This window comes from Bufo gargarizans, chromosome 1 (genome assembly GCF_014858855.1).
Source record: "Bufo gargarizans isolate SCDJY-AF-19 chromosome 1, ASM1485885v1, whole genome shotgun sequence".
NCBI lineage: Eukaryota > Metazoa > Chordata > Amphibia > Anura > Bufonidae > Bufo > Bufo gargarizans.
Genome location: NC_058080.1, coordinates 68,357,354 through 68,418,301, shown reverse-complemented (window position 1 = coordinate 68,418,301; position 60,948 = coordinate 68,357,354). Strand labels below are relative to the sequence as shown.

Here is a 60,948-nt window from a genome sequence, read left to right as displayed (position 1 = left end):
AATTCACAATTTTCTAAATTTGAATTTCTCTGCTTTTAAGGGCTCATGCACACGACCGTATATATTTTGTGGTCCGCAAAAAATACGGATGACGTCCGTGTGCATTCCGTATTTTGCAGAACGAAACAGCTGGCCCCTAATAGAACAGTCCTATCCTTGTCTGCAATGCGGACAATAATAGGACATGTTCTATTTTTTTGTGGAACGGAAATACAGACATACGGAAACGTAATGCACACGGAGTAACTTCAGTTTTTTTTGCGGACCCATAGAAATGAATGGTTCCGTATACGGCCCGAAAAAACCCTGGAACGGACACGGAAAGAATATACGCTTGTGTGCTTGAGCCCTAAGACAGGTAGTAATACCTCATAAAATGGTTATCAATCAACATTCCCCATATGTATGCTTTATGTTGGCATAATTTTGTAAATGTCATTTTATTTTTTTAGGACGTTAGAAGGCTTTGAATTTTAGAACCAATTTTTTAAATTTTCACCAAAATTTCCCAAACCATTTTTTTAAGCTTCAATTCAGTTATAAAGTGATTCTGAGTGGCTTACGTAATGGAAACCACACATAAATGACCCCATTTTAGAAACTACACCCCTCAAATCATTCAAAACTGATGTTACAAACTTTGTTAACCCTTGAGGTGTCCCACAAGAATTAAAATAAAATGGAGGTGAAATTTCAAAATTTCACTTTTTTTGTACATTTCTTTATGTTAATCAATTTTTTTTCTTGCAACAGAGCAAGGGTTAACAGCAAAATAAACCTCAATATATATTACTCTAATTCTGCAGTTTACAGAAATACCCTGCACGTGGTGGTAAACTGCTCTATGGGCACGTGGCAGTGGTCAGAAGGAAAGCCGCGCCATATGGATTTTGGAGGCAGATTTTGCTAGAATGATTTTTAGGCACCATTTTGTATTTGTAGAAACCCTGATGTACCCCTACAGTGGAAACTCTCAAAAAGAGACCCCATTTTGGAAACTACACCCCTTAAAGAATATATAAACACTTTGTCCCCCTAAGCGTTTTACGGAATTTAGAAAGACTTGACTGTGAAAATGAAAAGTTTCATTTCTTCCAATAAAATGTTGCTTTAGCCCCAAATTTTTTATTTTCACAAGGGTTAACAGGAGAAAAAGCACCCCATTATTTGTTGCCCATTTTTTTCTGAGTAAGTCAACACTCCATATGTGGTGGTAAACTGCTGTAGGGGCACGATTCAAAACAGAAGGAGCGCCATAAGGCTTTTGCAGGGCAGATTTTGATGGATTGATTTACGGAATGTTAGAACAACCAATAAGAGAACTCCAATATAGTACATACAATACACTGGGGTCTAGCGTACAATGCTGTGACCAAACCAACCAATAACCCCAAAGGGAATAAGGAAAAACACTCATATAAAATATTTGCAGTTTTATTAATACATGAAATATACACAAAATGACATAAGGCACAAGGTCATGGGAGGACGGGACGCCCCGTGTAAAAATAACTGATACATATAGACACTAGCAGTAAACATAGGAATGTGTCAATTACCCATGATGTGTGGGAGCACCGATGGCTGGACAGAGCTGTACCTCGACGAGCGTTTCGCTAGGAAAAGGCTTCGTCAGGAGGTCACCTTTATTTTATTTTTTACTTGAAACTTAAATTTCTTTTAAGTGAAGCTTTTTTTTCCCTTTATTTTTTGTCCCACTCTAGGACAATGCATTACAATATTGTAATGCATTAGCTGTAAGTGTATTACTCACTATAATACACTTACAGCTTCCTGCCTGTGATATCCAGGGGGCTGGCTCTCACGGGCTGTCACGGAAGGCAGCCACGATGCCTCAGGAAGCATCGGGCTGCCATCCAGGCCATCGGGTCCCCGTCACAGCAGCGCGGGGACCCGATGGGTGCTCCCTCTCCACACATAGCACATGCTGCCGTCAGCGCTGACCACGGCACATCTAGGATTAATGCACCAGCATCAGCTATCAGTCACTGCCGGACCCGTGCAGCTGATGGGGCGGGCGCAGCTCATGCACCCACCTGATCAACGCGCCCTAGTACTACGGCGCTGGTATTTAACCCACAGCGCTGGTACAGAACGGGTAAAAAAAAAAAAGGAAGGTTTCACAAAAACATATAATACGTTTTTTGTTTAAAAAAATGGACACAAAGGTATTGAATTGTATGCACATCTGTCAAAAGTATGCAGTTAAAAAAAGGTAGATATAACTACAAAATTGCATACGTTTGTGTAAGGTTTTTTTTTTTTGTTTTTCTACTGTATGTCCAAACGTATCCATTTGATGTACTGTACAACAAAAACAAGATGTGAACAGGCCCTAAGTTGCAGGTGCTGACGGAGGAGGGCTCACATGTTGTTTTTTTTTTTGTTGCAGGAACCCAATTGTCTGTCCATTAGTCTCAGTAAGAATTACCACTGGATCAAGTTACACAGAGAAACAGTTGTAAAAAATATAAAGAGGTTTCATGATAAAATATAAACTCTACTTGTACAAAGATATGTAAAATCAAAAGAAGGAAAAAAAGAGGTTATGTATGACACCAGGAAGGAGGTGGTTACATGGGTTGATCAGAGCTGCATCTACCTCTGCGTAGAGAAGACTGGAAAGTGAAGGCATCTCACCATGGTCATCCAGCTCTACGTTGCGATCTATCTGTTTCTCCAAAGTAAGTGTTTTCTCTTGTGCTTCTTCATTGTTCTTGAGGTTAATCTATCACGATGACAGGAAGTGATTCTGCATATTTATCCAAATTTAGTTAGGATTGTCAGCCTGATGGGGATTCACAGATTTAGGCCTCTTGCACACAAACGTTGTGCATCCGTTCCGTGCATTGGGGCAACGTCCATGCGGCGGCCGGGACGGATTGAGACCCATTCAAGTTGGGTCAACTTGAATGGGACCGTGATCCGTCCACACCGCAAAAAAATAGAACAATTAAAAATTTTTTTGGGCGGTGCGGAGGCACGGACAGAAACACCACGGAAGTCACTCCGTACTGCTTCCGTGGGGTTCCGATCGGTGCTTCCATTCCAGCATCTCCATGATTGCAGGACCCATTCAAGTGAATGAGTGAGTCCGCATCCGTGATGCGGAGTGCACACGGGCCTGGTGCCTGTGTACTGTGGACCCGTCATATGTGGGACGCAATACGGCCATGGGCACACAACGTTCGTGTGCAAGAGGCCTTATGGTTTTAAAGGGCAACTCCAGCTTTAATTAACATTGGGGCTATACTTCGCAAGTGTAAATAAAATCCAGCATCTTTATGCCTTTGCTCAGTGCAGTGTTAAAAAAATGTTTCGGATCCACATTCGATCTGCTGTTGATGGTCTTTATTATGCCGATATATTCATACTAAATAATAGACTGTGAATAATATTCTCAGCAATTGTTCCAACTTTCTAGCTTTTGCCATCAGTCCCGGATTGGTAAAGGTCTGATAGCTGCCAGGTGGGTCCAGCTACTGCTGCCTTATTTTTGTGATTGTTCGGGGTCACCCCTATGGATCACACTTTGCTGACCTATCCTTGTGGTATGCCATCAGTGTCTCAAATGTGGACTTAAAGGGATATTTCCATCATATCATTAGTCCACGATATTATGAACAGCAGCAAGCCAACCTTTTGGACCTCTGCTGATCCTGAGAACAAGTGTTAAAGGGGCTGTTCAGTTGACAATTGGAGTGCCACCGCAAGGAAAAACTGTGAAAAAGCCGCAGTGTAGTAATGGGGGTCCGGGAAGTTGGATCCCAGACTATGAAGAAGTGTGAGCACATCCTAGTGACATGCCATCTGTAATAATTGTGACATAAAGAGAATATATCATTAGAAAATTACCTATTGTTTAAATTATGTTATTGTGTTTAACTTTTTTGTGTTTTTTTTTACAGAATTTTTTGTGTTTTTTTTTTGTTCATGTCAGTCCTGCAATATTTACACTGTCCACTAGGTCTAATAATAGGTCATGATTTCCTGTTCTGCACAGGTAACTTATCATTATCGCCAAAGGCAGAATTACAATGACAAGTAACACCTCTGTATATGATAACACATCCCTCCTGACTTCTACATAGATCACAGAGCATGCCTAGAAAACTCTTCCTATTCAGCGCTTACTCCTGGCCGGCGTACAAAATCAGCAGTCTAGGAATAAAGCCCATTAATGGCCGAAATAGAAAGGGGTTAACATAAAAATTTGATTTAAACAATAGGTCATTTTGTGATGACACATTCCCTTTAACCCTTAGAGGACCCGTCAATTTTGCGTTTTCATGTTTTACTCCCTCTCTTGCTAGAGCCATAACTTTTTTATTTTTCCTTTCACATAGCCATATGAGGGCTTGCTTTTTGTGGGACAAGTTTTACTTTCTGTACCAAATGGCACCATTTAATATTATTTAATATTATATATGATAGGAAAGATGATGGGAAGCTGGAAAAAATTCCAAACGGGGTGGAATTGGAAAAAGGCCCTGCAATTCCACCACTGTTTTATGGGTTTTTGTTTTTTACAGCGTTCCCTATGCAGTAAAAGTGACCTGTTACATTCATTCTCCAGGTCATTATGATTACAACAATACCACATTTGTATAGTTTTTCTTGTGTTTTAACACTGAAAAAAAAAAATAACTTTGTAAAAAAAAAAAAAATTATAACTTTTTATTGCCATATTATAACACCTATAACTTTTTTTTTATTAGTTTTTACGGAGCTATGTGAGGGCTCATTTTTTGAGGGGCAATTTTTTTCATTGATACCATTTTGTGGTGTGTAAGGATTTATTATCACGTCTTATTACATTTTTTGGGGTAGGAGAAGTGATGAAAAAATGACGAATTGGTCATTTAGAATTTTTTATATTTTGGAATGTTTTATAGGTGTTTTCGACACCTATGATTTTTTTTTTATTGTTTGTTTTTATTTACATTTTAGGGAAAGGGGGGTGATTTGAACATATATATATATATATATAATTCTCTAATAAACTCTTTAACTTTTTTAAGTCACATTTAAAATTTGCAAAATCATTAGCTTGCCAATTGTGTCCTGTGATATTAAATGCAGTGCTGCCACCTGCAGGCCTGTATTGGAATATAACAGTGATAGACATGGGAGCCTCAAGCAAGCTCTGGGCAGAGGAACATAACAGCTTCCCCAATGTCAGCCGGGGAGGCTGTAACATGCGCACGAGCACTCAGCTCCTGCATTTTCACCGCTCAGATGCTGTGGTCACATTTGACCTCGGCATCTGAAGGGTTAAATGTCAATGACATTACCCCCGAGCCTCTGCTGTTTGAAAGAGCAGAAACCCAGCAGCTTTTTCCTATGGTGTGCAAGCATGACCACCACTGATGGATTGCAGGGTGGTCTGTAACCATGGAAACGAGCAGTGTATAATGTGATGGAAAAATGAATCCAACCAGCAAAGGAGGCAACATGGATAATAACAATACATTAGTAAGTGCCTTGTATTAACTTTCTCTACATGATTAATGCCATTTGCAGAAGTGAGACAACCCTGTCTAATGTGACCTCAATTAGATGACTGCCTACACTATTTACCGAAAAGGAAGCTCACTTTCTTCAGCTTACATGCTATGTCATATATTAATTTAAATGATTTTCTAGTTTTATACAAGTAATGTTTAATTATTAATGCCCACTTATTAAGACTTTTGTATTACTTATCCCTCCAATGACCCCCTGGAACACAGCGCCACTGCATATAAGCATTGCTTCTGAGCTCCCCCTCCCAGTCTGTGTAATGTACGGATTCCTTGAACTTCTAACAGATAATAGTTTAGTACATTTATCATATAATAGAGCAAACCACAATTTTATTTCCCTAATAGATTCCCTTTGTATCCATGACAAAGAACTTTCATAAGCCCCTGTGCAAAATGAAAGTCATGTACATAATTCTATGGGTGCTGTAACAACAGGCATCCATAATACAGTAGTGTAAAACATGCCTCGATGTATGAAATAGTTTAAATGGTCACTGTATTTATATCAAATTTTGCATAAATCAGTAGTACTGGTGAATATAAGAAACTTTGTAGTATATCTTATCAGAGAAAAATGCTTCTTTCTCCCTCCAGCAGCTCGCTCCTCCCTCCACTCTCCATAGACATCTATGGGCAGTTGTAACCTGATCCTCTGATAAGATATATTACAAATGTTTCTGTTACGACTCCACAGTTATAAAAGGGGTTAAAACCATTTAGGCGATCTTCCCCTTCCAGAGCTGCAGGCACAGCTACTTACAGAACACCAAACTCCCGAACTGGAAACCATGAATGCTGCATACAACCGAATAGGAAAAAACATATGAAAGGTTTACACTCCTAGCAGTCGAACTGGCAGCATACAATCCCCCCAAGAACAAGACCAAGCTCTGTGTTGAGGGTAAAGCAGTGGACAGCCAGAGCTGTGGGTTTATTGTTCTTATATACACATTAGTACCACCCACAGGGTTTTGTAAAACAACCAGTAAACCCGTACAATACACAGACACTCCCACACAAAATCCTCCCCTCTGCCTGTGATACAATTACCTTACACAATGGGTTAATGTAATTATCACAGGCAGAAAAATACAGTTTTATACAATGTCTTCTGTCCTGGAGACAATTGGGAAGTAATCCAATTTATCTCCAAGGACAGAGACAGCAATTCAGGATACACAGACACAATACACCCCCACAATGCATCCTGGTTTCCTCCTCTCTGCCCTAGAGACAACCGAGGAGTGATTCTGCTGCTTCACCGAATTTTACAAAAAAATTAGCTTTGTGACAAATTACTTCATCACAAAGCACATTTGTTTGTAAGTAGTAGGTGCAATGACAGGAAGCAGTGATTGCGCCGCTCCCCATCATTGTACCCTTCAGATGCTGCGTTCATCGCTGATCAAGGCATCTGATAGCAATAGTACAGCGTAAAATAAAAAAATAAAAAAATTAAATCATACTTACTTAATCTATTTGCTAGCAATGGTCTGCCCGCCGCCATCTTGATTGAAGATCGAGCTCGATATCTTGCGCTGCCCGTGATGACGTCATCACGTTGGGCGGCGTGGTAACGTCAAGATGGTGGTGGCCGGCCTGTTGCGAGCAAATGGAGGAGGTAAGTATGATTTTATTTTTTTAATTTTTTTACTGCCATTCAGGGAAAAATTCATTTGCTACCACGAAGCACGAGGAAATTCGACTTTGAGGCAAATCGTGGACTTTAATTCGCGCAACACTAAAGTCAACCCCTGTGTCCTTTTAGGGCATATTATGAGCCAAAATGGAAAGCTGTTATATGAGGGCATCTCCTGTTCTGGCAAACTCAAGCTGTCTTTATATACGTGGATGTTTGTTCATCTGAACGGCAGCCATGTAATGCTACGAATACATAGCTGACCATGGCCTCTGCTGGTAAAATCACCTGTCTGCTAGGGTTCCAGTATTGGTACCACCAGTGATTAGTTGATCACGGCAAGTCGACAAAAAGTTTGGTGGGGGTCCCTATTCCACCTCTAGTGCTCCTTGTGACTCTTTATCCCAGCGACATATAGGACATGTGAAACATAGAAACATAGACGATTGAAGAAAAAAAAAAATATCACCTTGTCCATCTAGTCTGCACTTATATTATTTCCTCTTTATCTTAGGATAGACATGTGTTTATCCCAATCATGTAGATTTCCCAACCACATCTGCTGGAAGTTTGTTCCACACGTCAACCACTCTTTCGGTAAAATAATATTTTCTGACATTGCTCCTAAACTTACCTCCAGCTAATTTCAGATTGTGCCTCCTTGTTCTTAGCTTCTTATTGAGAACACTTCCCTCCTGAATCTTAATTAAATCTTTAACATATTTAAAGGATTTGATCATTTCGCCCCTTTCCTTTCCTTCCTCGAGGCTGTGGGAGTTATGGAGTTAGGAACTTATATGCTAGGTAGGCCATCAGGGGACTCCTATTTCCTGAAAGGTGGGGAGCCACACTTCCTATAAATAGTGACTGTCAAAAGTATAACAAGAAAATGCTGGGGTCCATAGAAACTTTAAAAAGTTCTTTGACACTACAACTTCCACTATTCCCTGGAAATGAATATGCCAGGAGTTATAGCTGAAAAAACTTTCATGGGAAGTGAGCGTAGGTGGTGGGGGACATGTTTCTTGGACTCTGCTTATTAAGACCTCTGCTGTACTCTAAGTTATGAGCTGATACTTGCCCTAAACTAACATTTCTTCATTACTTGCATATTACACAGGTATGGCCCTAGGGGAGATATGTATCACACAAGATCCAGTATTAAATGTGTCCTATTTGGATATTGCAAGAATAAGCTGCCACTGGAACAGTGATAAGGGTCAACAGTTCAGAGTTGTATGGAGGAAGCATATTTCAAGTCCTGGAGAAGAGAATGGGACCGAGTTATGTTCTGTTTTGAGGACTGAGAACAGCAGCAATTCAGAAATAAGAAGTAAGATAACTTGTAATGCGACCAATAATTCTTCACTGCTGACCATACATGGGGTCACCAAGGATGATGGTGGGAAGTATGTCTGTGAGGTTACTAGAGAAATACCAACACTGAAGAAAGGAAGAGGGGACGGGACACAATTATATGTCCAGGATGATATTAGAGCGGGTAAGTAGATATAATTGTACATTATTAATAGGGACCCGTCACCTGGATAAGTGTGGTTTGAAACGCGTAATCATCTTTTCCTATGTGCTCCTGCTTTTTAGACATGTTGGAATACAGTTTTTTCATTTTAATACTTTGTTGGCAAGTGCAGGATATCATTGTTTATCTCTAAAGTTGCTCTGATGGGACTACGCCTATAATGGTCTACTCCCATGTCAGACATTTATGGCATATCCACAGGTGTGGGTCCTCTGAAACAATCGCCTATGACCCCTGTTTAGATGTAATCTATCTGGAAACAAAACAAAGTACTGTTTTTTAATACTAGAAAACTTGCTTAAAAAACAGATACTGGAATTTGAGCCCATCTTTGTACACCTTTCTATAGTGCTCACTAAGAGGCTTAGGCTACGGTGCCATGATTTTACTCTGCTCGACAATAAGTCTGACATGGGTGTCCCGTACTGGAAATGTGCTGGTGCTTGGGTATCTAATGATAATGAAAGCTTGTCTCCAGGTCCATTGGCTGAAATCAATAGAGATCATAGCATCAAAGAAGTTTAACCAAGAGAAAGGACTACCTCTACGGGGCATAGCTATAGGGGGTGCAGAGGTAGCAGTCGCTACCGGGCCCAGGAGCCTGAGGGGGCCCAAAGACCCTTGTGCCGCATAGAAAAACACTGGTATTATAGAAAGTGCATTCAGGTCAAGTTACACCTCTGGCTGAAGGGAAGGGGGTTAGGTCACGAATTTGGAATGAGTGGATTGCCGTTTCAGTTTTTGCCTCAGGCAGCATAAAGGCTATATACTTCCTTGCCCCTGGCCAAAAAACACTGAGAGAAGGGGGGCCCAAGCTAAACTCTTGCACCATGGCCCATGAGCCTTTAGCTATGCTACTATCCCTCTATTACCCCATTGAAGTCCCTGCAAAGCAGTTGATGGATGCTGACGGTTTTTAATGGCAGAAGGAAACTGACTGTGAGGGGCTCCCTCTGTCACCCAATCCTGGTTCATGATGATCTGCCACAGCAGCCATGGGCCTAGAAATGGACATAGGATTGCCATCTTAGTACACTTGTTAGGGTGTATTAGAATGCCTGTCAGAATTATGCTGCCAGGCATAATACAGTGCAATACAAAATTACTGCAGTATATTATATGAGCGATCAAGTGATAACGTCTCCTTGTTGGACTAAAAAACTAAAAGTAAAAATACATTTAATACATTGTTTAAAAAAATGTTAAATAAAAAATAAAAATGGCAAGAAATATTTTCCCTCTTATGTAATAAAAAAATAAAAACACTAAATTGGCACCATCACATATTTTTTTGCTTATTGCACCTGAAAAAAAGGAATAATAAGCGATCAAAAAGTTGTATGTACCTCAAAATGGTACCAACGAAAACTACAAGCTAATCCTGCAGAAAGCAAGCCCTCACAAAGCTCATTCGATGGAAAAATAAAAATGCTATAGGTTTTCAATTTTGCAACAAAGAAAAAACTACAGCTTGTCTTGCAAAAATAAGCCTTCACACAGCTCCGTTAAAAGCAAGATAATGATGTATAGCAAAAATAGCATGGTATCATGTTACCAAGAAAGGGCTATGTGATGTTAAATACTGTGCGTCTCGCAGTCATTCATTTGTATTAAGCCTGAAGAAGGAGCCCCTGTGCTCTGAAAGCTTGCTAACATAGGGGGACATTTATTAAGACCAGAGTTTTCAACGTCGGTCTTCAGTCCCTCTGTGCTGCTGGAGGCGCGGGCCTGTGCATAAGTTTGTCGATTCTTCATGCAACTTTACACCAGCATCCTCGCTGGTGTAGATTTAAGCCATATTCCACTACAAAAACTGGCGTGGAAAATGATAAATGAGCCTGGCCTGCCTGCCTGCCCATACCCCCTTTTCTCACCACTTCACCAAAGTGGTGTGAACGGGGGAAAAGTCGCAGATTTTGCTGCAATATAGCCTGCGACAAAATCTGCGACTTATATACTCCACTATTGTGGCAGACATATGTTAATAAATGTCCCCCCAAAATTTTTCTTGTAAGCCAATAGAAGTATCACTGCCATAAAACTTTTGTCCGCAGAATATAATGTCTTTTAAACGGCATAGTGAATGCCGTAAAAATATATATATAAAAAAAACGATTATGGAATTGCTGTTTTTCACTCTTCCAAAAAGTTAATGAATTAAAAATACAGAAAATGGTACAAGTGAAAAATTTAACTCATCCCACAAAAAACAGGCTGCTATGCCAACAGAAAAATGAAAAGGTTGTGGCTCTCAGAACATAGCATTACAAATATAAATATTTTAAATTAGTATTTATTGGGAAAAAGTAGAAAAAACATAAAATAAATGGTACAAATTTTGCATTACCATAATCGCATCAACCTGCAGAATAAGGCCCCTTTCACACGGGCGTTGCGGGAAAAGGTGCGGGTGCGTTGCAGGAACACCCGCGATTTTTCCGCGCGAGTGCAAAACATTGTCATGTCACCCAAACCTGAACTTCTTCACCGAAGTTCAGGCTTAGGATCGATGTTCTGTAGATTGTATTATTTTCCCTTATAACATGGTTATAAGGGAAAATAATAGCATTCTGGATACAGAATGCATAGTACAATAGTGCTGGAGGGGTTAAAAAAAAATTACTCACCTTAGTCCACTTGATCGCGAAGCCCGTCATCTCCTTTGTTGAATAGGACCTGGGGTGAGCATTAAATACATGAACAGGACCTGTGATGACGTCACTCTGGTCATCACATGATCTTTTACCATGGTGATGGATCATGTGATGACTGTGACGTCACCAAAGGTCCTTGTTACTGCACAAAGCTCAGATGAAGACAGAAGGAGATACCGGGCTACGGTGAGGCGAGTTACATTTTTTATTTATTTTTTTAACCCTTCCAGCGCAATTTTACTATGCATTCTGTATTCAGAATGCTATTATTTCCCCTTATAACCATGTTATAAGGTAAAATAATAATGATCGGGTCTCCATCCCGATCGTCTTCTAGCAACCGTGCGTGAAAATCGCACCGCATCCGCACTTGCTTGCGGATGCTTCCGATTTTCACGCAACCCAATTCACTTCTTTGGGGCCTGCATTGCGTGGATTATCGCACCGCAACGCACAAAGAGGAGCATGCTGCGATTTTCACGCAACGCATAAGTGATGCGTGAAAATCACCGCTCATGTGAACAGCCCCATAGAAATGAATGGGTCGGTATTCAGTGCGGGTGCAATGCGTTCAACTCATGCATTGCATCCGCGCGGAATACTCGCCCGTGTGAAAGGGGCCTAAATATCTCATATTTACAGTGTGGTTGACACCATTGCAATTGAAGAAATGCCATTGTTTTCCATTCTCTTCCAGAAAGAGTACATTTTTTTTTAAATCCATTATATGTAACCCAAAATGGTGCCATTGAAAAATACAACTTGTCATGCAAATAAACAAGTGCTCATGTGGTCATGTTGATGGCTCTTGGATGTCAGAAATGAAGAAATAAAAAATTGCAGTGTAATAAAGATCAAAACTGGCTGCGGCAGAAAGGTGTGGAAATAAATCCAAAGTAAAAAAAATTTTTTTTTTTGTGTATATAAAATACTTTTATTATAAATTAAAGAATAAAAAACTACACATAATTGGTATTTCCACATATGTATTGATCCAAATTATAAAATGATATTAACTATCCCACAAGGTACATCTCACCTGTCTACATTGTGGAGGTCCTTGGTGTATTCTACCCACATCAGTCTCTTTTGGCTATGGTTACACAGCGACACAGTCACAAGAAATCCAATATGGCTGGATTTCTCACGACTGTCACGGTGATCCCATTTATTTCTATGAGATCATCTCTACTCAGCTATCCTGTCTGTGACTGCTGTCACATGATCAGTGTCGCCATGTAGCTCTGGCCTTATCCCTCCCTGCTTTCCAGAAATCTCGTCAGTGTGCAATAAACTCTCCTCTATTCAGGATTTACTCCTTTTAAACTTTCTAATTCTGCTGGCTCACAGAAACATGGCTTTAACAGTCCGATACCACTTCCCATGCTTCTCTAAGGGTGGGTTCACACTAGCGTTATGGAGTCTGTTATGGCTTTCCGTTATAACAGGGTTATAACGGAACAACGGAATCCATAAGACTGAAGGACGGATCCATTTTGCTGCCGATAGACTTGCATTATGACGGAATGCAAAACGGACGCCTTTAAAATGCATTTTGTTTGCTCTCCGTCCTAATTGAAGTCTATGGGAATCAAAACGGATCCATCTGGTTCCCGTTATGCAAAACGGAAAACAAAGTCCTGTCGACAGGACTTTGTTTTCCGTCTTGCATAAAGGGACCCAGACGGATCCGTTATGTTTTCTGATAGACTTCTATTAGGACGGAGGAAAACGGAATGCCTCTTAAAGGCTTCCGTTTTGCATTTCATCCTATGGATTCCGTTATGTTCCGTTATACCCCTGTTATAACGGTAAGTCATAACGGACTCCATAACGCTAGTGTGAACCCACCCTAACTCATGGTAGTTCACACTTTTTTCTCATTCACATTCCTCTCTTTTGAGGTCCACATTCTCAGACTTCCTGAGCTTGCCCTGCCAGTTTCTTGATCACTATTCTGCCTGTGTTCCTCATTTACTATCTTGTGGCATGCCAACTCTCATGTGGGTAGGGGGGCATTTTTTTTATTGCATTGTACTCATTTTGAGCTACAAATCTTTTTTTTCTTAATCGGTCTTTGGTAATAACTTTCCACCCCATTCTCTTTATGTGTAGACTTATCTCTGAACTCCTGACAGTTCATAAACACTCATTATAGCTCAATTTATATCAAACTGATAAGAATATGGCTTAAATATGTGTTTATGAGCTGTCAGGACTATACATGTATCTCACATTCTGTATGGTGCTAGGAGACAGCACATGGTTGGTTTCTTTCACTGTCTATAAGTAGAAGTTATGCATAAAAACAAGCAGAACTGATATAGGTAACATACATTTTGGTAATTCAGTTTGCCAACAGTTTGCCACTTTGTCTGTATGCACTGCTTGAGAAAGGCTCCAGCATAGAGCCGAAACGTTGTATGTCCTGCTTGGGTAAATAAATAATTTTTGTATTTTTTACTTCTTGGAGTGCTGCCCATCTTTTTTGAATTGGCAAACTGATAAACTGTAATAAGTAATTTGCCCGTAACTTTCCTGGGGTTACTAGTTGGTTGGCTATTGATTGTCTTATTGCATCACCCAGCGTCTCTTCAGCTTGAGGTTATGGACTGCTGCCCTTACATTCTACTTTAAAATGTTTCATACACCTTAGAATTTACTGTGACCTTCATGATCACAAGACGCCCAGACCCCGAGGCAGCAAAATGTCCCCAAACCAAGGAGCCTCCTCCATTGTTGGAATGAGGTTTTGGTGTTGGTGTGCAGTTCTCTTATTCCTCCAAACATAGCTGTGTGCGTTGGTGCTAAAATCTCATTTTGTCTCTGCTATACATTTTCCCAGAAGCATTGTGGAACATATAGGTGATCTTAGGCATATTTGAGATGGGCCACATTGTTTTAAAAAAAAAGAAAAAGAAATAGCCTTTTTCGTAGTGTCCTATCATGATCACCATTCTTGTTAAATGTTTTCTAATAGTAAACATGTCTACCAAGGTTTTTGCACTTTCTAGAGTCTTCTGTAGGTAATTTGCTGTTATCTTTGTGTTTTTCTTTCAGGATTGTCTATTGTCCTCTTGGAATAATCTGAATGGGACACCCACCCACTCTTATGGAGAGTAGCAACAGCCCTGAATAGTCTCCATTTAAAGATGGTCTAAACAGGGATCAGTGTACACCCAGGCCTCTTTATAACATGTCTTCTAGGGCCCAAAATAGGCCTTGTCAAGTCAATTGTGGATCGAAAAAGCATTATAGAAGTTTTATATAATATATGCATGGGTTGTACTCTTGGATGCTTTAACTGCATATAACTTAGCTTGTTGTGCAATGAGATGTGGCCTAAATTTGAAAAACCACATACTGTAGAACAGGGTTCGGCAACCTTTTTTGTATGATTTGGCTAAAAACGTATATATATGTTAAAATAAATTTAGCCTCTATTTCTGAAAAGTTTCTGACGGGATTCAAACTCACAACCTTCTACATTACAGCCCAGAATGTTAACCCCTACACTATAGAACTCAATGGCCAGTTACTAGAAAGATATATGAGACTTCTGCTGTATAGGAATACTTACTACTTGTAACAGCAGTAGTTATATATATATATATATATATATATATATATTATATATATTACCACAAATATTGCAGCAGCACAGTCAGAAGTTGTGCACTGGGTGCCAAATTCCTCACAGAGGCAGGCTTTTCCTCCAAGACATGTATACAGCGAATGAAGAGGCAGCACTTCCAGCTTTTGGTGATAGGGTAACGACCCCAAACTTTATTCCCAGCAACGTTTCGGCCTTCTCAATGAGGCCTTTGTCAAGCTTGACAAAGGCCTCATTGAGAAGGCCGAAACGTTGCTGGGAATAAAGTTTGGGGTCGTTACCATATCACCAAAAGCTGGAAGTGCTGCATCTTCATTCGCTGTATATATATATATATATATATATATATATATATACGGTATATGTCAAAAAAGATGGGCAGCACTCCAAGAAGTAAAAAATACAAAAAATCTTTATTTACCCAAGCAGGACATGCGACGTTTCGGCTCTATGCTGGAGCCTTTCTCAAGCAGTGCATACAGACAAAGTGCCAAGTATATATAGCAATGTGCTGATTCATAGCAATTTACACAACATGTGTGTTCAATTCATAACAATTAACAAAAAATCATATAAAAATACAGTGCAACCACATAATAATAAAATACAACTAGGACTATCGATATCCCATGATCATATTGTATATATCCAGAAAAAAGTGCAATCACAATTCCAACCTATATATGAAAAATCATACGTATATACATAATTGATATTAGTGTCATTATCAGTGCCATGTGTGATTAATAATATAAAGTGCCAAGTGCTTACTGGAGGGTATTGCAAACGGAGGGTGAAGGAGGAGTAAAGAGGCGAATGGCTGCCATCCATGGTATCGCGTGCAGTCCGGCGCCCCTGGGGCGCAACTGCGCATGTCTGAATGACGTATCTTTCATACTTTCCACCGCCCTCGTCACTATGCAGCTGCGCACTGCGACTCTTATATCGAGTCAACCATTTTGGGTGCGGGAATAACACATAGACTGACGGGCGCATGCGCATTATTACCGATCCCATCTGATACACACAGGATCAAGGTAGCGTTTGCACAAATTCGTGCCATACAAAGCAGACAGTGGCTATGTGGGATCAGATGAAGGCTACCACAACATAATAGAGGTGGAGCCTCCATCCATGACCACCGATCAGTTGCGACCCCACACGTTAGTGCAGGGTCACACTGTATCTATGATCCTGGCCCACTTATCACCACCATTTCAAAGGGTTCTCCTCAAGACCACCTGCCATGTGAATACCAGACTTTGACCAAAGAAATAATAAATGCTGAAAAACAATCATCCTCTACAGATTATAACTCATGACTGCACGCCAAACCCCAGTGCGACCTCGAACTTCCTCTCTCCATACTCCGAGATCACACTTTTGCTCTCTTGCAATCCACTTCCTTGGTTCTAGAGCTGACATACAACTGCTACAAGAGGACATCGTTTTAAATTAGAGGGGCAAAGATTTAAAAGTAATATCAGGAAGTATTACTTTACTGAGAGAGTAGTGGATGCATGGAATAGCCTTCCTGCAGAAGTGGTAGCTGCAAATACAGTGAAGGAGTTTAGGCATGCATGGGATAGGCATAAGACCACCCTTCATATAAGATAGGGCCAAGGGCTATTCATAGTATTCAGTGTATTGGGCAGACTAGATGGGCCAAATGGTTCTTATCTGCCTATGTCTCCTACCAACACACTCAGCAGGGTTGTCTCTCCCTCTTCCTCCGCTGATCCTTCGGCCTCGGGTTCCCAGGGTTCTGGCCTCCTGCCCGAGCCAGGCCACTCTGCTGAAGTTACCCCTGACTCAGGGGCATCAACAACTTTCACAGCCGGCCACAGGGCCGGGAAGCCCGTAAAGTCTCTCTCTATCATTAGTTCATAAGGTAAAGTGGTGGCAACGGCCACCTTGTTGGTCCACTTGCCGCCTCCCATGGATAGAGACAACAGGGAGGTGGGATAGTCCTTTAAATCTCCATGTATGCACACAACCCTGATTTTTCAGCCAGTATACTCATTGGACTGCACCAGGGTAGCTCTTACCAGGAACACCAGACTTCCTGAGTCCAACAAAGCCACTGACAGAGTGTCTCCCATTTCTACCTGGCACAGGTGGTTATTGTCTATAGTCTCTGGGATACATGATGCACACAGCTTCTTGGCGTACAACGAGTTGAGGTATCCATAGATAGTCTCCATGTGTTTGCCCCAATGGGGACAGTCAGCCCTTACATGGCCAGGTTCCTGACACCGCCAGCATACTATCGGAGCCAGGTCTACGGGGGGTACACCCCAGGCAGGGTTGGGTGGCACAAGTCTCTGGGTCTGGGATGGAGATTGCAGGGGTTTGGCTGCCCCCTACCAAACGAACTCCCTTTCAAATTACTGGTAGCCTCATAGCGTTCCACCAGGTCCACCATCTCAAGGGCATTACCAGGAGACACCTGGCCGATTCAGTGCTGGAGTGTGTACGGCAAAGCCCTCCAGAACACATCAGCCAACAGACGATCCAACATAGCACGTCAGGTTGCAGCCATTTTTGCAACAGGTGTAATAGGGTATAATACTGGGGCCTCGGGGACTCAGCCGGGTTAAACTCCAACTGATGCATCTGCTGGGCTCGGACTAATACATTCACCCCTAGTCTTGCCAGGATCTCACCCTTTACTGTCGGGTAATCAGCTGCTTGCTCATCTGGTAAGTAAAAATACACCTGCTGGGGTCCAGACGCCAGGAACGTAGTGACGACTTCAGCCAATTGCTCCAGGGGTAGCTTCTCTCTCACGGCTACCTTCTCAAAGGTCGCCAAATAGGTCTCGACATTATCTGCAGGGGTCATCTTGGGGATCGCCGCACGGACCGCTTTCCGGGCATCGTGGACGCTCTGGGATGGTCCTGCTGCTTGTAAAGCCATCACATGTTGTAACAGTAGCAGGTTTGTTTCCTGCTGTTGCTTATTGGCTGTTGCAGGTTAGCTTCCACAAGGACTTTCACGACAGCTTCCATTTTGTCGAGGGACACGGGTTGTAATATCGCTGGTTTGATGTAAGACAACCATGCCTGGAAAAACAAAAATATTTCGACCTTCACGCCAGCCGCACTGCAATTGCCTGCATTCTCTACCAATTGTGGGGATTCGCTCTGGTAGTTGAGATAAGCGGGTGCAGTACAGAGGCAAAGTACAAGTTCGTAATTCAAACAAAAAACACACTTTGCAAGGTTTGTGTTTGTTCACACCAAGTGGAAAGTTCGTGCATAACAAAAAAAGTCACTTTGTCAGTGGTTCTGCCTCCAGCAGTCAAATTGCAGGCTTTAGGTGGCCTGCTCTTCCAATGCACAGGTCTCAGCTTTTCAGCCCGGCACAGTGTTCAGTTCCCACACCAGCGATTGCCAGAGCTCCTCTGTCAGAAAGAGGTAATCGCCCCCAGCTGACACTGCTAGCTGTTTTTTTTATAGGCCAGTCAAGGCCCGGCCTGGAACGTAGGGAGTATTCACCCACCCATCACTTTTGTTTACTCCCAGTAAGAGCCATACTATACAGCCATACTAAAATAGCAAAGTATCAATCAGCATTAGCTGCCGCTGACACCTGAAAATACCGGCTCTTAATTTACCGAGGCCAGGAACCTCGGTGACACATATCTTCCGGTAACGACGGACCCTTGCGCTTTCCTACAACTAGCAGAAGGACCTGGCTTTGCACGGGTTTATTTCATCTATTTCATTTAATGTTTGTGTGTGTCGTTAAAAGAGATCGATAGTATCTCCCATAACAGTGAGCTCTACAGAACCCTGCCCCTTTTAACAGTGAACTTCACAGCCCACCACCCCTTAACACTGACCCCCCCCACAGTGCCCCGCCACTTTATAATGGGACCTCCACAACAGCCCATCCCCTTAACTTTGGCCTTCACAGCAGCCCGCCCCTTTAACAGTGAGTTTCACAGCACCCCACTCCCTTGAGGGTGATCTCCTCAGGGGTCCGCCTCCTTAACAGTGTCCTCCACAGTACCCAGCTGACTTAACAGTGACCGCACAGTAGCCTGCTGCCTTAACAGTGACCTCCACAGCAGTTGCCCCTTTAATAGTGGCCCCTGCCCCCTTAACAGTGACATCCACAGTGTTCGCCCCTTTAACAGTGACCTCCACAGTGCCCTGCCCCTTTAATGCTAGGGCTACATGACGACATGTGTCGCGCAACATTTTGTCTCAACAATTTTTATAATGATAGGCTATGGTGTCACACTGCGACATGCAAAATCCAAGATGGATTTTTCTGCGACTGTCACATCTCAGTCACAGCATGTCACATGTCACAGTGCAACACCATAGACTATCATTATAAAAATTGTCGCGCAAAATTGGTGCAACATCGATGTCGTGCAACGCATGTAGCAGTGTAGTTGTGCTACTTATTGTTGTGTAGCCCTAGCCTAAAGCTGATCTACACCAGTGAAGAAAAATGGCTGGGTTGTTATGGAAACCTGGAGTAAAACTGTGTGTATGTGGAGACTAAGGGCCTGCGAGCTTCTATTGGCTGATAAGGGACATGTGACCGTGTGTATGGCAGTTGGGATATGAAGAGAAAGACTTGCAGGTTTATATTGGCTAATGCAGGTCATTTTTTGGGAATATCTCAGGAACAGTAAGTCCTAGAGAGCTGAGACTAAAACCTTTCCGGACACCTGATGTACCTGTGTTCCAAATTTGGTGAAGATTGGTCCAGCCGTTTGGTTGTGCATAAAGAAAAGACAGACAGACGGACACTCATTGTGTACCAGCATGTTACCTCCACAGTATTCTTTCCCAGATAGTAAGTGATATGTGTACCAAGTTTAGTAGAAGTTGATCGATAAGTTTTTTAGTTACAGAGCAATATGTGTGTAGCAAAAACAGTTGGAGCATACAAACTCCATGCAGCTGCTGTGTAGGGGCGAATGACCCCAACAAGATTTATTTCCAGGTAGAAAGGGATGTGTATGCCAAGTTTAGTTTAAATCGATGGTTGCGTTTTTGAGTGATTGCGGAACATACACACATACATACATACACACACAACACACACATATATGTATATAAGTCCTTCTTTATATATATAGAATTTGAAATTACTGAAATAATTTTTCTACACTTAATCATATAATGTTTCTTTGTTTCAGTTTTCATTCCAGATATCAAATTTTTGTACCTGACCATCCTTCTCATTATTCCCATACTAATAAGTGTGTGCTGCCTGTACTGCAAAAGGAAGAAGAAAAAAGGTAACTATGGTAATCCTAAAATATGGTATGGTTTATCTCATCTTCATCTCTTCCATTTTAAAGGGCTTCTGTCAGCCCACTAAACCGTGTTTTTTTTTTTTTTGTTTAATAATAATCCCTATACTGCGAGCTCCCTATACATAAGCTAAATAATCATTTTGGTTCAGTAGAATTTGATAAAAAGCTATTTTTATAATATGTAAATTACCTGTCTACCAGCAAGTAGGGCGGCTACTTGTTGGTAGCAGCCGCATCCTCCGATCCTAATGACGCGCCCTCCGCATTGTGATTGACAGGGCCAGGGAACGGGATCGTTCTCTGCTGGCCCTGTTTGAATTCCAAATATCGCGCCTGCGCCGTACCTGTCTTTAATTGGCGCAGGCGCACTGAGAGGTGGCCACTCTCTTGGCCGCTCCATCCTCAATGCGCCTGCGCCGGGTGTAGATGTGACGTCATCGTCGCAGGAGCATTGAGGATAGAGCGGTCGAGCGAGCGGCCGCCTCTCAGTGCGCCTGCGCCAATTGAAGACCGGTACGGCCGCGGCGCAGGCGCAAGATTTTAAATGCAAACAGGCAGGGCCAGCAGAGAACGATCCCGTTCCCTGGCCCTGTCAATCACAATGTGAAGGGGGCGTCTTTAGGATCGGAGGATGCGGCTGCTACCAGCAAGTAGCCGCCCTACTTGCTGGTAGCAAGGTAATTTACATATTATAAAAATAGCTTTTTATCAAATTCTACTGAACCAAAATGATTATTTAGCTTATGTATAGGGAGCTCGCAGTATAGGGATTATTAGTAAACAAAAAAAAAAACGGTTTAGTGGGGCGACAGAAGCCCTTTAAAGTGAATGTCCAGCCCCACTGTGGAAAAAGTTTAATTGGGATTCTAAATCTCCTTTGTGGAGCCTGGAAAACTAGAGCCTATAATGTCAGTGTAAACAGAACGTAACTTAGAATAATATAAAGAGTTCCAATGACAGAAAAGTATTTTATTTAAATATTTAAACAAATTAGCAAATTTATAAGAGAAAAATAAACAAATTTAAAACCAAATCACTAATAAAAGCATACCTTCTTCATTGTGGGTTTTTCAGAAAACATCTAATATTTTAACTAGGAAAGAGATGAGTCAGTCATTGTCGCATTGTGCTAATACATTGCAAAGCACTGGCCAGTGTGACAAACTCTTGAAGGACACACATACAGTAGTGGCATTAAGTAAACCACAGTCCTGAGAACAGAGATAATAAGACATTGTGTGGGTTATGTTAGATGTGCAGCTAAATGAACCACAGTCATGAGAACGTAGAGATGATTAGACATCATGTGGGTAATGTCAGATGTGCAACCGCACATTACCTGTACCGGGTCATTAAAGTTCAATTTTAATTTTACTTTCTGATGTAGCACAGATATAGAGTATGGCGGAGCACCTCTGAATGACACAGATGACATTGGTTTATTTTTTGGCACAACAATTTTTTAAGCGGTCTTGGCTGAGGGCAGGTACCGTATAATACTACAACAGGTCCTACAAAGAGTGAGTCTTGGCTTTTGCTCAACCTACTGCGGCCCTCTTGGAGTCTACTCCCTACCACAGTCTGACCCATAAAAATTTCAGTGACAAGCTTGCACTAGCCACCAAATGTAGATGCTGCTCTGTGGGCTTTTGTGGCCTTACTCAGGCAGTGGAGGGCCCACATGTAATAATTGTGAGTAAGCCCATTCTTCTCAAACTGTTATTCATCACTTATGGTCTCCTTTGTAAAGAAACAGCATTTGTGTCAACAGCAAATCAGTGGAGCCCACCTTTTCCTAGCTTTAAAAGGGAATGGCTTATGAAGACTTCCCCTGTCCATATGCCCTATTAGGTTATATGGGCTTCAGGAGTAGTGAAGGACGAACATTGGCAGGGGTGATTCACGAACGTGATCAAATGTTCGTGAACCGCAAGTTCGCGGCGGGCCTCATTCACTTTAATGGCAGGCAAACCTAAAAAAAGTTAGGTCATATTAGCAGCCACCAAATACTTACTAGAAGTGCATAAATGATCCCACAACATAGGCAGTGACATACCATAGGGGGATCAATGGCAAAAATTCCCACAAAAAAATATGTATTTTAATCAGGGGCCATTCTTATGCATCTTAAAGGGATAATCTCAAAAATGTGTCCTGCTGGAGCCTAGAAAAAAATTATTTTAGGCCACGAGAGTACAGGCCCCAAACATTAGACATTCACCGGACAGAAAAAATCAAGTGATTATGTGGCTGGAGGTATATTAGACGGTCATTGGATATAAATTTTATTGCAGGCCAGTGGACCACAGGCCCCAAAAATTATTCATTCACCGTACAGAAAAGAACAATTGATAATGTGGCTGGAGGTACATTAGGCGGTCACCGTATATCAATTTTACTGTTGGCCAGTTAGATTACAGGCCCCAAAAATTATGCATTCACCGTACAGAAAACATCAAGTCATTATGTGGCTGGAGGTATATTAGACGGTCATTGGATATCAATTTTACTGCAGGCCAGTACAAATACATGTCAAATACATATGTTTAAAAGAACTAAAAATATAAAATTGAATTAAAAACATGACTAATGAAATCCCCCCTCTTGAAAAAAAAAAACTCATGGTAATAGGTGAAATTTAATTAAATGTGGTCGTCACAGGTATTGAATTCCTCCGAGATCCATGCCTCATTCATTTTTAGAAATGTGAGGTAGTCCCCCTGTCATGAGCTAGGCAAATGTACTCATCGGTCACGATCCCCCCTTGCTGCACTGAACGTCCTTTCGGACAGGACACTCGACGAGAGTCAAGCCAAGAGTTCCATGGCAAATTGTGCCAGGTCAGGCCACAGGTCAAGCCTGCACACCCAGTAGTCAAGAGGTTCCTCGCTTCTCATAGCGTCCACATCGGCCGTTAACCCGATGTAATCGGACACCTGTTGGTCTAGGCGTTCCCTGAGGCTGGATCCGGAGGGCGGCTTTCGATGGGTTCGCTGCAAGAATGATATAATATCAGAAGTGACCAACACATCTTCAAACCGCCCTCTTCTTGCATGCGCAGTAGGATTGGTACCAGCAACTGTTTCTCTGTGGGTGGAAATTCCTCTGCCAGTGCCCGCAACAGCAGAATGCGCATCTCACGAAGCAAAGCCTGGAAATGCTGCATTCTGACAGTCCTCTGTGATGCTGGTAACATGTCCGCCATTTTGTGTTTGTACCGGGGGTCCCTCTTCAAACACTGGAGCATGAAGGCCCCCATTTGCACTAAACTGGAAGCGGTGGAGCGGCTTGGCTCCTGCTCATCGCCCATGATAATGTCTTCCTTGGTCTCCTCCCCTCATCCACGGACAACAACATGGATCCCAGAAAAGTTTAAAGCCTGCTCTTCTTGCTCCTCCTCCTCTCCCCAGGCACCATCCTCCTCTGACTCCTCTTCAGACTCCTGCTGACTTGTCTCAGATGGAGTAGCCCCCCCTGGGAATTCATTCAGCATTGCGACTTCCTCATCTTCCTGCTCCTGCTACTCGACGGCTTGATCAATGACACAACGCAATGCACGCTCCAGAAAGAAGGCGCAAGGTACGATGTCACTGATGGGTCCTTGGCTGCGACTGACCGGTTTGGTGATCTCATCAAATGGCCGCAGAAGTCTGCATGCATAGTGCATAAGCAGCCACTGGCACGGTAAAAAAAACAAGCTCCCCAGAACCTGTCCTGCCGCAGAGTTTGTACAGGTAGTCGTTAACAGCACGTTTCTGCTGGAGCAGCCTATCAAGCATATACAAGGTGGAGTTCCTGTAGCGGTCAGATAAGGAAGAGACCACAAAGCAGGATTCAAGTACAGTACAGCAGACAAGGAGACTGAAGATAAACTGGCTTTATTAAAGAACAAGATGTAACTGCCGGAAGATCGGATTAACAGTATAAACAGGTTTACACAGAATAAATGCGTTCTGCAGCATTTCAGGCTTCACTCAGCTAATCTACTCCTATCTACCCCTGCTCTATGCCCTACCGCGTATTAGCACCGGTGCACACTCACAGTTCTGGAGTTATCTGATTAGAGGTCTGTGATCTCGTCTTCTCCCACGAGGTGGATGCTTGTCTTACCTGAATGCGTGGTGGCCTGGGTCCTCTGGCTCCTGATTCGATCACTTGCTTTCCTCAGCGCGTGGCTTGCTTCTCTCTCTCTCTCTGGGTTACAGCTGCAGCACTTCAGTTAAGAATCTATCTTGAACTATCTCAAACACAGCTTCTCAGTCAGGCTCTGTGCCCCATCCCTAGCCTTTAGGGTACTTTCACACTTGCGTTTTTCTTTTCCGGCATAGAGTTCCGTCACAGGGGCTCTATACCGGAAAAAAACTGATCAGTTTTATCCCCATGCATTCTGAATGGAGAGTAATCCGTTCAGTTTGCATCAGGATGTCTTCAGTTCAGTCGTTTTGACTGATCAGGCAAAAGAGAAAACCGTAGCATGCTACGGTTTTCTCTCCGGCCAAAAAAACTGAATACATGCCTGAACGCCGGATCCGGCATTTTTTCCCATAGTAATGTATTAGCGGCGGATCCGGCATTCAGAATACCGAAATGCCGGATCCGTCGTTCCGGCATGCGCATGCGCAGATCGGCAAAAATATGAAAAAATGTACAAGACGGATCCGTCTGTCCGCATGACAAGCAGAGAGACGGATCCGTCCTTGCAATGCATTTGTGAGACGGATCCGCATCCGGATCCGTCTCACAAATGCTTTCAGTCAGCGGCAGATCGGCGGATCCGGCGGCCAGTACTGCCCGCCGGATCACACTGCCGCAAGTGTGAAAGTAGCCTTACTCGGCTCCTAACATGGCAACCATCGTCACAGCTACCAGGGCACACACACACCTCCAACCTGGACTCAAACCCCGGGAACTTCTGGCTCCTCCTACCTCTTCTGTATCTCAGAAAAAGTTCATCTTCCTCTTACTCAGAGCCACAGTGACCTCTAGTGGCTGAAATAAGTCATCACAGTCTATGTAACACAATATTGCAGATATCTGTGCAAAGAACAGTATTCTAGGGGCTGACCCTTACATTCCAGCCCGTCGGGCAGTCACTAATCAGACGTCTGACGGGCAAGTGGTGTCGCCACTGAACGTCAGCAAGGCGAGCCATGGCCATGTAAAATCTTCTAAAATGGCCAGAGATTTTTCTGGCCTGCCCCAAGATTTCCTGGACTCCAGGGTATTTGGCAACGAATCGCTGCATTACTAACTTCAGGATGTGTGCCATGCACGGCACGTGTGTCATTTTGCCCTGTTTCAGCGCACTCAGCAGATTGACACCGTTGTCGCACACCACTTTACCAACTGTTAAATTGAGCGGGGTAAGCCACTGATCGGCCTGTGACTGCAGAGCTGAAAGGAATGCAGGACCGGTGTGGCTCTTGGCTTCCAGGCACAACAGCCACAGCACAGCATGGTAACGTCTCACCTGGCACGTCGAATAGGTTCTGGGGAGCTGGGAGGTGCAGCAGAAGAGGCGGTAGCAGTGGAAAAGGAGGAGTCAGCCGAGGAGGAGATGGAGGATGGAGTAGGAGGAGGAGAATAAGAGGCAGGCCTGCATGCAATCCGTGGCGGTAACACCAAATCCACATGGGTGCCACGAGTTGCATGCTTGACAGCCGTCAGAAGGTTCACCCAGTGGGAAGTAAAAGTTATGTACCTTCCCTGCCCGTGTTTGCTAGACCAAGTGTCTGTGATCAGATGTATCTTGGCACCGACACAACGTCTTTGGGGGCTGCACACAGCAGAGAGTGAGGCGGGTGCTGATACAGAGGATGAGGAGGGTGCAGAAGCGGAAGGCTGAGTAAGCCACTCAACCAACTCTGGTGCGTCCTTTGACATACTGTAGTCGCACGCACCTTCTCCAACTTCCCACTTAGGCTCCGGCCTGGTGCACCTGCCCGGCCCCCTACCACCCCTGCGGAATGGCCTTCCTCTTCCTCTGCCTGTCATTTTCAAAATGACCCTGGGACAAAGTCCCTCAGAAAGAGCAGTATTTGGGGAAGAGGTATATAGAACCCCTTAATAATTATTTTCTGTAAGCAGATATATCAAACCCCTCAATCAGGTTTTTTGGGGGCAGCAGGTATATCACACCAGTTGCAATTAGTTGTTCCAATAGCGTTTGTACCTCTGTATAGCTGCGGTATCTCAGCAGAACCGCACACAACTGCACTATATAGAAATTATATTATAGGTATATCACACCCCTGCCTCAATCAGTTTTTTGGGGGGCAACTGGTATATCACACCAGTTGCAATTAGTTGTTCCAATAGCATCTGTCGCTCTTTATAGCTGCGGTATCGCAGCAGAACCGCACATAACTGCTGCACAATACAAATGCACTATATAGAAAGTATATTATAGGTATATCACACCCCTGCCTCAATCAGTTTTTTTGGGGGGACAACCGGTATATTGCACCAGTTGCAAATAGTTATTCCAATAACGCTTGTCCCTCTATATACCTGCAGTATCGCAGCAGAACCGCACACAACTGCCGCATAATACAAATGCACTATAATATAATTTCTATGCTAGAAAGTATATTATAAGTTTATCACACCCCTTAGTATATAACACACATCGATAGCACACCTGTACCAGTCATTAAAAGGACTTTTGTGGCCCTATTAGCTAGTGTTTGGTGTCCCTAACAGTCTGTCCCTGCTCCACACAGCAACCTCTCCCTACACTGGCAAAACACTGAATGTAAAATGGCGACCAGATCAGGTTTATTTATAAGGTAGGGGGTATGTCCATGTGCTGAAACGTCTCAATTGTCTGTCCTGTCCCACCTGATTGATGTGTCATGGGTCAAAGTTCGCACAAGGCAAAATAATATGGCGCCGGCAGACATTGCCATATGTTCGAATGTTCGGCGAATCACAAACGAGCAAAGTTCGCCACAAAATGACCACCGGGCGAACTGCAAGGCCATCTCTATTCAGAAGTGGAGCCCTGCCAGGGGTCCCTCTATAAGCCAGAATGGAAAATATTGGCTCCTGTTATGGTGGACTCTAGCAGTCTTTGTAAGACAAGGATGAATATTCATCCAAATGGCTGCCATGTACTGTAATACTGCTTTTATCCCTGCAGCATCCATTGCGAAAGAAAATGCCTGACCGGCTGTGGCATTCATGGCAAAATCTGATAACATTTTTAAATTAGTTGTGTTGGGATGGGTGCTCCATCCCTGAACAGTGCGTACGCCGAACGTCTGCGAGACTTTAGGGCCAGGAGTGAGCACGTCTCCACTGCCTGTGGTGGTGGGGGCAAAGCCTCAGGTGCAACAGCCTAGTTACACCTAGGGGCTAATTACCATAAAATAAAAACTCTGATTTCTACACGATGGGGCCACATATTGAAATAGGACCAAGACTATTACAAAGTGCTAATTTATAATGATGTATGTGGTTTCCATTTATAACTTTAGCCATGATGTTCTGCCATGTTCATCACATGATGGATACCAATGGTGCCCAACAGACCCCACAATGAGATTTGTTGGGGTTCCATCAGGGTGTCTTTTATTTTGATGGGAAGAATAGTGCTGCATGCAGAACTCTTTCAATGCTAAGGAACGTGGGACTAAATAGAGCCTAAAACTGCTATGGGACCAGAGCCTAACTGGAATAAATTAACTAATAAATGGAATGAATAACAATGAATATATTACATTTTTTTAGATGCCTTTTATGATCACATATATGGAAATGTTAAAAGAAACACATCAAGGTCGAGTAAGCCGTCGACTTGCAAAAAAAGTAAAAGTAAGTTATTCCGCACAAACTCCTAGATGTCTATAGAGGTTGTTTGGTGTTTAAAGGCAATGTTCCCCCTCACAAACAACATTTCTCAATGTCCCAAAGAGATTAAAATAAATAATGAAGCAACTTTACAAATAGTATAACCTGCTATTATGTGTCTACATCTGTTATGCAGTCCTGCATGTCTCCATGGTAACAGACTACAAACAAACGCTGTGTAGTCTGAACTCCTCTACACCTGTCCACTGCTTCTTACTAACATACATTTTAGTTTCAATAGTTTTTTATTTTATCAATAAAACAAAGAAGTATTCGGACATAGACACCATCACAGTAGTCAGATGAGAAGATGCGTTATGACAATACATCAGTGGGCGCAGCCACTGCCACACAATAATGCACAATACACCATAACCGTACATATCAGCAGTAACCCAGGTGTAACGCCAAAACACCTACAGGTGTTATCCACATTCCGCAGCATAGGCCATGCCGCCGTATACACCAACAGTATAAACAGATCAAACCAAGAGCTGTGGATTACCACAGAGCAACCTAGGGTAAGGCCTCCTCTAGGGAAGAGGAAATAACGGAGGGATGGGGGAGGAACACACATAAGGAAGGGTTAAGAAATACCCGTATCGTATTTCAGCTGTATCTCCGCTGCTTCCGCCTGTATCCCGGACTCCCTCCTCAAGGGGAGTAGAAGGGACTACTGATCCACTCACTCCAAGTCGCCTGTCTCAATTTAATGGGTATGGTTGATGGGGGTAATGAATGTTCATACCTGCAAGTCTGATTAATCTCTTGTATAACTTCGAAAATCGAAGGAGGGATCTGACTTTTCCAGTGCCGGGTAACTACCAATTTGGCGCTGAGCAAAACATGGCCTAAAATGTGTCTATTCGGGAGCGGTATTTCCTTAATCCCAATGAACAACAAGGCCAACTCAGGGGATGGGTCTATTTTCCGCCTCGCTAAATTTGAAACCAAACGGAAGACTGACTTCCAATAGTCGTTTAGGATGGGACATGACCATAGGACATGGAGTAAGGATCCGCCTCCTCCACAGTTTCTCCAACAGTATGGCGATGTAGAAGGATAAATTATATGAAGTCTCTGGGGGGTAAAGTACCAATGTAGGATGGTTTTTAGACCTGCCTCATAGTGAGTGACACACTTGAAATTTGAAGCTATAAATCCAATAGCATCAGTCCATGAGTCCTCTGAAAAGGTCCTATTTAGATCCCTTTCCCATCTGAGGACAGGAGGGGATTTAACAAAAGAAGCTTTATCCCCCAGTATGTCATAAAGTGATCTTGTGGAGTGTTTTCTGAACAAGGAGGGAAACTGGAATAATCGCATCACGGATGAGTTGATCTGTGGAGGGGATTGAAGGGTCTTTGAAAGGAAGTGACGTATTCTTAAATATGTGAAAAATTCAGAGTGAGGTAATGCAAAAGCACTTTGAATGGTAGGAAACGGGAGAATTGAGTGGTCAGCTATCAGTTGGGAAATAGTGACGACCCCTTTATCTCGCCAAGGCGCTAAGTTAATGTCGGGTATGGACAACTCAATAGCCCGTGTGGAGGCTATTTTGAAGAGCTGGGATGAATCATCTTTCGATGCCTTATGTATGGTGGTCCACAGGGCTCCCACATGCGATATTGTGAGCAGAGTGGGTGCGAGGGAAGCAGGACCCCACAACAGGTGGATTAAGTAATCTCTAACCGGAACGTGTTTCAACGCATGGCTCTCAATCTGTTGCCACGCTTTTTCATTACTCGACGCCCACCATTCCCTAGCAAAGGAAAGGCCGATTGCTATAAAATAATCTCTAATGTTTGGGAGACCCGCTCCACCAGCGCGTCTCCTTCTGGTCAAGAGTTCGCGAGCTATCCTAGGCTTAGAACCTCCCCATATGTACTTGCCCAATAATGCCTGGGCTTTCTGAAAAAATGCAGCTGGGATCGGGATTGGAAGGGCCCGAAAGATATAAATCAGCTTAGGCAAGGTCATCATCTGGAACGATGCAATCCTACCCACCCAAGAGATTGTCTGCATAGAGAAGCTTGCGAAGTCCGTAGACAAGGTATTGAGAAGGGGGACATAGTTCTGTGTGTATAATAAAGAACAGGGCGAGGTGACCTTGATTCCTAAATAGGGAATCTCTGAACACTGCCAGTCCAGGTCGTGGGAAGCTTTCAGAGTGGCTAAATCTGCAGGTGAAATGTTGATAGGAAGGGCCTGAGATTTCGAGCTATTAATCTTGTAATACGAGAGGGAGCTATAGTGAGAGATCACATCGAATGTGGCCGAGAGGGATTGTGAGGGGTTTGTCAACGTGAGAATGATGTCATCAGCGTATAGGGTAATTGTGTGGGCTCTATTGCCAACTACAATCCCAGAGATAGTGGGCAGGTTTCTGATGTGTTGTGCCAGTGGCTCCAATGCCAAAATAAATAGAAGCGGCGACAACGGACAGCCCTGTCTCGACCCGTTAGTGATTATGAACGGATCCGACAGGATTCCATTAACCCACACTCTCGCCGAGGGGTGCGAGTACAGACTGGAGATGGCATGAATAATCGGACCTGAGAACCCCATCCCTCGGAGAGTGGAAAAAGCGTAATCCCAATGTAAGCGATCAAACGCTTTTTCGGCGTCCAAGGTCACTGCAAGCATTGGAAGAGAATGCACCTCCGCAAAGTTAACCAAATCTACAATGCGTCTGGTATTGTCGGAAGCCTGTCTTCCCGCCACGAAGCCGGCCTGGTCCGGATGGATCAAGGAAGGGATCAGGGGAGAGAGCCTGCTTGCAATGAGCTTGGCAAAAAGTTTTATATCAGAATTTAACAGGGAGATCGGTCTGAAATTCTGGGGCACATCAGGGGATTTGCCTGGTTTAGGAATTGTGACCACTAAAGCTTCCAACATGTCCGCCGGGAATGGGTCACCCGCCATTACCCTATTAAACAGACTTAGTAGGTGAGGGAGAAGGGCGGGTAAAAAATGACGATAATATTCGTTCGACAACCCGTCGGGGCCCGGGGATTTACCCTGGGGTAATGACATGACTATTTTGGTCAATTCTTGGGAGGAAACAGGGGAGTTGAGAGATAGAAGTTGCGCTTCGTTTAGAGTGGGCAAGGACGCTTTGGAAAGGAAGTCCGCCACCAGTGTCGGGTAATCTTGCGGCAGAGGGGTATGGTCTTTTAAATTGTACAGGGTTTGATAGTATTGTTTGAATTGATCGGCTATGTCTCTTGGGTCCATCAATTTCGCCTTTGTAACCGGGTGAAGTAAGTATGGGATTTTGGATTTGGCTTGTTGCTTTTTAAGCTGCTGGGCCAAGAGACGGCCGGCCTTATTTCCCTGAGCGTAGAACTTTGCTTTCAGTCTAAGAAGAGATTTATGATAGTTTTGCATCAATAGAGCACTCAATTTATTCCGCGCTACTCGGAGGGAATTAGAGCCGTGTAGAGTGGGGGATAACTTGTTGGTAGTTTCCAGATCCTCTATTTCTTTCAAGATCAACGCTATCTCCCTCTCCCTGTGTTTCTTTAAGTTAATATTCAATTTAATTAGGGAGCCTCTCATGAAGGCTTTATGGGCCTGCCATAAAACAAAGTCACTCGAGACAGAGCCAACGTTGAACTGAAAGAACTCTGAGAGATGGGCAGACAATTCCTCAATGTATTTAGGGTTATTAAAAAGAAAAGTGTTGTTTCTCCACACTGGGGCCCTGTGGGATTGGTACTGTTCTTCAAGAGTGATAGTGATGGGGGCATGGTCAGACCACTTTATCAAGCCTATCTCTGAGGAAGTAGTATGAAGTAGGGAGGTATGGTCTACCATAAAAAGGTCTATCCTGGAATAGGAGAGATGCGGGACCGAGAAAAAGGTATAGTCTCTCTCCAGGCTATGTTGGGCCCTCCACACATCATACAATCCCTCTGACTGCAAAAAGGGGGCTATACCCACATCTGTTCTACGGGAGGGGGAGGAAGAATCCACGGTAGGTTGCAGGACCGAATTAAAGTCTCCACAGATAATCAGTTTACCTTGCTTAAGTGAGTGAACTTGGCGCAAGACTTTATGTAGGAACGCCAACTGATGTGAATTAGGGGCATATATATTGACGAGAGTGTACACTATATTATTGATGGAGCACACTAAGATCACATATCGGCCAGAAGGGGCTGTCTTGGAGGCAATTAGGGTGAAAGCTACTGTGTTTTTAACTGCAATAAAAGTACCTCATTTTTTCCTGGAGAAGTGTGAGTGAAAGACGTTTGAAAAGAGGCGATGATGTATTCGAAAGGCGTCTGCTTGGAGTAGGTGGGATTCCTGAATGCACAGCACATCGGCATGAGAAGCCAATGCTTCAGACCAGAGATAGGTACGCTTTTGAGGACAGTTGAGGCCTTTGACATTGAAGCTCATAATCTTGAGACCCATCTCTACACAGTGCAGGACACCTATATATTAGGAAAGCAACGGAGATACAACTTCAGCTCAGTGCAATACAAAATGGAACTATAAAATCAGACAAATATTCCTTAAAATGACAGATGTAAAAACAGCTTTCCTAGACAGAGAAGGAAGGGTTAGACGACAAAGGGAGGAAGGAAAGAGGGTTAGGACGGGATAGGATGGGAGGCGACTAACCAGTCACCTAGACAAACTAGGGGCGAAAGTCCACTGCCAGGGCTGGCGAGGTAGAGAACAAGTAGAAGGAGGTAGGAGATTGCACCGGTTCTGTGTGAGCAATAGAAAATAGCCCTTTATTAGAGTCCAAATGCCGTGTTGGTTCCGTCATCCGGTGGGTTCCATACATTCAAAGTGTCCATTCCTGTCAGGAGTGCTATATATCAAATGGAGGGGCCGTCACAGTCCCTATGAAGAATGAATAAGGTTATAATGAGACAGGGGGATTATCTCCAGTGGACTTAGCAGATAAAGGGATACCCCAGAGCTGGAGGAGATGTTTCCCCTCATCCAGATTTTTGATCGCATGGACTTGCCCGTTCCTGCGAATAAGAATTTTCAGGGGGTATCCCCACTTGTAGGGGACATCACTGTCCTGAAGAGCCATAGTTATAGGTATTAATTCTCTGCGACGGCGGAGCGTAAATCGGGACAAGTCCGTAAAAAGCTTCACCGTTTCATACGGCGCTGGGAGTGGATGCTTTCTTCGCGCCACTGACATCATGGCTTCCTTGGTATGAAAAAAGTGGATGCGAGCCAGGGTGTCACGCGGGATATGGGACCCTAGATGAGAGGGCTTTGGAATCCTGTGAGCTCGATCTATAATCATGTCTGGACCCGGAATCTGAGGCAGGAGCAATTTCATGAGGCCTTTCAAGTATGGTTGCAAGTCCTCTGGGGTCACCTCTTCAGGGATGCCTCTAAATTTAATGTTATTGCGCCTGGAGCGATCTTCCATGTCAGCAATCTTTAAATTAATGGCTTCAATCTGATCCGCCATTTCATTATGAGCGTCAATAAGCTCGTTTTGGGACGCTGCAAACTCGCCCATTTTTGTTTCAATATGGGTAATTTTTCTTTCAGCTGTCTGTACTCTGGCGAGCACGGGGTTAATGAGCTTCCCCATATCAGTGCTAAGAGAGGATTTTAAGGCCAGCAGCATATTCTTTAGAGAATCCTCAGTGACTAAATTATTAGAAGCAGGGAAACTCTGGAACGGGTCTTCTGGCTGCTCAGCAACAGGAGACTTGCTAACAAAGTCACTGACCTGCCCAGCATGTGGTTCGGCGAGGTCCAGGTTCAGCTGCTGGGAACCTCTAAGTTGTGGCCACTCGCAGAGGCCCGCGCTGACTGAGGGGGATCGGGCGCCATCTTGTCCAACATGTGCCGGATCTGCGACGTCTGCAGGAGTCGGAGGGAGCGATGGCTGGGGGCCATGAAGGAGGTGAGTCAGCTCCAGATGGTCCGGTGGAGACGGGGAGCGGACTGCAGGTGAGGGCGACGGAGCGCTGAGTGGGGATGCCGGCGGGGATTCCGTCATGCGGTCGGCGCCATCTTTCCCTCTCCCCCTTGTGAAGAAAGAGTCCACTGACCCGTACTGTAGCTTCGGGAGGGACTTCTTCGGTTTTCCCATGGCTGTAGGGGACGGCAGTGATGGCGGTGGGAGGAAGAACGGCCACACAGAAGCTGATGGTTATGGGCTGGCTGCGGAATAGTCGCTGCGGTGCAGGAGCTCCTCTAACATGCGGCCATCTCGCTCAGCAGCCAGGCCACGCCCCCTACTAACATACATTTTGACGGTGGACATATAGACAGAATATCTTCCTAGCAAAATTGTATAGCTGATGCTCACATGCGTGGTCACCTCTCCATTCATTCTCCTCCTTGAGAAGCCACCAACAGTTGCCTTGCTTTACGAAACAGAACAGGTGGAGATCCCATGGGGGGAGACATCAAAGATATGTACAGTATACGCTATAAATGCCTTTGGTGGATTTCACATGAGTATGTGCTGTCTGTGATACACAGTCCATGTGACAGACACCTTTTGGAGAATGATCTTTTTAATACAAGTTCTTAAAAATTTCTTCCACTTAAACGGGTTATCCGATAAATTATATTGATGACCTCAGGATAGGTCATCAATATCAGATCGACACCTGGTTTTTTCAGGGCAGGTTTCGCAGTAGTAAACAGTGTCTTTCCTTATCCCCCTTTTGGAACACACCCTGCACCCTAGGGGGCCTTGACCTGGAAAATGTTTCCCTGGTACGACATGGGGAACCATGACTTCCAAAAGTACTGGGACCCTCTGCGGCCTGGGTTTGAAAAATTAAGGCCTTGATAACTACCTCTTGGCACTGAAGGAAAGTTCCTGTGTGGCCTGCAGATTGAAATAGCACATACGCATCTGTACAATGTGTACAGCCAGCTTTTTGCACCACACTTTCGTTTTCGTGTGGCACTGTAGGGCTTCATAAGTTGATCTGAAAGATCCCCCCCTCCCATGTGCCTGTTGTAGTCCAGGATACAAACTGGTTTGGGGACAGTGGTAGTGGTACCATGTACAGGGGCAGTGGAGCTGGCATTAGTATGAATGGTGGTCAGTACAAGGACGTCCCTCTTATCCTTAACACCAGCATGTTCTCATGGAGTAGAACCCTTTTCACCCATTCTCAGTGGTTGCCTTACCAAGGATCTAGGGAGGCCTCTTTGATTTCTGTGTACTGTGCCGTAAGCCACAGTACCTCTGGCAGTTAGGGACATGAATAGGGGTATGCTGGTATTATAGTTATCCACATAGAGGTGGTAACCCTTATCCAGCAGTGGGTGCAGTAAGTCTGTTAAGGGGGAATATTAATCACCAATATTTATGCGAATATCAGTAATTAATATTCATAAATAGGCGTGGGCCGTCTATAGATAGTCACGCCTATTTATAACCTTAATATACGCTTTCTATTGCTTAACACAACACACGGTCACTAACACTTACTATCTGCGTGCGCCTAACTAACTCACTACCGCTAACAAGTACACGCTACACAAAGGGTACAAATATTGCGGTATTTTTTTAACACCTGACGCACACAATATACAGTAAATACACAGCACTACAAATACAATACTAGCTATACTATTCAATCCCCAAATTCCACCCACAAAACTAGCTATACATGACACACATACACACACACTTACTTATGACCGCCCACCCCTCCTAACAATATACTATCCCTAAAAGGGGGGTGTAATAGGGGTTATATTGGGAAAGGGATAATACCAACAGAGAAGCTGGGGTATGCCTGGCAGGGAAGGGGTTAATGAGTGGTTTACGTTGGTGGGATAGGGTTAATAGAGGAGGTATAGGGTTATAATGGGGGTTCGTTGGTGGGATAGTGGGGGTTAATGGAGGTATAGTGGGGGTCAATGGAGAGGAGTGGGGGTTCGTTGGTGGGATAGTGGGGGTTAATGGAGGTATAGTGGGGGTTAATGGAGAGGAGGTCATTGGTGGGATAGTGGGGGTTAATGCATAGGAGGTATAGAATTCGTTGGTGGGATAGTGGGGGGGGGGATACTCAGTCCTTCCACTCGTTGTCCAAGGGATGCTCGTCATCCTGGGGATGATTCTTTAGGGTGGGCGGCTGGCTCTCTTCTGCCAAGTGCAGGGCCTGCCGGACTTATATGTCCGGCCGCCCGCACTGCCGTACCGCCCACACAGTGGTGAAGGACACGTGGGCCGGAGCGGTGAGATGACGTCACCGCGCCAGCCCGCGCGTCCCTGCACGTGCACCGCAGGGCCGTGCGCGCTTGCTGACAGGCGGGAGATCAAAGGATCTTTCTGAATTCCGGACAGCGCAATGGTAATTGCACTGCCGGAATGCACATAATAGAGGGAGGGGAGGTATCTCCTCTCTCTCTATTATGCATTATTATCTCCAGCAGGGCTGCAGATAATTAGAACAAAAGGATTCAAATTCTTTAGAATTTGAATCCTTTGTGTTCACCAGAATGACCGGACCTTGTCCGGTCATTCTGGTGCCTTCACCCAGATTACATCAATGTGAATGCTTGGTGCACATTCACATTGATGCATCTGGGTCCATGTAACAGGAGGAGGGGGGGGGGGATTTATATGATAAGGGGGCATATATATCATATATATTCAGGGGGGCATATTCAGGGGGCATATCATATATATTCAGGGGGCAAATCATATATATTCAGGGGGCATATCATATATATTCAGGGGCATATGTGGAATACATGAATTCCCACAGGGGCAGGAATGAGCCCCTGGGGAATATCAGAGGCGGATAGGCACAGGTGCTGGGCACATCTGCGCACATCGCCCTCTGAGGGGAACATTTATGCACAACTAATATATATGCATGCCCCAGTAGGCATGCATATATATTTATGCATACCTGCCACCCTTCCTCAACAAAGTCCCACATGATCTTCCCACTAACTCCTAGGATGGGGGGGGGGCATTCTTGGGGTTCTATCAGTGAATCTTTCCCTTCGTAAATGTGGAACTTGTGGGTGTACCCGGAGGTACTCTCACAAAGTTTGTATATTTCTATGCCATACCTTGCCCGTTTGCTAGGCAGGTACTGGCGGAATCTAACCCTCCCTTTGAAGAGCAATAGGGACACATCTACACAGACATTTTTTATCAGGGTTGTACACCTCAGCAAACTTGGTGTTAAAGTGGTCAATGACAGGCCTAACTTTGAACAGACAGTAAAATAATGGGTTGTTTTGGGGTGCTCATGGTAAATTGTCGTTGTAGTGTAGGAATTTCCTAATTGACTCAAATCGCTTCTTGGTCATGATGCTACTGTAAATTGGAGTCTGGTAGAAAATGTCTGAACTCCAATATTGATTAACGTTTGTTTGTTTTTTACAACTTCCATATGCAGCACGAGTCCCCAAAACATCATCATCTCTGCTGCACTTACTGGGGTCCAACGTAGGGGTCTAGCGTATGGACATGTAGGGTTCAGAGCAATGAATGGTCGGGCCGCCATTACATTTACAAAGTCTTCAGAGAAGATTTAGAAAAAATCTAGTTCAGTGAAGCCCACACTATCTATCTGTATTCTGGACCTGCCCTAAAAATCCGCAATTTGAGGCTGATAATTGTCAGGGGGTGGGGTCCATAAGGGTTCACTCTGGGGGGCTGCCTCTGCTGCTACCCTGGGACACCTTCTAGAGGGTCCTTCATCAGTGGATGATGATGAAGAGGGAATAGAGGAGTAGAGGAAAGTGGCATCCCCTTCTTCCTCACTGGCAGACTCAGTATTAGAGGCAAGCATGGCGTATGCCTCTTCAGCTGAGTATACTCGTTGGGATGGACGGGGCCATTTTTATTTTATTGGGGTGTGACGTGTGAAATGTAGAAACCTTAATTTTGTGTGAGGGGTGTGTATGTTGTGTTTTCACACATGAAGGGGCCTGTAATTTAAAACTAAATTTAGAAGAAAAAAAAGGAGAAAGAAAATTTGTAAAAAGAAAAAATATCTTTGCTGTACAAAAAAAAGTCCTTTCAGCACTTAAAAAAAAGTTGCAGTGCAAACTGAGCAGACGCAAACAGTAATGGACACTACTGATCGGTGCTCAGTGGTTACAAAATGCACAAACGCAGTGCGTGCGTGCAAAATTCTAAATTAACACTAACTGCAATTTAGATATATATATATATACAGTACAGACCAAAAGTTTGGACACACCTTCTCATTCAAAGAGTTTTCTTTATTTTCATGACTATGAAAATTGTAGATTCACACTGAAGGCATCAAAACTATAAATTAACACATGTGGAATTATATACATAAAAAAGTGTGAAACAACTGAAAATATGTCATATTCTAGGTTCTTCAAAGTATAGCCACCTTTTGCTTTGGCATTTGCTCTTGGCATTCTCTTGATGAACTTTAAGAGGTAGTCACCTGAAATGGTGAAGGAGTTCCCAGAGATGCTTAGCACTTGTTGGCCCTTTTGCCTTCACTCTGCGGTCCAGCTCACCCCAAACCATCTCGATTGGGTTCAGTTCCGGTGACTGTGGAGGCCAGGTCATCTGGCGCAGCACCCCATCACTCTCCTTTATGGTCAAATAGCCCTTACACAGCCTGGAGGTGTGTTTGGGGTCATTGTCCTGTTGAAAAATAAATGATGGTCCAACTAAACGCAAACCGGATGGAAGAGCATGCCGCTGCAAGATGCTGTGGTAGCCATGCTGGTTCAGTATGCCATCAATTTTGAATAAATCCCCAACAGTGTCACCAGCAAAGCACCCCCACACCATCACACCTCCTCCTCCATGCTTCACGGTGGGAACCAGGCATGTAGAGTCCATCCGTTCACCTTTTCTGCGTCGCACAAAGACACAGTGGTTGGAACCAAAGATCTAAAATTTGGACTCATCAGACCAAAGCACAGATTTCCACTGGTCTAATGTCCATTCCTTGTGTTCTTTAGCCCAAACAAGTCTCCTCTGCTTGTTGCCTGTCTTTAGCAGTGGTTTCCTAGCAGATATTCTACCATGAAGGCCTGATTCACACAGTCTCCTCTTAACAGTTGTTCTAGAGATGTGTCTGCTGCTAGAACTCTGTGTGGCATTGACCTGGTCTCTAATCTGAGCTGCTGTTAGCCTGCGATTTCTGAGGCTGGTGACTCGGATGAACGTATTCTCCGCAGCAGAGGTGACTCTTGGTCTTCTCTTTTCCTGGGGCGGTCCGCATGTGAGCCAGTTTCTTTGTAGCACTTGATGGTTTTTGTGACTGCACTTGGGAACACTTTCAAAGTTTTCCCAATTTTTCGGACTGACTGACCTTCATTTCTTAAAGTAATGATGGCCACTCGTTTTTCTTTACTTAGCTGTTTTTTTCTTGCCATAATACAAATTCTAACAGTCTATTCAGTAGGACTATCAGCTGTGTATCCACCTGACTTCTCCACAACGCAACTGATGATCCCAACCCCATTTATAAGGCAAGAAATCCCACTTATTAAACCTGACAGGGCACACCATTTCAGGTGACTACCTCTTGAAGCTCATCAAGAGAATGCCAAGAATGTGCAAAGCAGTAATCAAAGCAAAAGGTGGCTACTTTGAAGAACATAGAATATGACATATTTTCAGTTGTTTCACACTTTTTTGTTATGTATATAATTCCACATGTGTTAATTCGTAGTTTTGATGCCTTCAGTGTGAATCTACAATTTTCATAGTCAAGAAAAGAAAGAAAACTCTTTGAATGAGAAGGTGTGTCCAAACTTTTGGTCTGTACTGTATATATATATATATATATATATATATATATATATATATATATATATACACACACACACACATATATATAAATAGGAAAAAGGCAGCACTCCAAAAATAAAATAAAAAAATACTTTATTTACCTCAGTGGCAATGGCGACGTTTTGCCTCTGTATCCGAGCCTTTCTCGGATACAGAGAAAGGCTTGGATACAGAGCCGAAACGTCGCCATTGCCACTGAAGTGAATAAAGTATTTTTTTATTTTATTTTTGGAGTGCTACCTTTTTCTTATTTATTGTTGAGGGATTGACTAGTTCCAGCGGGCCGTGCACCCACCATTATCTTGAGGCTGTGCTGCCCTGTTTTTCATTATATATATATATATATATATATATATATATATATATATATATATATCTATATACACAGTGCCTTGCAAAAGTATTTTTTTTCATGTTTTGTTACATTACAGCCTTAAGTTCAATGTTTTGTTAATCTGAATTTTATGCGATGGATCAGAACACAATAGTCTAAGTTGGTGAAGTGAAATGAGAAAAATATATAAATAAAACTATTGTTTAGAAATAGAAAACAGAAAATTGGCATGTGCGCATGTATTCATCCCCTTAGTTAGGAAGCCCATAAAAAGCTCTGGTGCAACCAATTACCTTCAGAAGTCACATAATTAGTGAAATAGTGTCCACCTGTGTGCAATCCAAGTGTCACATGATCTGTCATTACATATACACACCTTTTTTGAAAGGCCCCAGAGGCTGCAACACCTAAGCAAGACCTCTTTCTTGCGCTTAGGGCTATCATAGCTCTTCTGGACTTGATCATATCTTCAGGTACGTCCCGGGTCAGGTGTGTCTATTAAGACACTGTCACATACAACATCCATATTAGGCCTATATTATTGACTAGGCCGTATATATACTATCATTGTGTTGTGCTATAGACTAGGCTGTGGATATACTTTTACCACGCTTGTTATATACATGCTGTCTATGTTTACCAAGGACGTAGGCTGTGGACCTCACAATCATCCTGGGAACATTCCCTGATATAATTGTATCACGTTGTTTAACCCCGTATTGGGGTGCTGTATACTCTGTATCATCTTTGTGGTACATAATTTGGGTGTTTGTGAGACACAGCATTTGACCTGGTACCCGGTAAGTGCTTACTAGCCTTGTGGGGATACATGGCAGTCCAGTAGAGTGAATGCCCTTCGCTTCTCTGTATACTTTTTTCCATCTTGCCTTTTTTCTACATATTTTAATATATAATAAAGTTGATACAATTTTTGGATATATTATCTCCACTGGCTCTTTTGTTATAATTTTTTTACATCACAGAAACCTGACATTTTAACAGGGATGTGTAGACTTTTTATATCCACTGTATATTTATATAAAGCCCTAACTACAATTTCTTCTTTTTGAACCAAAAAAATAGAAAAATTTCCAGATGTGAAAAAAAGCGCGCTAATATTAATCCTCAGGTGCTGATCAGGCAGGTATGCACTGAACAACACTTGGCGGTCACATCTCGCACGCAGAAAAAGTGGTGCACAGCTGGAAAATTGTAAAAAAAAAAGACGAATAAATTGCGTCCGTAAAAAAAGGACAGGGGGAGTGAGGGGGGCGAGAAGAGACAGGGATGGAGGGTGGTTTAGGAATCTGGTATTGCTGCAAATGTAAAAAAATTATCAGTGCAGCAATACCAGATGTTTTAGTTTCAGGAAAGGGTTAAAATCGCAGTGGTGGTGCACCACAAGTGCCATCAAGCCAACAGCAGCACAAAAAGGCACGTGCAGTCACCAGCTAGAATGGCTGCATGCAGGAAAGTTCAGCCCTTTCCTGTGCAGCTGTATTGCTGCCAATGGCTGGAGTGTTGTTCCAGCCAATTGCAGCTCTGGCAGGGGACCCCAAACACCGGTGTTTCCTGCCTCACCTCAAGGAGACCGGTGCTGACCAGTTCAGCACCGGTCACCTCCCCTTGACCGCCACCCGACCCTCCCTGCAGCTGTATACAGCTTCCGGTGTTGCGATGTGCCGGTCTTTATTGACCGGCCACTCACAGCGTTTAGAGCTGCAGGGGGGCGGTGCAGCACCATGGTGCCCTTACCTGGCATGACTGTCTGACTGTAAGAGCAGCCATGGTGCCCTGATTCTCCCTCGATCGATCCCCAGAGTCCGGCGGACCTTGCGCCGTACATGTACAGCGCTGGTGTTTGAGTCACGTCAGTTTGCTACATGTTCGGCGCAGGTCCTTATGGGGTTAAATGCTAAAGCTCTAGCTGCCTGCAGCAACTACTTGTGAGAGCTCTGTGCAAGAGGGTTTTATATAACTGCCCTTGATCTCAATAAAAAATCAGTATGTAGTGGGCTCCCCCTAGTGGTGACAGCTTTTTCTGATAATGAACAATATTATTTTGTTTTGATGTGATTTATTTTTTTATATTTTTTTATTCATATAAAATATTTTATTTTATTTTAGGAATTATTACCGGAAAAAGTCTTGTGATCATGTATAAAATTATGTAAAATATTGAAACTGCAAATTAGAAAAGAATATTATATTGCAAATGACAAATAATAGTTCTTATGAAAATAATTTTTGTTATCGTTTTTGTCTTGCAGGTTATGCAAAGAAGACCTCAGCATGAAACGTCCCCATAGAAAAGTGTTTCCCTTACCAGGGTGTCCAGATCCCCAATTAGAGGTTCCCCAAAACACATCACAACAGTGAAGGCAAACAGATTTCAGCGGCTCAAAGATGCTCTGAGCCAAATGATAGCACTGGACAAGAATTATAGCTTGTCTTACCCGCCATAACTCCAGGCTTATTTGAGGCAGGAGAGGCATTAGAAGGGTGCAGAGGTAGCATTCGCTACCGAGCCCAGGAGTCTGAGCGGGCCCAAAGATCCTTGTGCCACACAAGAAGACACTGGTATTATAGAAAGTGCATGCTGGGAGGGCTCTGTTATAGATTTTGCACTGGGGCCCAGAATCTTTACGTTACACTTCTTGCCATTTCAGTTTTTGCTTCAGGTAGCAGGAAGGCTATGCTCCTCTGCCCCTGGCCACTAAGCACTGAGGGAAGGGATCTCCAAGCTGAACTCTTGCACCGGGGCCCATGTGCCTTTAGCTACGCCCCTGCATGGAGCAATTACTTGAACATAAGCGACTCAGAGCTTCTGACTTCACAGCCTGTTCTGGGCAGGCTCGGACTGGCCCAGCCGGGAGACGGATTCCTCGGTGGGCCCCCAGTCTCCTGCGCCCGAGATAAGATGGAGGAGTAATTATTTCTCCTTTCTCAGGAGAGATAAATATTGTAACCACTAGGTGGCAGTATTGCACGGTGATGCAGCCTCCTACTGGTTTACATTGTACAGGAAGCCCTGCAGTATCTTCTAGACTTCTGGGGCTGCTGGCTGTGAAGGAGGAGAGAACATGTCTGGCCATCCTCCTGCCCTCCCTGCTGTCAGAAAACTGGCTGTTGGAGAGAAGGACTCCTCTGCGGTGCTGGGCTGATTTCTCAGGTGTGTGACAGTAGTTACTTGTAGGAGACTGTAAGGGGAAAATAGGGGATTTGTTTATAGCAGACACAGATCTATGAATGTGTGCTGCTCTCTGCAGAGTTCAGAGTGGCATTTGGGGGACTCTGCTCTAGGTCCCCTCAATGCCTCTGCTTTAGGTGCACCCCCATAAGTTCCCCAGCTCCAGATGCCTCCCAATGCCCCCACCCTAAAAGCACCCTTAATATTGAATCTTCTTCAGTTGCCCCCTAATACCCCTGCAGCTGCTCCAGGATCCCCACTATTACCTTGCCTCAGGCGACCCTAATGCCTCTGCTTTAGGTGCACCCCCATAAGTGCCTCAGCTCCAGATGCCCCCACTCTAAATGCACCACTAATATTGCCTCTTCTCCAGTTACCCCTGCCCCAGTATCCCCACTATTACCCTGCCTCAGGTGACCCTAATGTCTCTGCTTCAGTTATGACCCTCCGGTTGTGCCCTTTGCTCATGTTGCTCCTTTAGCACCTTTGCTTGGGCTTTGGTAAAGGTTGTGACCTACAAAGGGGGTTGGACTTATGCCAGAAAATTTCTGCACAGTGCGTCATATTCTCCAGTATTGACACATATGGTCTACATGGCGGCAGTGACGATATTTCATATTTACAGGCATCACTGCTGCCATGTAAAGAGATACTGGTTGTGGAGTGGTGGAGGATTTAAAGGGGTTGTGCAGGTTTTCAAGTTATTCTCACCACACCAAAGGGCATAACTATATGGATAGTGAGGTCCGATTCTGCAACCCCCACTGATCCCAGGAAAAGGTTCTGCTCCCCCTTTTTATGGTGTGACAGGCTATACATACTCCCTGCTGCTCCATTCATTCTCTTTGGGACCACTAGAATTAGCCAGCGCTGTACTCTGCCATCTCCAAAGAGAATGGATGGAGAGGCAGGGCATATGCTCGACCTGCCACTCAATCAAGAAGGGGGATCAGTGGGGGCTCCAGCGTTCAGACCCCCACAGATCACTTAGTTATCCCCGATCCTGTGGATAGAGGATAACTAGAAAAGTGGACACAGGCCTTTTAACAGGCAAGCATTTCTATTTTAGTTTGACACATATTTTGGGCCAGATTTTTAATTTTTATTTAAAAATTTTATTTTACGCCCAAAGAAAACCTTTAAGGATAGAGAATGTGAAAAAGTGAAACAGCTATAACACGACAGGTGATAAGTGTCTGATTGGTGGGGTCTGACTGCTGGGACCCCCATGATCAAGGGAACGTGGTCTTAAAGGGGTTGTCTCACTAAGTCGGATTTATGATGTAGAGAAAGTTAATACAAACCACTTACTAATATATTGTTATTATCCATTTTGCTTCCTTTGCTGGCTGGAATAATTTTTCTATCACATTATACACTGCTCATTACCATGGTTACGACCACACTGCAATCCATCAGTGGTGGTCGTGCTTGCACACTATAGAATAAAGCACTAGCCTATGTGTTCTCCCATGGTCTTGGCCACCAGAGAGGCTGACGCTTTTGCCTAAGTGTGCAAGCATGACCACTACTGCTGGATTGCAGGGTGGTCGGTAACTATTGAAACAAGCAGTGATGGGAAAATGAATCCAGCCAGCAAAGGAAGCAATATGGATAATATCAGTATATTAGTAAGGTGCTTGTATTAACTTTCTCTACATGATAAATGCCACTTACTGAAGTGAGGCAACCCCTTTAAGACCCTTGTGTACATAGATTGGCGGTAATGTTATTGAATGTCTCAGGACCCCTTTTGTCATGATCAGTGGGTGTTCCAGCAGTCAGACCCCCAGCAAAATGATATTTATCACCTATCCTGTAGATAGGCGATAGGTCATTATGGTAGGACAACCCTTTTTCAATATACTGTACATTATGTGCAATCTGAGGAGGTTAAGATTTGATAAATGTCATGCCATTTATGCTTAAAGGGAACCTGTCACCTCCAAAAACCATCCCAAGCCGCCAGCAGTACCTGACAGTAGCCAGTAGTGTATTTCCGAGGATAATTTTCTTCCTGACGACCGATGCGGCTAAAGCTCAGAAAACGTTCTTTTATCCCCTGCCGGCACGCTTCTCTAGTCATGCTTGAAGTCAAGGGGGCAGTGGCCTCTTTGCTTCAAGTCAAGATAACCATGCCCCCTTCCCTGCCCCTTTGTAAGCTGTGTACCGGGGTGGGCTCCCCAGGATACAGCAAAGTCCCAGACAAGAAAAGCAATACAAACTGCAGCTTTTAGTAACAAATAAAACTTTACTAAACATTGACAACCAACATAACGATATAGGAATACAGAAGGCAATATTCCCCACCCCTGAGTCCTGTCCTAGTCTGGCTGGCACGTTTTGGTGACGTGCACAGCAGAAACTGAAAAGTCGATACTGTGCCGCTAACAATCCCAGGCAGCCTGCCGAATATAAATCCTACCTATCTAACTAATGGCAGTTACAAGCTCAGTCTCAGATTCTTCAGGTACCACTAAAACAGTGCGATGAACACGACAAAACCCGGGTTCACTGACCTGATCCCATCTGGTAACAGAGGATGTCTCTCATCAGGATAGTTCCAGGCCTGTAAGCACACCTGTGGCCATGCTTAGTAGATGTCCTTTTCTTTCAAAGCTCCAATCAGCTCTGCTGGAGACAATCCCTTCTCCTGAGGATAGGATTTGGGTACGGAACGGGTGACAGTCCCTCTCTAATTCGCAAATAAAGACCGGCACTCGCTAATGAATATTCTTGTAGATTTATTCAGTCACATATTCCATCATAGTCCCTCTCTAATATCACGCTGCTCACTGCAGGACACTTCAACGCCGTGATGAGACCGGCTTGTGTCTCACACACACCATCCTCCCAAGATGTCTGAGTCTCTCCTTCCTGTTCTTCTCAGAGAAAACAGCCTGCATGAGTCAGAAGCATGAGTCATCAGCTCCTTTGCATATTTAAATTCAGCAGTCACTTTAGCTGTGTGGGGAAACAGCGGCCTCTAGTGCCGAAATGCCAAATGACAGTTCCAATACAATTATGCACAAACATTATACAAGAAGAGCTGTTCCACAATCTCACATGCCACCCCACTAGATGTAGTAATCTTTGGAAACTCTCCCCATACAAACTCATCCTGTGCATAGCGCTGTGGAGGCACACCAGCATTGGGCCTTGCTGACCTTCTCAGATTGAGGGGCTCAGAAATACTGGGAACGTCAGGCATATTTGACAAGGGAGGAGCTGTTGACTGCTCAGCATTGCACCCTGGGTGGCAAACCTGCCACGGCCAGAACCTCTGTGGACACCTGGGCAGGGACAACCCACCATTCCTCCTCTTCCTCATCTGAGGGACTTTCCTCCATACTCTGAGCGTGAGGAGGCACCCCCTCCACGCACACCGGCTCATCAAAATTGCAACGTCTCAACATATTACGGTGCAAGTTTCGTGAGGGTCCCCCTGTCCCTACTGGCTCTACCTCATTGACCGGAATAGCGGTGTCTACTCTTCTCTTCACCATGCATGGAACTGCCTCCCACCATCCATCCAACTTCCCAGACGGCCATTTGGCTTTGACCATCACCGGGGCATACCCATCTTTCTGCACTGGTCTTGGGTTAGCATGTACCACCTGTCCCAGGCGCTCCTCCACAACCTTGTGAACCGTTCTCAACTGGCAGTGGTGCTCCTGCACCCACACGGTGGTACTTCTCGGTGGGGGCTCCATCGGGTTAGGCATGTGGAGATCTTCAATCTCCCGTCCGGCTTTTCCAAACATAAGCATATGTGGAGAGTATCCAGTGGTACTCTGTCTTCCAGAGTCTGCAGCATCTGAAGCAAGGTGCGATTGAAGCGTTTGCACGCCCCGTTTCCTTGTGAGTGATATGGAGCGTTCAATCCCATACAGCTGGTACAGTTCATTCATTAGAGTACCCTGAAAGCATGCTCCCTGGTCAGAATGTATCCTCCGTGGACACACGAATACCTGTATAAAGTGTTTACAGACAGCTTCGGCAGCCGACTCTGCGGTTTGGTCTCTGGTGGGCACAGCCACTGCATACTTGGTAAAGTGATCTGTCATGATTAGACAGTACGAGTGTCCCGAGGTAAAATATCCAATCTGTACATAATCGATCATCAGAAGTTCTAGGGGCACTGAGGTGCGGATGGTCTGCACAGGAGCCCGCTGTTCAGTACTCTTACTCAGCCCGCAGGATCGGCACTTCAGAAAAGCCGCAGCCACCATGTCGGACAGATCTGGACAGTATACCAGCCGTTGGAGCCACTTGAACGTTTTGTCGCTCCCAAAATGAGCTCCCAGTTCATGAGCTTCCCTTGCGGCCTCCGGGCACAACGACATGGGAATGACAATCTGTTGCCGGTACTGCAGCTCTGACTGTAAGTGTATTGTCCGGCACAGGAGGCCCTGGGTAATTGTCAGCTTGTCCCACTGCCTCAACAACTTCTGACCCTCTGGGGTCAGATGGGCTCGTTCTTCTGGCCGAGGCCAGATCTTGCTCCGAACCCATTCTTTCACTTTCCACAAATCCCGGCAGCCATTCTGGACTCTCTCCCAATCAGCCAACATTTTCCCCAGCACCAGGGTCCAGACGCCACCCCACTTGAATGTGCCACATCCGTGAACAGAGGTAAGCGACCAAGATCAGGAGTTTCAGTGTCCTCTAACTCCTCATCGGCTCTCTGTTAACTGTCCTACTGGAACTCGAGAGAGTGCATCGGCGTTGCCGTTCTCCCTACCGGTCCGGAACTTGATGCGGTATTGGTAAAGGCGGGCCAACCATCTTTGCTCGAGTGCACCGAGCTTGGCATTCTCCAGGTGTGCCAACGGGTTGTTGTCCGTCATCACGGTCACTTCTGCACCAGCCAGGTATTTTGGAAACCTTTCAGTCATGGCCCACACCAGTGCCAGTAGTTCCAGTTTAAAGGAGCTACAGATGTAGCAGGGTTAGCATTCCAGCTCTTAACTCAAATTTCTTAACTCATCGCGTTATCTTGAGACAAAAGTCATTGAAAAGCAATTGAGGGTGTCTGCTTAGATTAGATAACACAACTCAGAAAACAGGAGTGTTAACTCTGCTCCATCCGTATAGTTATCAGGGTTGCATTCTGACTGTCTTAGGGACTGGCTCCCATAGGCGATGACTCTCTCCCTTCCATCCTGGACTTGGCATAGTACGGCCCCCAGGCATGTAGGCTTCCGTCAGTATACAGCAGGATTGGGGTATCAAACTGCGCGTAAGCCAGGATCCGGGAATTGGTCAGCGCCTCTTTCACAAATTCAAAGGCCTCTTGTTGCCGGGGCCCCAGCCGACGGGACGTTTCTTTGGGCCCCCAGCCGTGCCTCTTAGCAACTCGTTTAACGGGCCCACCAGATGAGTGAATTTGGGTATAAACCTCCTGTAGTAGCCGGCCAGTCCCACGAATGCCCGTACCTCTCGTAGTGTACTTGGCCAGGGCGACTTTTGAACAGCCTCCACCTTGCTGGGGGACGGTTTTACCCCCTCCTGGGTGACCACATGTCCTAAGTACTCTATCTGCTGTCGGAACAGCTGGCACTTTTTGGGCTTGATCTTGAGCCCATGTTCTCATAGCCGTCCCAAGACTTGTCGCAGCTTCTGGAGGTGATCTTCAAAGGAGGCCCCAAACACTACTATGTCATCCAGGTATACCAATACTGATTCGAAGTTGAGGTCCTCAGGCAGAGTTCCATCAATCGCTGGAATGTCCCCAAGGCATTGGAGAGGCCAAAGGGCATCCGGTTGAACTCGTAGAGTCCCATAGGTAGAATGAAGGCCGTCTTGGCTTTGCCCTTCTTGGCCACCGGCACCTGCCAGTACCCACTAGCCAGGTCAAGAGTCAAGAAGAACTTTGCTTGGCTTAGGGTTGACAATGATTTCTCAATCCGCGGAAGGGGGTAGGCATCCCGCACAGTCTGAGCATTCAGCTTCCGATAATCCATGCAGAACCGGAGACTCCCATCTTTCTTCCGCACCAAGACTACCGGAGCAGCCCACAGACTTTGACTCTCCTGGATCACCCGGTTCTCCAACATGCTGGCCACCATATCTTTCACCTCCTGGTACATCTTAGGTGGGATCTGCCAATAACGTTCCATGATCGGTACAGCATTGCTGGTTGGGATTTCGTGTTTGATGGCAGTAGCACACCCAAAGTCCTTGTCATGTCTTGAGAAGGCCTCCTAAAATTCTGAAAAGGTGTCTTCAAGCAGCTTTTGTTCGCCCGGGGTCAGGGTTCTGCAGTCCACCCCCATCCGGGCCATGATCACTCGACCATTCCACTCCGCTGTCAGGGTTTCCCTTGAATGGATCTCCACAGCATAGGTCCAGGCTGATCTCCTATCAGGCTGTAGCGTGAAGCCGCTTCGTCGAGCGATGCCCCCTTCGGACACATAAACTTTGGCCAGCAGGGTGTTCCCGGGGACGGTTAACTCGCAGTCCTCAACATTACAGCAGCGTATAGGCACACATCTGTCCTTCACAATGGCGAGGGCTAGTGGACGAGTCTGCATTTCTTCTTTATAAGCGGGCTCGATTAGGACCTCCAGTCCTTTCAGTCATCGTCCAGCCCCCACTGGCAGCATCAATATTCCCTCTTGTCAAGGTGGGATCTTCAACAGAGTCCTCCGTAGCAGCCTCACGTCTCCAATGGCTCGACCGGACAGGTTACTTTTTTGCAGGCTACAGCTCCTCACCATCTGTTGTAAGACCTTCTGGGTAGGCCGGTGTGTGGTGGCCCGTTGCCAATACTTTGGCCCTTCCTTGGCATAGAGTTGATGGTCTAGGTCTTTCAGTGCATTTATGCCCAGGGTCATGTCCATTCCTTTCCAGAACGAATGGTCCACCAGCACGACCCCTCTCTTGCCGATGTCTTGCCCAAACAGTCAGACCCGCATTCAGACTATCCCTAAAACATCCATCTCTCTGTTATCGGCAGCCGGCAGCCTGATGACGCTCCCGTCTTCGGGCTCCATCATATGCCTGAAGTGCCTCTCGAAGAACTCCAGAGGCATAAGGGTGCACTCTGACCCTGTATCGACGAGGCAGCAGACCTTCCGGCTTTCCAACTCGGCTTCTAATACGGGGCTGCTGGCATACAGATCATGTTCTTCACGCAGAGGGTTTAACTTCTGGTGCACCACTGCAGAACACCCAGCTACTGCAGCGGTCGGAAGTTTAACGTCGGGTCAGATGCTACCTGTTCTGGGCACTCTCTGGCCATATGGCTGTATTTCGGCAATCCCAGCAGAGGGGCCCTCTTCTGACCGGCCCCCTCATCTGGGTTGTTCTGGATGTAGTGGCATGAGGTGCGGGGACCGTTTCCGGAGGCCGGGATGGCTCTGCCTTCATCTGGGACACTTCCAGCCGAAGATATTTCAATTCCGTCTGCAGGGCCTGGCCAACATCCTTTAACCGCCTCCGGACCGCCTAACGCAGGAGTTCTGGAGGCGGTTGATTCATTCTTCCTCGACACGCCGGCGCGTCATCTCGTGAGACACGAGATTTCCTGTGAACGCGCACACAGGAGCGTGCGTTCGCAGGAACCGGAGGTAAACGAGCTGATCTACAGCCTGCCAGCGGCGATCATTCGCTGGCAGGCTGTAGATGCGATTTTTTTAACCCCTGAAAGGTATATTAGACGCTGTTTTGTTAACAGCGTCTAATATAACTGCTACATGGTCCTCTGGTGGTCCCTTTTGCTTGGATCGACCACCAGAGGACAAAGGCAGCTCTGTAAAGTAGCACCAAACACCACTACACTACACCCCCCCTGTCACTTATTAACCCCTTATTAACCCCTGATCACCCCATATAGACTCCCTGATTACCCCCCTGTCATTGATCACCCCCCTGTAAGGCTCCATTCAGACTTCCGTATGTGTTTTGCGGATTCGCAGATCCACAGATCCGCAAAACACATACGGATGTCTGAATGGAGCCTTACAGGGGGGTGATCACCCCATATAGACTCCCTATATGTAGTCATAGCGGCCATAGCACTTGTTATGGGGCCCAGAAGTTCGGGGGCCCTATCAGTCCAAGAACATTGTACTTTTTTAGGGGGGAATGACAATATGGCATTTTATTTTTTATTTTTGCTATAATATGGTTTTTCTGATATACCTGTATGTTGCTATTATACACATACCTATACCTAATAATTATTGCTACATATCCTGCTGTTTTCATTTTCTTAGACTAGGTGGTAGGGGCTCCATTTTTTTGCTTTAGGGCCCTATAGTTACACCCTTGCAATACAGTGTAAATTCTAAGACATTCTGTAACTCACAGCAAATTCATGAATTTCTTATCTAGCAGTACGTGTATATTCATTGTGAAAATATAATCTAGATAATTAAATGCAGAGAATGTGTTAAAAATATATTCGGTGGACAACTAGGAAATGAAAAATCTGAATACTGGAACACGTCACATCATCGTTTAGTTTTCTATTCTTCTGATCTGTCAGAAGAACAGAATATTTTTTTTTAAACGGATCCTTTCTTTAGTGCATCCGTTATGCTAATTTTACATCCATTTTTGTCATTATTTTTTTCACCTGTTCTTCTGATGGATCAGAAGCATAGAAAACTAAGTCTGTGCTAAATGGTGTAATATATTGTATTGTATGGGATTTTTGTATAGGTTTTATTAGAGAATGTGAGCTAATCATGTGACTAGTATTATGTCATATGATAGTATTAGAGTTTACACATTGGCTCTTTGATATTCAAATAGGTGATGGAATTTTTTTATCACATGCTAAGAGTAAGTATGCCGAGTGCGCCAGGAACGCGTACATGGTCACACGCATGGGATGTGTTTGTAATTTTTAATTGCTTTTGAATAAAATAAGATTTTTTATATTAACCTGGACTTCACTGCTGGACTTGCTGTTTTACTACATTTTCTACTGATGTCAAGCACACTCCTAGACTAGATATCATTGTGATACATCTGTGTTTTCTCCATGTAAAAATGAACATAAACCTTAAAGGGGTTGTCCGGTTTCAGAGCTGAAGCCGGACATATCCCCATTTTCACCCAGGCAGCCCCCCTGACTTGAGCATCGGAGCAGTTTATGCTCCGATGCTCTCCTTTGCCCTGCGCTAAATTGCGCAGGGCAAAGGCATTTTTAGGAGTTCCTGTGACGTACCAGGGCTCTCCATGGGGCTGCCAGGAAGCCCGGTGATGTCACCATCACTGATGGGCGGGCCAGTAAAACGGCTAGGCCAGCGCTAAAGCCCGCCCATCAGAGCTGGTGACTTCACCGAACACACTTCCGGCAGTGTGTTATGATAAACAAAAGAGCCCGTGCCCTGCGCGATCTAACGTAGGGCAAGGGAGCGCATCGGAGCATGAGATGCTCCAATGCTAGCCTCAGGGGGGCTGCCTGGGTGAAAATAAGGGTATGTCTGGGTTCAGCTCTGAACCCGGACAACCCCTTTAAATGGAGCTGCAAGAAAGACTACATGCCAGAAGTCCCACCAGAGGAACGCCAAGGACTCAATGGCATTCCGGGATCAAGAGGACTGCAAAATGGGGGTAGGCCTGACATGGAGCCGTGGCCTAGATTTGAGGGACAGTCGGCCAGAAGGGGTGGCAGGAGAGGTTGGCGGTTCCTCCTAAGGATCCCTGGACCAGGGTCCGAGCTGTAGGCCTAGGGAAGGGGAGAGGAGGAGCAGGAGAACGAGGGGAGGGGGATAGTGGAAGGGGGCAATGGAATACTCACCCATTCCGAACTACTCACCCCATCTTCTTCCTCTTCTGCGCACCCTCAGTCGGTGGACCAGCGGGGTCACCTCCTCAGCTGCTGGCACCGAAGTGGCAGGAGTGGAGGGAGAGTCTGCTGGATCCAAGTGACCCCCTTGCTGGCGGGAGCTGAGCAGGGAGAAAAACCGACCCGGGCCATGCTCCCCGTGGAACATGGAGGCTAGCCGGACCATGTTCCCCTTGCTGGGGAAAAAGAAAAGAAAATAGCAGAATTGACCCTGCAAGGCATGGAGGTCTGCCTCCTATGACACTAAGCTAAAAACTGATATGCTCTCTCCAGGCTGGAGGGGGTATAGCCGGCAGGAGGAGCTCACACTTTTTAGCCTAGTGTCGCCTCCTAGTGGCAGAAGCAGCTATACCCACCGTCCTGTGTCCCCCAATGATACGAGCAAGAAAAGTATTTATTTATCTATATATAAAATTGGGAAACTTTTTTACAGATGACTTCTTACTCTTTTTTTAACCGCCCCTTGGGTACTTGAACATTAGATCATTAAATAGTTTATACCATACACTGCAGTCTATGGCATACTTACAACTCTACCGCACCATCTGGGAGGCTAACAGAAAAAAGAGAGACCTCCTAGACTCCTGAAAGACATTCCCTACAAGCTGTATGAAGCACTGGGATGTGGCATCATTAGATGCAGGTCCGGCGCTCACTTGTGCTCTGAAAGGGTGTGACTTTGCCCCTTTCCAAGAAGGTTCAGTCAATGACGAGTCTAGGGAAAAGGCGGTCATGCATGCTCTGAAAAAATGTATATGCTACCTCGTGTATATGTGACACACTGTGACATGCAATTTATTAAACGCCATGTAAAACTGTGAGTTGCCAGTAAAATGTAAGGGTTTGTTTGGGCTTTTTCTATTGATGACCTATCCTCAGTAGGTCATCAATATCAGATCAGCGGGGGTCCGACACTCGGCACCCCCGCCGATCAGCTGTATGGGAGATGGCGTGTACAGTGCGCGCGTGCCTTCTCTCTTCCTACCTGCTGCTGCTGTCTATGGCAAAGGAAGAGAGACGGGAGTGACGGGTGTCCGACCCCCACCGATCTGATATTGATGACCTATCCTGAGAATAGACATCACAGAAGTAGACGGCAGCATCTCCAATCCAACAAGATTTTTATTCACACATGGTGCATGAGACAGTACACACAATCTTGGTACAGCAATGTTTTGGCTACATCTTATCCTTTGTCAAGCTGATATAGAAGTGTATAAACTGAGTATATACAGACCAATCGGTCACTCCCCCAGTTACAATCCACCAATAAAACATTAAATTAGGTCTGTCTAAAACCTGCGTTAACTAAATCCACAAATGTGAATCACATGTCCTATGATACACAACATCTTGGAAGACATATATTACCTTAGGGAAGTGGTTGCAGCTGGACACCCCCCACATGGCGGTAGAGATCGCTGTCATGGCGATGCAGCTCGTTATCCTGGCGTTCACTGGACTCCATTGTACATGTCCACTCACATCGCAAATGACCCAAGTCCGTCCACATGACTAAGGTTACTATGACACGAGCGATCACGTGATCGGAGAACCGGTCACAAGATCACGCTCCAGCGCCCTAAAATACCTCACTGAAGAATTTGCATAGGGAGCGTCTACCGCTCCCTTGGAAACCACACGCTCCGCTGCAATGTTTCAATGTAACAACTTAATGTGGAGGGATATGCGTCATGATCAAAATTATGATTTTATTGCAACAGGAGGCTCCCATTGTGCATTAACTTTCTTTACTACTCCCATTAGCAGCAAGAATAACTATTACAACAAGTTAAAAGAATTTTTTCAGGACAGGTGTTAGATATGTAAATTAGGTAGTCCAGGTAGCCAATCGGAGATCTCCCAAGTGTATAAAAGGTGTTGTAGTTGTAGGTTCTGCCTCTTTCTTGCTGCTCCCTCAGAGAAGATATGTATTTTTTTTATATTATCGTATTAAGATTGTAATTTATCGCCATTTCTATTTAAAGCAGTGACTATAAAAGTTTGCTTGTTATACCAAGGGCTGTGTACCGGTTTTAGGCAGAGGGGCGAGTACCCCCGTTCGGTGTGCGCGTTTCTCTGCCGCCATTCGTTATAATACTAATAGTGGTGTTCCCACGTCCCTTCTACTAACTCCTATCTAGGTCCTTTGAACTATCTATCAGCCCCAATACCTCATATTTTACCTCCGTCCCGTCTCCGGTCTCTGTGCTCTATTTCCTGCATTCAGCGCCGAAGTCCAGTCTATCGCGAGATTTCGAGCGCTCCGGTCTTCTGACTGTGAGGTGATTGCGCGCGCTTTTCAAATTACCTCAGAGCGGCCAGTCACCTCACAGAGAGTGTACACCTACAGTTTTTCTCCAGGTTTTTTCTCCTCACACATTATTAAACAGATACACTTCCCACATATCTCCTGCCCAATTGTGAGTATATCCACCACGTTTACATCACATTATTTTTCAAACTTTTACATTTGCATACATTCAGTTACTTTGTTCTAGTCTGTATATATATGCGGATTGGGTACATTCCTGAATGCGTGCATTAATGTATATGTAATATATATATATACGATATATATACACATATATATACATATATATATATATATGAATAAAACATTCATTTAAAATTTTTCCCATTTCTCTTCTCTATCCCTATTCTTTATTTAGCAATATGAATCCCTGTGAAGAACAACCTAACCCCCAATCCACTCAACCCTTACCAGTTGATTATGAGCTGTTAATTTCGGATTCCATTCAACAAATGGTTGATCAATCCGTTTCAAAATCAATATCTGTGGCAATGCAGTCTGCCATGGTATCTATTCAGGATTCCATCTCCAAATCCCTCTCCTTGGTAGTAAACCAAAGACCTCTAAATTACCCTTCTACCCCAACTGACAACTTCCTCTCAGCGGAAGATTCGGTTACAGAACTTGCCAAAGGTTTTAAAAAATCTGGCAAATCAACCAAAAAGAGGAGATTTACTGATGACCCAAAACCCCATACCTTGGGAAAAGGTCAAAATCTCAAAGAATGCCCGCATAAACCTGGCGGCAACGATAACGGTGGCGAAAATTCCCACAAAAGACCCTCCACCCGGGAGGAGATAACTAATAGCCGGGTTATGACAGCCAGTAAGAGGGCTAAGTTTATCTCTTACGAAGAAATATCGTCCTCATCATTATCAGATGATTCTGACTCAGTGTTGAGGGACGAGTTACCTTTTTATTACGAGGATGATTATTCTGAGGACCATGAGGAATCTACCAATCAAATCCCAGATTCTCTGATCCTAGACAGTCAGGGTATCCCCTTTTTCAACCCGGATCAAATAAAACACCCTAGGTCCGGAGAATGGGTTCCCCAACCTCAAATTTCTAAATTTCTAGCACAATGGGTCAACAAATCACTGGATAGATCCTCCAGGAATAAATTGAAGGCTGAATGTCCAAGACCTACTCTGCCAAATAAAAAATCTTTAACCCCAGAGTTAGATCCCATAATTTTTAAGTATTTGAACAAAACGGGAAAAAATCCCAAAAAAGGTCTGGACAGATCTTTCAAACTGTGCCAAGACAAACTGTTAGATTTATTAGGTCCCCTCACAAAAATTCTAGACTTGTCAGAACAAGCCGTTGTTACAGGCGAACCGGTAGACACATCAGTTCTACGTGGTTGGGCACAACGAGCCATCTGTTTCTTCGGAAACATCAATTCCGCCCTGAGCGCGGAAAGAAGACGAAACGTCCTAATGAAGTTAGACCCTCAGCTCACCCATTTGGCCAATTCTGACCCCGATGAGTCCGCCAATGGTCTCCTTTTTGGGGATTCCCTCATTAAAGAAATAGGGAAATTCGTAGGAGTATTTGCCTCCCTAGATAAGGCCAAAACATCCTTGAAAAAAGTAGGTCAACCCAAAATTTTTGGCAGGGCTGGGAGAGGCAGGGGCCGCTTTCCCAGCCGAACAGTACAATTCAGACAAACCCAACAGGCTCCTTTCCAATCAGACAGAGCTACCACCTTCACACCGCACACCACACCTTTTTTCCCTACCAGAGGACGCCCATGGAGAACCCGAGGCCACCGAGGTTTCCCTAGGTCCAGACCCTCATCAGGTAAGCTTTTCTATCCCAAATTATCCCCACTTCCCTCTAGGGGGAAGACTGAAACATTTTTTCCAAATATGGTCCTCTCTAACCTCAGACTTATGGATCCTGAACACCATCTCAGGATACCTGATAGATTTCCAATCCCTCCCCTCACAGATTCACATCCCTCAACCAATACACTTCTCGACTTTAGACCAAGACCTTATAGAGTCGGAGATACGAGATTTGTTCCACAAGAAAGCTATCATTCCAGTACCACACCTAACCCCAGGTTACATCAGCAACATCTTTCTAGTAAAAAAGAAAGACGGCGGTCACAGACCAGTCATAAATTTGAAAACCCTCAACAATTTCGTGACTTACCATCATTTCAAAATGGAGGGAATTCACCTTCTCAGAGATCTCTTACTCCCTCAAGATTGGCTAGTAAAAATAGATCTGAAAGACGCTTATCTCACTGTACCCATACATCATTCCCATCAACCTTTTCTACAATTCTTCTGGAACAATCAGAAATGGCAATTCACTTGTCTCCCGTTTGGCCTTTCATCAGCCCCTTGGTGTTTCACCAAATTAATGAAACCAGTAATATCATCCCTAAGATCCAGAGGTGTACGTCTGATCATATATTTGGACGACATCCTAATTATGGCACAAACACTCTCACTAATCCTTACGCATGCACAATGGACCATTTCTCTTCTAACCAATCTTGGTTTTCTGATCAATTACAAAAAATCTATCCTATCCCCTTCCAAGGAACTAGAATTTCTAGGCTTCAACATCAATACAGACTCTGCTCTGTTGAGCCTTCCTTCCAAAAAACTCACATTGATTCGAAGAGAAATCCGTTCGGTATTAAACAGACAACTAATATCACTGAGAACCATTGCACGGATTGTAGGTCTCTTGTCGGCCTCCATACAAGCAATATTCCCCGCTCCACTACACTACAGAGCCCTTCAACGCTTAAAAGCGCAACATTTAAGAGAGGGATTGCAATATTCACACAAAGTCCCACTATCCCCGGAAGCCAAAGAAGAACTTCTTTGGTGGCTTCAACATATTCAGACCTGGAATGGGAAAATGATATTCAACTCCCTACCGGATCTGATATTAGAATCAGACGCCAGCCTATCGGGATGGGGCGCTCGTTGTGGCCCTTACTCCACAGGAGGAAAATGGTCAGACTCAGAGTCTCAACTACACATCAATTGTCTGGAATTACTAGCGGCCTTTTTCGCCATGAAAAGTTTCGCAAAAGACCAATCACACTGCTGCATCCTCTTACGTATGGACAATATTGCAGCAGTTCAATACATCAACCGTTTCGGGGGCACCGCCTCCAAGATGCTAACAGACATTGCCAAAGAATTTTGGCACTTCTGTCTAGACAGGGATATCACCTTAAAAGCGGAATATCTTCCAGGATTGATAAACTCAGTGGCCGATTGGAATTCCCGATACCTTTCGGATTCCAGCGACTGGCAATTACACCCGCTAGTCTTTCAACAGATAAACAAATTATGGGGTCCCCTCCTCATGGATCTGTTTGCATCTCGACTGAACACCCAACTCCCCACCTTCTTCAGCTGGCGTCCGGATCCAGAGGCCTTAGCCATAGACGCTCTCCGCCAATTTTGGCCACGGGAACGTCTCTACGCTTTTCCCCCATTTGCACTAATCTCCAGAGTCCTACTTCAGACAATCGCACAAAATTCCACACTAGTGATCATCACCCCATGGTGGCCGTCTCAGACATGGTTTCCCACACTACTCAGTCTGACGATAGATATCCCGAGGATCCTTCCTTCTCCCCAGGATCTTCTCCAAGACCCTTCGGGACACCTACACCCTCTGATCCTTTCAGGACAACTAACACTAATAGCTTGGTTGATTTCAGGCAACCAACAATCGATCTCGGATTTTCACAATCTACTATTGACATCCTCTCTGATGCATGGGCCCCGGGAACCAGAAAGGCTTATAGATCAGCCTGGAAAATTTGGTTTCATTGGTGCACTCAACGAGACTTGGATCCCATTCAAGCACCTATAACCCACATATTAAATTTTCTTTCAGAAGCTTTCAATATGGGGAAGGCCTATAGAACCATAAACCTCTACCGTTCCGCAATATCATCAGAGCATGCCCTTATTGACTCCATTCCAATCGGTAAACATCCAATGATTTGTAGACTCATGAAAGGCATTCGTTTTAGAAACCCTCCAAAACCTAGGTATCATTCCACGTGGGACGTTACTTCCCTTCTAAACCTTTTTTCTCACTGGGAGGATAATGAACATCTGTCACTAAAATTACTCTCCTTTAAAATCACGACCCTCTTATGCCTCATATCCATAAAAAGAGTCTCAGACGTTAGAGCCTTAGACATATCTCATAGATCCTTCACCCCTAACGGAGTAACCTTCCAGATAACCAGAAGAACCAAAACCAACCTGCACACAGTATTCTACCCGGCTTTCCCTTCTAACGATAAATTATGCATTGTCCGTTGTCTAAAAACATACGAATCCATGACCCAACCCTTACGCTCTCCCCAATCTTCACAACTTCTTATTTCTTTTCGTAAACCACATCTTCCAGTATCCTCCCCTACGTTAGCAAGATGGATTAAGCTTACCATGCAAATGGCAGGGATTAATACAACAATATTTGGCCCACACTCTATCCGAGGGGCGGTTTCTACTAAAGCATTTCAAAAAGGAGTTTCGCTCTCTGAAATTTTGAAGGCTGCGGACTGGTCTTCAGAATCTACTTTTAAAACATTTTATTTCAAACCTGACACTCACGTATCCATGTCTATCATTTAAATACGGTTATGTCATATAGCATAGAGTTAGCTTTAAACTTGCACAATGGGAGCCTCCTGTTGCAATAAAATTGGAGATTTTCCTAGCTATTGTAACGGAAAATATAGATTTTATTGAAGACAGGAGGCGAGCATTGTCCCCCCCTTTTGTCTAACCCAACCCTAATCATATTTCAAATATGTTTTCTATCTCCATAGCATACTAGGATATCTTCAATCCTTCATCCATCCTACAACGTTCCTGTTGCTCCGGTTTTACTTCATATAAATGTACTGTATACTCCTTTATGGTCAAGATCCGTTTAATTCCAAGTTACTTCATCACGAGTCATCACCAAGAAAGAGGCAGAACCTACAACTACAACACCTTTTATACACTTGGGAGATCTCCGATTGGCTACCTGGACTACCTAATTTACATATCTAACACCTGTCCTGAAAAAATTCTTTTAACTTGTTGTAATAGTTATTCTTGCTGCTAATGGGAGTAGTAAAGAAAGTTAATGCACAATGCTCGCCTCCTGTCTTCAATAAAATCTATATTTTCCGTTACAATAGCTAGGAAAATCTCCAATTATACAATCAACCGGACGCAATGCTAGCCCAGTAAACCACCGATATCTATATGTTATCCTACTGCCTTTCCCCATTATGGTGTTACATCTGATGGGGGGATCCAGGTGCAATGCCAACTTCCACCTATAGAACAGGGAAATAGAAAAATAGAAAAAAACACATTAAAAACACTTCAGAAATAGCAAGATCGTTACTATAC

The 60,948-nt window shown here is 44.5% G+C and overlaps 1 protein-coding gene across 1 annotated transcript; it reads left to right on the top strand.

The window, feature by feature from the left end:
- Window positions 1-2,622: 2,622 nt before the first annotated feature.
- LOC122928743 lies at window positions 2,623-43,779 on the top strand. Its single transcript, XM_044281950.1, has 5 exons — window positions 2,623-2,705; window positions 8,306-8,686; window positions 20,157-20,258; window positions 28,008-28,091; window positions 42,502-43,779. Exons 1-5 carry the CDS (start codon window positions 2,663-2,665, stop codon window positions 42,525-42,527), a joined length of 636 nt encoding a protein of 211 aa, XP_044137885.1. The 5' UTR covers window positions 2,623-2,662; the 3' UTR covers window positions 42,528-43,779.
- The last annotated feature ends 17,169 nt before the right edge of the window (window positions 43,780-60,948 follow it).

What these genes read in the sequence shown, in the direction of transcription:
- LOC122928743 (XM_044281950.1), top strand. Translation starts at nt 2,663, where the DNA reads ATGGTCATCCAGCTCTACGTTGCGATCTATCTGTTTCTCCAAA. An exon ending in CCAGGATGATATTAGAGCGG is followed by an intron (nt 8,687 to 20,156) that starts GTAAGTAGATAT and finishes TCTTTGTTTCAG; the next exon opens with TTTTCATTCCAGATATCAAA. An exon ending in GACTTGCAAAAAAAGTAAAA is followed by an intron (nt 28,092 to 42,501) that starts GTAAGTTATTCC and finishes TTTGTCTTGCAG; the next exon opens with GTTATGCAAAGAAGACCTCA.